Below are 61,303 nucleotides of genomic sequence, written 5' to 3'. Positions count from 1 at the left end.
GTCCCCCCGCGCTCTACATGGGCTCTCTCCGACGGGACTCCACACCTGTGGAGCGGGATGCTCCACGCCGCAACGGAGGGGGGGGGGGCAGCGGCCGCGGCGGCACGCAGGTAACCGGCAGCCCCGTAGCGGAGCCGCCGCAGCGGCCGCTCCCGGTCAGGCGGCTGCGAGCGCGCACGCAGGTCCCTCCGCTCCCGCCGCCGCGTCCGGAACGGGGGCGACACCGCGGTGCGTGTCACTCCCTCACCCACACTTGGTACGGCCCAGCGCGAGGCATGGCGGGGCTGCGGGCGGCGGGGCGGCCGCGGCGCCGGCGCGGCGGGAGCGGGGCGCGATGCGGGCTGTGGGATGCCTCAGCCGCGGGTGGCCGGCGTGATAGGGAGCCAAGGAGGAAAAGCTGCTCTACCCAGGCATCTACCCAGCATGGGGCTGATCCCTAGCAGCGTGGACAGCAGATTCTCCACCTCATACTGAGCGCCTGCAGTGCTGTGGTCTTGCTCTGAGGTCTGGTCCGTTCACAGAGGAAGAAGGTGTTGCTGCTGGAACGAGTCCAAAGGAGGCAAAGGAGAGGGTCCGAGAATCGGAGCGCCTCTGCTCTGGAGACAGGCTGAGGGGTTGTTCAGCCTGGAGACAGGAAGGCTCCAGGGAAACCTTAGAGCCCCTCCAGTGCCTAAAGGTGTGTCCAAGAGAGCCGGTGAGGGACTTGGACGAGGGCATGGAGTGACAGAACAAGAAAGAATGGCTTTAAATTTAAAGAGAGAACGTTTATATTAGATAATAGGAAGAAATTCTTGCCTGTGACGGTGATGAGGCCCTGAGACACATTACCAGAGAAGCTGTGGCTGCCCCATCCCTGGAAGTGTCCCAGACTCGCCAAGTTGGATGGGGCTCGGAGCAGCCTGGTCCAGTGGAAGGTGTCCCTGCCTATGGCAGGGGTTGGAAGTGGGTGAGGCCCTTCCCACCCCAACCATTCTGCAGTTGTCCTTGTTCTAAGGCTGAAAGAACCGGAGATGCCCATAGTGGTAGTTCTTAGGATGCTGTCCACCCATGGACCAGGCTCTTCATCTGAGCTGTTCAATAAAACCCATCCTATCCCATCCCAGCATTAGGAAGAACAGCACCGGACACATCTAACTCTGCGCCTTGACAATCCGTTCATGCCACGACTCCTCCACTGCTGTGGTGGCTGCCAACCCCATTTGGGAGGTGACAGAAGATTCAGGATTTTAACACAAATCCATGGCAAAAGCAGCACGCTGCCCTTTAGCAGGAAGCACAGGGCTGAGGAGCAACAGGAGCTGTTCAGAGGCGATGGCAATGCGTTCCTTACAAAGACTGCTGACCAAAGTGTTTCCCCTGGGAATTCCGAACACTCCCTGCAATGTGCACTGCCCACAAGACAGCGTGTTCATTTCAGGAGAAGCTTTAATTCCCTTTTATCAAATGGCTGAGATATTTTTAAAGAAAGTAACATGAAGGATGTGTTTCAACCAGGGGGGTGAAGCAGGGTGATTAACAAAAGGTATTTTATTAAAGCTGTGAATCATAAGCCACCTTATCACTGCAAGCAGTGTTTGCTCCCAGCTTTGCCTTTTTAACATCAATAGCTTTTTTGACAACACGTATTTGTTGCCCACAACTTCCTCAACAGATTGATGCTTCCAGCAGTCCTAACAAAAAAAGAACCTTTGGTTTCTTCAATTGTGGTAAAACAATTCCTTTTCCCCACTGCCTCCTCCAGTCAGCATCACATCTGGGTGTTTGTATTGGAGCATCATGGAGTTCAGCTTTTTGTTACATGAGATCTGGCCTTTCCAATCAACACACTTGGTTCTTCCTGGGATTGTGATAAAACAACTTAAACCCTTATTTACTGTTAACCTCGGTTACGGTTACAATTTTTTTATGTCATGCTACCTGCCTTTCCTGCAGTGGTTTGGTTTTTTTAAGTCAAATAAACAAGTTATTTGCTTTACCCAGCATCCCCAGTCTTAGATCCATTTGTACAACAGGATGTACTTTGGTATATCCGAACCGACCCTTACATTGACCAAGACTTCCAGGACGTTTTCTGTTTCCTAGAGGATTTCCAGGAGTATTTCAAAATGGGTCATCATTTTCCCTACACCTTCATTTTCAACCTATGAAAATTATCATTTTCTCCTGCTGAATCATGTCATTTTTTATACCTGTGGAATTGTCACTGCTCGTCACAGGCATCCCACCTGTGCTCAGTTCGATTGCTTCACCTGCCAACAGTTTAAGCTCATCTCTAATGCCTTGGCAGGTATTTGAGTTTTGTTAGACACTTGCTGAGTCTCTTTTCTTTGCAAAGAACTTAGCTACCCCAAACAGAACAGAGCACAGAACGTTGTGTTCAGTTGTTCCGTGAACACCTCCAGGGACGGGGACTCCACCACCTCTCTGTGCAATCTGCATCCAATGGACTTCCATCCCAAATGGAATTCCAAAAGTCCATTCTGGGAGCCCCCAGCGTGCCCCCCACATCCCTGACCCTTCCATGGGGATCCCCCAGCCTGGCTCCTGTGGTGATTGCCTAAGAAATATCAGGATCATCGAGTCCAGCTTTTAGGCCTCCACAGAACATCTCCGAGAGCCACACCATGTGCCCGAGTGCATTGTCCGGACACTTCTTGAGCTCTCTCAGGCGTGGCAGTGGCCGAGGATTTAGCCTGAAGACACCTCCCATAGTCATCCCAATACAGGCCTCCTGTACTTACAGTACAAAGATTTGTAGGTGCATATGTATCGGGTGCTAAAACAACGAGGCATGATGCAAGAGAGACCAGAGGCAATTACTTTAACTCATATTCAGGCAGTGCTTTGAGCTGGTGAGTGGCAGCAAGGGTGGAAGGAAGCAAGCAGAGCCTCCTAAAGGAAAGCTGAGATGCTCTCAAGCGTGATTAGGATGGATGCAGTGCTGACAGTGTCTGAGCTGCTAAATGTCGGAGGCACTTGAAAGAGTCTCCCCGTTTTGTTACCCACAGAAGTCGAAAACGTTATTTGGGCTGAAAACACCGCAGTTTCACCGTCCCTCAGCGCCGGCCCCTCACGGGCGCCGCCAACATGGCGGCGGGCCCCGTCACGTGCGCGGCGGCGGCGGCCGCGCCCCGCGCGCGCGCGGCGCCTCCCCCGTGAGGGCGGCGAGAAAATGGCGGCGGCGGCGGCGGCGGCGGCGCCTTGAGCGGCGCGTCCCAGGCGAGTGTCCCGGCGGGGAGCGCGGAGCGCGGGGCAGCGGCAGCCGCGGGGCCCCGGCCGGGCCGCGGGGGCGGGGAACGCGCACCCTGACCGCGCCCCGGCGCCGGGCCGGCCCCTCCCGCCCGCCTCGGCTCTCCTGAGGGGGCGGTGGCGGGGCCGGGCTGGGCGAGGCGGGGGCTGAGGGTGGGTCAGCCCGGGCCGGGCGGGGGGCGGCCGGCTAGGGGGCAGCGGCGGCCCTCAGCGCGGGGCCGGAGCTCCGCGTGCTGTGGGGTGTAGTCCCACACAGCATACCTTCCTTATTGTTATTATTTTGTTATTATTTCGGAGCCCTCTGTCAAATACCGAAATGCTTGTCGGGGTTAGGCTTGGAGGAGAATTTTATTTAGTTTGGGTTTTGGGGTTGTTTTTTTTTTTTGTGATTTGTCCCCTTGGAGTTGCAGGGAGATGTTGTGAATTGAAGAAAAAAAGAATAAACCGTGTGGTTGTGGATGATTGTGGTTGTGGGTTGTCAGCAGGGTTTGTTATTACCGTGGCATTTACCAAAACTTTCCAAAACGTGAGTAATGGTATTCTAGTGTCCACTGTGAGGGTACTTTGTTAATTGGTATAGAATAACAGGTACTTTTTTAGTTCAGGTAGTTGCTTTGAGCAAGAAAGATATAAAGAAACAAAACTTTGGAATATTTACCTTATGCACAATGTAACTTGAAGTTGTGTGGTGTCTTGTACTGTTACTGCTTGAATAAATAAATATTTTCAATATAGCTTTTTGTTCTGCTTTGTGTTTTGGGCTCACTTAAATGCATAGTGGCTGTTTCAAGTCAGTGTGTTTTCTAAAATTTACTTTGTATTACGGAGATTGTTTTGAGTTAAAGTTGCTCAGGGAGCCTCATTGCAAGGTTTTCATCCTTAAACAAAATTATTTTTTTTACAAGTTGGCATCTGATGCCTGCACGTGGTGAGGTGTCAGAGGAGAGATGGAGATGCTGAGCAAAAATTTAGGAGCTCTTTACTGTACATCCTTTTTTCATTGTACGTCCTTTCTAAGGACAACCTAAACAATGACAACATTAGTTTTGAAATAATTTTGAGCGAAAGGATTAACAGCTCTTGTGGGGTAAACTTGTGATGGAATAGTTACTGAGTGGGATATGTTGCACATCTTGCTAATAACACACCAAAAACGTGGCTGAGAATGAAGGAAATGACACATCTAATGTTTTCAGCTAATTTATTTGGTTGCATAACTCTGCAAAAACTAGCTAGACAAGTTGTAGGTGTAAATATTTTGAGGTGCTTTTAATGTCCACTGGAGGAGACGGGTTTGTGGGTTTTTTTTAAGATACTTTTCATTATGTGAAATTAATGTAAAGTGGTTCAGATATGATGCTGGGTTGATTGCAGTTAGAGTGGGAACGCATGTGTGCCCTGATGTAGGTACACAAGTGGCATCAGTAATGCACAACAGACCTGCATTTTTAACAATAAATCATATTTTTTCTTCGATTCTAAAAGCAGGGATCCCTGCTTTTAAAGCATCCTTGATTGCCACGAATTTTCTTTAACGGCAAAGTCCATGCAAGTGTCCAATACGACAGCAGGCGAGAGGTCTTTAGGTGACCATGTGTGTTTTACAGTTCAGTTTTTGCAGGTCCCCAGGAACTGCAGCATCACGTGCAGCCCTCTGCAGAGTAGTTGTGTTTTGGGAGGTGAGGGTGGCAGCCTGGCACCGTCCTGTTCTGCTTCCAGCTGTGTGAGTTGAAACTCCTGATTATTTATTCCCATTCGATGCAGCATCCAATGGGTGGTTTGTTAAGGACTTGGCAAAGCTGCTTTTTTTCTAGTACACTGCATCTCTCTCTGATTATTTCTCTGAGCCCCTCTTTATGGTAAGGACGACACACATCTTCTCAACCCTCCCTTTCTCTGGTGTCCTTTGGAAAGCAATAAACAGCTACTATGTGATTTCCTGTTAATCATAATACAAAGACTGAAAAAGAAACTGCAGTAAACACCCCCATGAACATATATTGAGGTTTGTGATTCATTTCAGTTATAAAGATGACATTTTGTGCTCTGCAACAGAGGGAAGTTCATAAGACTGGGGAGGATCATTTGAGGTGCTTAAAGAGGTAGCTTATTCCTTGGTTCTCGCTGTATTGTGTGAGGTATTACTGTTAAAAAAGGATTTTTTCCTGTATCCGTTCCCTCTCTCCCCAAAGAGAGCATTTCTCTGGTGATTTTTGCCAAGAGCAGGTTTTGCTCAGTGTCCAGGGTCAGCCAGCATTTTCAGTCCTGGGCTGTCGGGGTGAGGGAGGTGGTGCTGGTCCTGCGTAGCTGGCTGGAAATCTTGGATGTATTCCTAAATTGGTTCTTTATTGCTACTTTTGATGGATCTTAGAAGAATAACTACGTCTCTCAAGAGATTGCATCACGTAATAGCAAATGCTACAAACTAAGATTAGATATCAAGAAGAAATTTTTCACTGTAGGGTTGGTGAGGGCCTGGCACAGGTTGCCCACAGAGGCTGTGGCTGCCCCATCTCTGCTCAAGGCCGGGTTGGATGGGGTTTGAAGCAAGCTGGTGTTCTGGAAGGTGACCCTGCCATGGCGGGGGGTGGGATGAGATGGTTTTTAAGGTCTCTCCAATCCAAACCATTCCATGATTCTGTGAAACTTACCTTTTGAAAAGCGTCCGTTCTTCTGTCTCAGCAAAACATGGGGTTTTTTGCATTAAAACCGGCGTGTTGTGGCCTTGCTTGTGAAGCAGCTGTGTGTCACTCCTGCAGGCTGGAGGGACGCTGCTCAGCTATGGAGAATGAACCCAACACCACGACGTGTTCTGCGCCCACGACCACCGTCGCCACCACCTCCGCCTCCCGCACGCCGCTGCCCCAGATCTCCGTCTACAGCGGCTCTGACAGACATGCTGTGCAGGTACTGGGCTCTGGGGGCTTCCTCTCTGGCCTGTGCAGAGCTCCTAACACGGGCGTTGTGCAGGCTTTACGCAGGATTAACTTTTCATTCTTAATTGCTGTTGTCTTTCTCAATAGCTGGATTGCTGGTTTTCAGGAGATGTTTACTGGAGGGTCTCAGACCTCTTAAGGACAGTTCAGGGTAGGCCTGTCTCCCAAATAAGGAAGGGGGAAATGCTATGATAGAAAGTCTGGTTTGTTCACCGTTTGCTGAGGGTACAGATTATTAACGTAAACCTTTGCAAAATAAAGCTGTTCGTTTGACCGACATTGACTAGAGGGATCCACGGTATTTGTGTGGGTGTAAGTGCTGCTTGGGATCCAGCCCCCTCTTGCTGTTCTTGAAATTAGGTCTCCTTGAACTCTGTATAGTCCATTCTGTTGTGCTGGATAATTGGGTTTCTCACACACTAGTCTGGTCTCTCAAAAAGCAGAAGATGATGTAGGATGTGTTGACAGGCAGCTGAGAGGCTGGGATGATGTGCTGGGGATGACTCTGTATTGTCAGGCTGTCCCTGAGAACGTGAATATATTGATGTTGACAGTACTCTGTGACTTGGTCAAGAGCAGTGAGGGAGCAAGTTCAGTGTTACATAATTGGTGTGAAAAAAATTTATTCGGTTTTATTTCCTTGTAAGGGTAAAACTTCAACATCATGTCAGCATGGTGTGTGCTTTGTAATTGTAATTAATTACCTACTGATTCATCACAGGTTATTCAGCAGGCCTTGCATCGTCCTCCTAGCTCAGCTGCTCAGTACCTCCAGCAGATGTATGCAGCCCAACAGCAGCATCTAATGCTGCAGACTGCTGCTCTGCAGCAGCAGCACTTAAGCAGTACCCAATTTCAGAGTCTGGCAACTGTTCCACAGGTGAGAGTGAAGATTGCTGAAAAAGAACTGTGTATTATCTAGAATAGGGCTACGGTCATTGTCAAACGTAATAACAGCTTAAGTGCCTGAGCTTAATGCCTCCTGATAATTCACTTCTATATTTTAATGATGTTGTTATTTTAAATTGTATCATCCTCCAAACTCTTTGGAGGATTTTGTCCAGTGGTATAGATGCTCCAGTAGGCAACCATTCCATGCTTTATTGCATACATTATAATGCATCATGAAAATCATCAAGCAGTAATAAAATAAATATTAAAAATAGACTTCAATCTTCATCCCGTGATTTTCTCTAGAAGTTGGTGGGGGAAGCAATGAATGGCATTGTGTCTTAGTGAAATAAAAAACAGTGAACATCTGGCATCTTAGTGTGTCTAGCCTCACATCTGGCTGCGTTATAAGTAATGGCAAAAGTAAATTTTAACCCCGAGTGTGAAAATGTAGGAGGTAAATGACATTTCACATCTGAAACATAGTTTTTAACATCAGTGATCACTGGAGGAGACCCATTTTGAATTAAAGCAGTGGCAAGATTTCCTCTGACCTCAGTTGGCCTTGGATTGAGAATATGATCTTGCAGAGAGAGGTGGTTGTTAATGATTTTACACAGGGAGATGCTAAACGGAGTTAAAGACCTCAGGGATATGGCTGTTTGATGTCAGAACTGGACTGACTCACTTTTGCTCCTGGCTTTTTCTTCTATACCTTTTCCATTGGATTGTGGTGATATGTTGATTTGTCTTTTTTTTTTTTTTTTTTTTTTTTTTTTTGTGATGGATTTCTATGTGGATTTACAGTTACTGAGACAGAGCAAAGAAAATCATGTTGGGAAAGGCTGAGAAGTTTTGGTTCTGTTCCTACAGAGACCTAAATCACTGTCCCTGTTACTCACCTGAAGGGCTGGAATAGCAGCTTGTAATAGACACTAGATGTGCATACATAAGTTACCATTCCAGAATATGAGGCTCTTCTTTACAGCATTTATAAAGTTTGTTTTATTTTTGGAAGATTCTAATCACAATAAAAATAATGACGTGAGTTTTAATAATGACAATTTTTTATGATATCTTATTTTAAGTTCTGAGCACCGTAGGTAGTGAGGTGATCACTTAGCTCCATCATTAGCAGTTTGGCAGACATTACCTCTGATCATTTTTCTTCAAGTCTTGATCTGAAAGAATAACAAGCCTGAAATTTGGTAGGACTTCAAGGAATTTAGCACCTTGCAGGCAGCATTCCATAGTGCAGAGTGCACTTCGCTGAAAACTATTTCCAGTGAGAAAAGCATCTTACTGTTAACTCAGAGAAAGGCAGAGAGAGCTGTTTCTGATGGTTTATGCAATAAAATGAACATCACTTAAGCACTTTCTGATTTCACTATTTGACACATATTCTTGCTATTTAGGCAAGCCTGTCAGGTGGGAGGCAATGCACTTCCCCCACTGGGAGTGTCACTCAGCAGTCAAGCATGTCGCAGACCTCGGTACGTAACTGCACCAAGCCCCCCCTCCATTCCCAACCCTGCCTGGTTGTTATGTGGCTCTAGGGAAAAACAGGAAATATTCATAGCATTCCGGTTTGTATTGGTAAAATTAATACTACAGACATAGTGAACAGTAGTATGGTGACTCTGTAGTAAGTGCTGAGTGCTCTGTGTGATTGGCTTCCCCAGTCCCATGCCCCTCTTGGTGCTCTGAGGGGCAGCTGCTCACTCCACAAGCACCAGTGGCTGTTCAAGCTCCTGCAGAAATCACTCCCTGAGCTCTCATCTCTTACATGATTTCTTACTGGATTTTCTACGTTAGTTTCTTTATTCAGGGCACTACCATAGGTGAAAAGCATAACTGTGTATCAGGAACTAAATAGTACTAAATCTGAAGAATCCCAAGTCAATGCTCACATACATTTATGAAACTGATTAAATGTTTATAGCATTCATTCTTTTATTGATTATCATCCTCCCTCATTCATCTCTTTTGCAGTTTCACTTTCCATATTCTAGGCATGTGCTCAGGTTTCACCTGTGAGCTGCTCCGTGTTCAGTTCATGCTGTATTTCTTTAACTGTCATTGTCAGACATGCACAGTCTCTTCTGTACAGTTTTACAGTTGTCTGAAGTAGGATTTGTTAGTCCTACAGACATCCTGCTTATTAATCACACCCTCAAGCTGTTCATGACTCCAGTGCATAGCTTCAGTGATTTAACTGTGTATTTTTTTAAGCTCTCATAGCTTGGCTTGGCTTACAGTTGTTAGAAGTAAAACCATTTATTCATTAAATTTCTGAGGGGATGTCTATTAAGATGTCTGATGTTAAACTGACAAAATAATTGGGTTGGGGTTTTTCAAGGAAATCTTTTAAGTAAGTGATGAAAAAGAGCTGGGCACTTAACTCTGTTAGACTGGTTAGAGGAAAAAAGAAAAGGCAAAGACACAACATCTTTTTTTAAGAAGGTGCTAAAGAATGGTTCTTGAGGAGCATTTAATATGAAATTGGAGAAGGTTGTAGTCTTCAGTCATTTTTCAGTGTGCATATGTGAAATGAGGATTGAAAGTCCATAAGTGGTGGCACGAAGAAGTGTTCTGTGATCAGACTGCCTAATAGAAGATACCAGTCCAAGCAGTTAATATAAACATTTTAAGATCTTCAGTATTGAAGTTCAGGTGTTCTTCTTAAAATATTGAACTCTCATTCTACATATTCAGTAAATGTGTATTTCTATGAGGCATATTTTTCAGACTTCATATCATTGTTTATACTCTTAACTGCTTATTTTTATTTACTGCAACGTGGCTGCTTGCAGTTTAAGAATAAAAACAAACAGTCTTGCCAGAATCCAATTTTGTGACGATTGGCTCGATACGTTTTTTGATACCTTCACAGTTCAGAGATTCCAACTGCCCCTGCCATTTTTGTCAAGGGCTTTCTGGCTTTAGACCCTAGGGTGATGGAATTTCCATGACAGAAGCAATATTTTTGTTTCCTTAGATTAACCTCTCCACCTCTCCCACACCTGCACAGATAATAAGCCGCTCTCAGACCTCCAACACCACCAGCAGCAGCATCACCCAACAGACGATGTTGCTGGGCAGCACCTCTCCCACCCTGAGTGCCAGCCAGGCTCAAATGTATCTGCGAGCTCAGATGGTAAGTTCTGATTACAGTCCTTGCAAAGCTTGGCTTTGGTCTGTCCCTTTTGGAAGATCTAAGCTCTCTTTCCTAAATATAGTAGATATTGGGCTGCTCTTTTGTTGTTTTCTGGTTTTGTTTTGTTTTTTTTTTTCCTACTAATTTGTAGTATTGAAGGGAAAGTGCTCTTGGGTGCTTGTATGAAAGTTCACAGATGTTTATTTATCTCAAAGAATTTTCGCAATATGCTGAACATATATATATTATTATATTTGGTTTACATTATTCTCTTTTATTTTTTTTTGTTTCCATTCTCTATTATTTTCTTTCTTTACTAAAATTACTGTGATAAATAGTTCTTAAAATTAATCTATAATTATCTAAATTAATCTATAGTAATCTATAATCTATTAATCTATTTTAATCTACAAAAAAGTAAATCTTAGAAGCTGTACATCAGTGTGTGTAAGTTATGTCTCTCTTTAAGATAGTGCATTTCTTTCACAGATTTTAAAAATTTCAGTCTGTTACTGTGTATTTTCTTCTTGCTTGACAGCTTATTTTTACACCTGCGACCACTGTGGCTGCTGTCCAGTCTGACATTCCTGTTGTCTCCTCATCCTCCTCATCTTCCTGTCAGTCTGCAGCTACTCAGGTGAGCTTGTGTAAACTTACTAAAGGTCTGCTCCATCGAGTGGGACGGAACTGCAAAGTAAGGGAATATGTTGTGCTTTAGTTTTTCTTGCTTTACTTTCACCCCAGAGCAGAGAGCAGATGAGCTGCTGGGGTGGCTCTGCCAAACTGCAGCTGAGTCATCTGTGAAGGTGTGCTGAGGGATTGGTCCTCGCTGGGGCAGGATGGCAGTAAATGCCTCCCGCATGCCAGTGACAAAGCAAGCGCTGTTGTCTTGGGTATGAATGTGCCCTGTGGTGACACACAGAGCAGTGAGAAGTGAAATGTAAACTGGCTGTTCATCACACAGGTACTAACTGTTGAGTGAGGAAGGGATTATGTAATCAAAATAGGGAACAGTGATAATAATTAGTCCTCTTTTTCATGTAAAAGATGATTTAAATTAGTGCTACAAGGGTAGGCATTGTCCTTGAGAGTGAAATTTTAGCTCGGCACGTAGGATTGGAGATCTGGGATCGTTATGTGCAGGATCTGGGTGTGGTATAACAGACTTCAGTGAAAATGATCCCTGACAGATTTACATTTCAGAAAGCAAACCTTTTGTCTCATGTGACATTGGAGGTGTCGTGATCAGCTGGGAGGTTAATACTGGTTAATTTGGAGGTTAATGTAGAAACAAAGGCCTCGGTTTTGTCAGCACACAAAGACAGCACACAGCAGAGAAGACTCTGGTCCCACTGACCACTCAAGGCTCTGGTTTATGTTGGTCTGTCTCACTCACAGACCACTGCACTTCTGCAGTGTCTGTAAAAATAAAATTGCCTTTGCTTAAGATGCCTTGTGTCACTTACTTTGAAGGCACAATAAAAGAGAAAGATGAAAGTTTTAATTCAAATTAATTAACAATTTCCATTTCTTTTAAAACTCCAGTAAAGGGAAAAAGATTTCTGTATTTATCACTGAAGTAATAAAGTGATAAATTTTATGGCTTTAAAGATACTTTGATATGCAGATTTTTGGTTCCTTATGATCACATGGGATGAGAAGCATTACAAAATGTAATTTTTTTTTTTTTGCTGTTTTTGCCTGATATTTATCACAGCTATTTATAGAGTTTGGGTCTTTTCATGTTTTGCTCATTTCCTAGGTTCAGAACTTGACGTTGCGCAGTCAGAAGCTGGGTGTGTTGTCAAGTTCCCAGAATGGCCCACCAAAGAGCAGCAGTCAGAGCCAGTCCCTGTGCCCCAGCAAAGCTGCCAGCAGCTCCAAGGGCAGCCAGGCTGATCCCTCGGAGAGCACCAGGAAAGAGAGCCCTGCTCCGGAGTGTCGGAGCACGCCGGTCACACGGACATCCAGCATACACCACCTAATCACACCAGGTGGGATCAGTATAGGAAACTAACTTGTGTATCACACTTCTGTCAGAGTTCAGTGCTCTCTTACTCTGTTCCTGTAGATATTCCATGTGAACAGAGTTCAGATTTTTATTACAAATTCACTTATTTGTTGGTATTGGATGTTGCACGGGATTTTGATTAAACAGAGGCAGGAATGTTCTTAAATTTCAATATAGCAACTGCAATACCCTGTTGAGTCACAGCGTAAACGTGATTCTCGTTCCTGGTCTCTCTCTGTATGTTCGTTGTCAGGACATGCCATCCCATCTCTGGGCAGCAAAGTGTGGGCTGGAACCACCTCAAAGCCTCTTGTTACCATCTAAATGCATTTTATTGGTGGTTTGTTTCTTTTATGTGTCGTCTGTGTCATGAGAATGTTCTTATATCAAGTGCTTTTGTAAACCCATAGGTAACAATGCTCAGAATTTTAGTATTTTGTACTGAGATAAATCAAAATAACCTGCACTGGGTTAGAGAGGCACTTACACTGCATGAAGCAGATTTGCATCTTAGCTTTCTTATTTTGAAAAAGTGATGGTAGTCTTGACAATTGGTCCGAGTTCTGTGGAATGTAGCTTGGCATAATGACAGGTTTTAGAGAAAGAGTGGGACTTGGAGGCAGACATTCTGGAGGTGTTGAACCCTAATGCTCTCAGAACTCAGGTTGGTAAGAAAAAAAACCTATCCTTAGCAGCAGAACAAATTAAAAAAACTACATAAATGAGTTGTTTCTGAAGTGGACAGGACAAAGCAAGTAGAGGTTTGCGTGTAGAGGAAAATATGTGTGTGTGCTGTAAGAAATGACTGGTGAGTCACTGGCTCACTTCAAGGTGAAGTGATTTCTCTGGAAGCTGCACTGCTTTTAGGTTTGTGTCTCTCAGTTGCTGTGTTCAAGTTCAGGCAAATGCTTTCAATGGTTAAAATTTATACTAAACTCTTGGAATTTTATTTAGTCTCTTAACACAGTAGTATCTCAAGTTTAACTTAACAGCAAATCCTGTTGTGCTTATCATTTCTCTTCCAGTCTGTTTCAAAGCAGAGGTTAAATCCATTTAAAGTCGTGTGAAATTCTTAAATAAGGCTGGGTCAGCAACAATCTTAGACCTAGCAGCAAAAAGATAAGATTTAGATACTTCTTTATAGAAAGTATGTGTACATAAAAAGCATGGCCATATTAATTTATTCATTGCTGCATTTTGATTTGGAAATTGATATACTCCCCTAATAAATTGTTTTTGTGTTCTGTGTGCTGTCAAAGAAGATATTTTTAAACAAATATTGGAAGTGTTAAAAAAATTATGCTGATCTTTAAAGTGAGAATTTTGAGGTATTTTATAATATTTTTGGAACTTGAAGAAATAAATACTAATTGTCGCTTTTTTCCCCCTCCCCTCACAGCTTCATATTCTCCATTGCAACCTCATTCTCTAGTAAAACATCAGCAGATCCCACTTCATTCGCCACCTCCAAAGATTTCCCATCATCAGCTGATCCTGCAGCAGCAGCAGCAAGTCCAGCCGATCGCACTCCAGACTCCTGCGGGCCCGGAGCCGCCTCCGTCCCAGCACTGCCTGCCCCTCCCCAGCCACGCGCTGCCCCCGGCTCCCGGCAGCGTCCCGTCCCACTGCTCCCCTCTCCACATCCACCCTCCGCCTCTCACGCTCTCTCCTACCCCATCGCAGTCAGCTCAGCAGTCCGTGGTGGTGTCCCCTCCGCCGTCCCACTCCCCGAGTCAGTCGCCCACCATCATTATCCACCCCCAAGCCCTTATCCAGTCCCAGGCCAGCTCCCTGGTGCCGGCGGCTCTGCAGCCCGAGCCGGCCGCTCCGCAGGCGGCTGCCGCCAACCCCGTGCGGCCATCGCAGCCGCTGGGCCTCCCGCCGCACCTGCCGCTCCCGCCCTCGTCCGCCGTGCACATCGGGGCCGTGGAGCCGCCCGGCTTGGTGTCCCCGGGCCCGCAGCTCGTGTCCTCCACGCCGCACCAGCCGTACCCAGCCCTGCAATCCGCTCCCATCCCCCTGGCAGCTCCGCCTCAGCTCTCGGCGTCCTCAACCCAGATTCAACCGCTGCCCCTGCAGTCCGTGCAGTCTTTACAAGTGCAGCCTGAAATTCTGTCCCAGGGCCAGGTTTTGGTTCAAAACACTTTGGTTTCTGAGGAAGAACTTCCTGCTGCAGAGGCTTTGGTCCAGCTGCCATTTCAAACTCTTCCACCGCCACAGACCGTCGCAGTAAATCTGCAGGTGCAGCCTTCCGTTCCGATTGAAACTCCAGTGGTGAGTGATAACATTGCATCCTTTATTCTTTCCCTGGGCTGCTCCAGAGCTGTGAGTCTGGCCCATTGACTTAAAAGGGAGCTAAATCAGGTGCTAGACAGAGGACAAGAAACCTATTGATTACAGACCTGAGTTTTCTAGACATTTTTCTTCTGTTTCATGTTTTGGTTTGGGGTTTTATTTGTTGGCTTTTTGAAATGGATCATCAGTCAAGAATATCAACCGGGAATCGTGACAGTGTAAATTTAAGATCTAAATTCTTGTTTCTTAAAGAAATTGCAATGTATTTGAAGTTTAAAAAAAGTAAGTAAATATATGACAATGCTTACATAAAGAATTTTGGTAAACGTGACATGAGGCCTATAAACTTTTATCTCAATACAAATAGATTTTGGTTAGGAGAGCAATCTATACTAGGTGGAAGGTGCATATCAGGTTATTAAGATGATAGGTTTCTGGATAATTACTTTTGTACCAACATTAAAAATATCCTCTTCATAAAAGAATAGGGGAATTTTGATGCTGTTTTGGCAATTCCCATCCACCACCATTTAATTTGGTTCAGTGTTTATCTCAGATGTCTGCAGTTTGTAATTGAAGGTTTTGCCTTCAATCACTGGATTAAAATCAGGAAAATAAAATGATATGCAAATAAGGCTGACATTTAAGATGACATTGCTGGGCTTTAGTGGTTAAATGCTAATGAGATTAAGTTGAGCAAAAGCATCAGCAGCTCTTTTAGGCTTTTTTGAGATTATCAACAGGTTAAGGAAGGAGCTATGTTGTTCATTTTTCAATTTATTTTAAGAGGGTAATAATCTCAACTCTTGTATTTCATGGAGAAATTGGGCAAAAGAGTAGGAGCCAGGTTGGCTTTTGACAGAGTGGTGTTTTACATTTTAATCAGCTAAACTGACTGTCAGGAATTTATGTAAATTTCATTTCAATACTTTTGAGGGAAAGACGTTAAAATCTCTTATAATCACTAATGCTTGATAGTCTTGGTGTACTGTTCTGAAATACTCAACTTGATTACACTGCTGTGTAAGATAGAACAATTTGCAGATTTGTCATTAAACTTGCATTTTGCAGATATATTTAAATAACATCAAATGTATGTGTAAATAAAAATAACAGTAAACTATACACATAAGATACTGAAAAAGTTAAGTTCTCTGATTGGAGAGCTGTGCTTCTTTATATGTTGTTGTTTGTAACAAAATAATTTTACTGCCATAGATATTGTGATGTCCTCAGTTCATTGTTTGGTATGCATTTTGGGAACTAGTATTTTATTAAAAGGTTAACATATTTGAACTGGTAATTTATTTTTCAAACTGTATTTATGCAACTCTTTTAAGGTGTTAAGATAGAATGGAAATCTCTCTAAAGCAATAGTTTGTTGGATGCAGATTTACCAAGTGGAGAATGTGTGTGAAGAGGAGATGCCCGAGGACTCAGATTGTGTCCACATGGCAAGGACACCTACCCCACCCACCTTGTCCCCACCAGCCATAACCTTGGGCAATGGAGAGGCTCTTAATTCAGAGGATCCTTTGTCAGGTGAGGACAGATGCCAAACTAAGGTAGCTTTTGGTTTTGTGATTTGTGTAAGTAATTAATGGCCAACTATGTAGTTAGCAAGTTCTGAGTAAAGAAAATATTTGCATGAGGAGGGTGTGTTTGTGGAATAGTCTGGTGTGATAAACCCTCTTGTTTTAAAAGTGGAATCTCTAAAGCCTAGGGAACAGCCTGTGCTAAGGGTTGATGGGTGCAGAGATGAGTCTTGGGGATTTATCACCTCTTACTTCCAGATTCTGAGCCAACGGTTGGACATAAGTGATAAAAGATGTTTTCTTATTTTTTTGCAGAACATGGGGGACTGCCTTCAGTGACATCATCAGTCAGTGCCTCAGTAATTAAATCTCCATCTGATCCTTCCCATGCCTCTATTCCACCACCACCTCTTTTGCTTCCAGCAGCAACGACAAGGAGCAACAGCACATCCATGCCCAATAGCATTCCCAGCCTAGAAAATAAACCTCCACAGGCTATTGTTAAACCCCAGATCCTGACCCACGTCATCGAAGGCTTTGTCATTCAGGAGGGCTTGGAGCCCTTCCCTGTAAGTCTAAAAGTTGCTAGGATTTTTTTTTGTTTTAACTACTAATCTTTGAAATTAACTCTTTGTAAGAAGGGTGTTATTTGTGGCTTGTAGATATTTAGATCTTGAATTATGTTTCAGATGTTGGTTTTCACCTTTTCTCCACTGATTGGTGACTTGAGTAGTAGGCTATATCTGGAGATAACTACAGAGAGTGGGTTTAGGCTACCATTTGGAATACTTACCTTTGTCTGCCTAGTAGATCCCTCAGTTTAAGTGATACCTTAATTTAAACCTCAGAGCTGAGTCTGTGTTAAAATTCTAAAATGCTACAATTTGTTGTTTCAAGCACTGGCAAGCTCTTAACTGGGCTAGGTGTAATTAGTGCTGAAAATTTTAAATCACAAACTGATAATTTAAAACCTGCCTTACTAATTTAATGTGTGTCTCATTTTCCCATTCCTTCATTTCACATATAATGTGTTTCTTCCTTTGTTAAATATAATTGCAAACTCTGCAGAGCAGGAGTGAATCTTAATTTGTTTGAGAAATGAGCTTTGGCAGGATATAATTGTGCTGCTTTGATACGAAGTAGAAACTGATCATCTTCTCAGTTGCAACTGTTAAATCACAAATACTGTTTTTAATTATTCACTGTTGTGAATAATGTTAATTACTCACCGTTGCTTTGCTTTTATTGCACTAGGTCAGTCGTTCATCTTTGCTGGTGGAACAGCCTGCAGAGAAGAGATTGCTGGTGGAGGGTCGGATCATGAGTGTGGTGTGTGTCGAATCAGACTTGCAGAACACAAAACAGGTAGACAACTCATCAGACACAGAAATAGAGGATATGATTGCAGAAGGTTTGTAGTTTTTGTTTAAATGCTCATTTCCCCCCTCCAGTTCTGTGTGCTATGAAATGGGAATCAAACTGTGGCCTGGCCCAGAAAAACCCAAATTATTCTGTGAACACACATTTTTCTATAAAGTCAAATCTAAGATGTGAAAGTTCAGAATTTTTTAGCCACCCCTGGGTTTTCTTTCCCACAGCTTGTATCCTTCTTGCACCAGAGCTGGTTTTGGTGGTCTGCTTAAATTTAGTCTTAATTGCAACTCTTTCTTTCATTCTCTTAAAATAGTTCTATTCCCTCTTCCATAGCAAAATTCTTTGCAGCAGTTATTTTGTTTCGTTAGATGTTAATTAAATTTTCTTATCAGTACTAACACTGTGCTGTGTCTCAGATTTCAGGCAGCTTGTCTGTTTTGTGGAATTATCCAAACACTCATAGTTTTGGGTTTAGTTACTGTTCCTGACAGCTGGTGTTAGGTTTATGTATAGAATTTGTAGCTACTCATTAGGTGAGCTGGTAGGAAACATCCAACATCGAGACACATCCACTTACACAGAAGTTGAGTAAAGGAGATTTTCTGATAGTAAACCAGGGTATGATTGTGTGTGTGGTACAAACACCCTTCAAATACCCTTCTCAGTATTTCCAGCTCTTTGCTGCACTGGTGCTTTTTGTAGAGCAGGAAAAGGGCCATCTCACCTCACCAGTAAAAGAAAAATACTCTGTTACAGTAAGCTGTAAGTCAGCAGATGCCACAATCCTTTTCTTCATTGCATGCGGCTTATCTTTTTCATAGGTTGAATGTTATATAAATTCAAGATCCAATGCTTTCTTTGCTTTCACAAGTCCCTTTGGTTGTAGCAGCTGCTTATTCAAAGAATGTACTTCAAAAGGTTAATTCATTATGTCATTACAGAAAGAGTTTGCATTTAGACTATGGAAGGCCTGGTTCTCTTAATGAACTCTTTGTGAAGCAATTCATGAGGAATGTAACCCTTCTTTTTTAATTGCTTGCTACGTTTGAGGGCAGACCTGCTCATGGATGGCTTGAAATTCAACAAAAACTGATTAAGTTCATTGAATAACTTAATTGAAGGTTCATTAAGGTTCAGTTTACTCAAGATCTTTTCTAGACAGGATGAAATCTATGACTTGAGTAGCTTTGCATAATTGTCTGTTAATCAAAGTATTTAATTGAATGTGTTAAATATTTGAAGATCTTTTGCCTGCTTGAGGTGAGAGATGTGAACATAATTTTGTGTCATCGAAACTGACTTTATTCCTCATTCCTTCTTTAGAGGGACTGGATGAAATTGACAATGATCTTCTGAAGTGTGAATTTTGTGGAAAAATGGGATATCCCAATAAGTTTCTGCGGTCAAAAAGATTCTGCTCCACATCCTGTGCCAAAAGGTAACTCTATGTAGTTACTGTTTATCATTGTCTGGTTAATGGATTAATCTCTCCTGGTTAAGAGAGCAAGAATTCACAGTCAACATCTGAATGTAAAGTCTTCCATTATAACAAGTGGAAAGTTGGTGTTTAATACCATAAGTTTTAGAAATGGGGAATAGTTTCCCATTTCTAGTTGTCACTTAGGTCTTTTTTAGCAGCAGTGTGTCTGGACGTGACCTTTCTCATATGTCTGCAACATTCCCATTTAGGTAGTGAGAATATGTATTTTTGATTTGGTACTTCTTGGGACACCACCAGGAAAATAATCTCAAAGAGATTTAGTCCTTAAATCTTAACATGGGATTTTTGCCTCTATCCTCCTTTGACTGGGTATCAGCTGGGTAGAGAAAATGGAACCGGAAAATAGAATGTGATTTTAGGTTTTAGTGGACATTTCACAGCAGAACTGTGCTATGCCATAAAATGCAAAGGTATTTCTATCATGGAAAATTTTCAAGAATGGGAAGGACAGACACCTTCCAGGGGTAACCTGGATGTACTTGATCCCACAACGAGATGAGGGTTGGATTAAATGGCCTTTGAGGTACCTTTCTCTTGTATTCTGTGACAGCTGTTGTTGTCATTAAGCAGCATTTCTACAACACTGTGATTTCATGGTTACTTAATTGACTTCAGTCCAAAAAGCTACTAGTGCATTATTGAATATATCTTACTTCTTTAGGCACAGCCTTAGTTGCACTAAGAAATTTGGGCTGTTTCCATCAGACAAGACCAGTCGTTGGAATCGGAAGTCAGATAGCCAAAGTCTTGGGCGGCGCGGGCGTCGGCCGAGCGGCCCTGAGGGGGCGGCGTCACGAGATCATTTTCTTAGACAGGTCTGTGCAATATTTGCTTAAAACTATGGCACTGCTTTGGGAGTTGCAAATAAAGCCTAATACTGTAGTTACTGCATTTTCCAGCTTCCAATTACTTATCCATCTGCAGAAGAAGATCTGGCTCCTCATGAGGACTCTGTTCCAACAGCCATGACCACGCGCCTGCGGAGGCAGAGTGAGCGGGAGAGGGAGCGGGAGCTCCGGGAGCTGAGGATGCGCAAAATGCCGGAGAGCATCGAGCTGTTGCCGGTGGTGCAAACTGACCCCTCAGTGTGGACTGTCGATGAAGTTTGGGCCTTCATACATTCTCTGCCTGGTATGGAATGGGCAATAACTTCTCTTGGTTTTAACGATGGAGTTCCTTGCTTTGTAGCAGCGCTGTGATGAGGAGGTGGTGTGGTAACAGCAGCGGTGTTAGCTGGTGATAGAGACTGGAATGTGATTTGTTTCCTCTTGCTTGTTCCTTCAGCACAAATCCCATGTTGATAGAACTAGTCCCACTTCTGCTGTTGCATCCCAGCTGATGGAGATTAGAGCTGTTCCTTCCTTCAGTCTGACTTCTCTCAAGAGGTCAGTAGAGAGATCAGACGCACTTCCTCGCTGTTGCACTGCTTTCTTCTCTTCCCTGCTCACTTGTTACTTCTACTCTTCCTTCCTCCCCTGCTGCTTGTTCAGTGGGAAAAGCAAGAGCAGTGCTACCTCACTCAATACAACTGAAAAGTTTGGAAGACCTGTCATGATACAAGTCATTAAAAAAGAGTAAGCAAGTTTCTGCTGTAAAGTTAAAAATTATTTTGCATAGCTGTGCTCAGAGATCTTCTGCCTAGAAACTCTGCATAATGCTAATCTCAGTTTGTTCTTAGAAAAAACAATCTGGTTTTTCCTCGGTCACAAACCTTTCCTTTAGCTCTATATTCACAGTTACCTTTATGTCATCTTCAGGTTATCATTTCCTAACTATCATAACCTTTAAAACTTCACTCTTCACCTTTTCCCAAGGATGCCATTTTATCTGATCAGACACTGTAACCCCTACAGATAACAAGGCAGATCTCTACAGTGGCAATCATACCAGAATTTTTGTTGCTTACCCATTAAAACCCAAGCTACATTTTTTCCCAGTTTTCTACTTTTTCTGGAATGCTATACCATTCTTTGTGAATCCCATTAGACTATTAACCTGTAAGAAATATATCTTCACTGCTAAATCATACACATGCATTATGACAGACAGTCTTTTGTAGTAGGTCAGGCGAAGAACTGAGTGAGAGATGTCTAAAATCGGCAAAATTCATCCTTGAAGTACCTTTCTTCTGATAGTTTATTGCAATTCAGTGACACTGTCTGCTTCTGGGCACCTGCAGTGATGGGTGTAGAAACAAGCAAAGCTCCTTAGGTTTGGGATGTGATCATTCCTGTTTCTGTACTTGAGCTGTGTTACGGAGTGTAGCTCTATCACTGCTGTTTTCAGTTACTGTTTTTATGGATTTCAGGCTCTAGATAATTCAATAACTAATCCTCGGCTCTCAATAAATGGTAGTTCCTGTGCTAGAATAATTGAAGTGCCACATTAAACACAATTCACTTGCAAGTATGAAGCCAAAACTTTTATTCTTGAAATGTGGTTTCTGTTTTGAAACCATTACTTTTACAATATTTCACCAGCTGCTGGATCTGGTTTAGTTTTTTGTGTTCTATAAGCAAGGTGATCTTTGATTTTAAACAAGCTTCTATAAATTTGTATGTAATGAAAATTTATTATAATTACTCATTCTTCTCCATATGAATGCTTAGTTTCTCAAATACTTTTTTTAAGAAAAAGTTCAGTCGATATTTAAAGCTGTATTCACAACCTGCCAGAATTTTTATTGCTACATTTGCTGCATTTGGCTTTTTAGGTACTTTTGGGGTTTATTCTTTTCAGGATATTCTCAAGTCACTCTCTTGAAAAAATATTTTATCATATACTTCCAAGCTTGATTAATGCAGGAAATAATATAGATGATTTTCATTATGGCATTTTATATTATATATCTACTTGGTGCAGTCTGTGCAGGCCATCTGCCATGCTGTAGGAGCTGGTGATTTGTCACTTTTCCATAAACATTAGGGACGTCTGTTTTCATTTACAGCTTTGTGTGAAGTCTGTAGCTGAAATGGACTTGTGTCCTTGTCAGGCTTTTCCTGGATTTCTCTGGAGCCTTTTGGAGAAGTCAGTGTCCAGGACACTTGCATTGTTAGATGCTTCTTCTGGGAACAGCTTAAGCTGAGCAGAATTGTTCTTCTTCCTTTCTTCAGTTGCAAGATAAATGACCTTTCACCCGCTCCCCACCCTTGCTTTTTTTTTTTTTTTTTGCCAAGTTCTTGCGCAAGGAGCCATTGCCAAAGTGCTTAAGAATATACTGAGATGTGCTTGGATGAGGGAACTGCAATACCTTCAACCTCCATCCTCTGCTTTTCCAAAAATGAGTTTGATAAAAAGTGTTTAAGAAGTTGTGTGGAAATTGCTTAAAGGAAAAAGTTGGCAGCCACAAACATCCAGTTTCCTATTTCCATTCAGTTTAAGTTTTGTTCCTAAATGTAGGAACTTTTCCTGATCTCTCAGAATTTTTGTAAATGGTGTGGTCTGACAATCACAATGTCCAGGTTTCCAATCAGACATGCCATGGTACCTTTCCCAAAAATACCCAATATTTGACTTACAGATGTTCTATCTGTTGTCAGCACTTCAGTAAGGAAACTTTCATGATGATGTCAGAGCTAATTGTTGCATGAGATCTGTTTAATAAATCATGAAGAAAAATTATTCTTTGTGAAAAGCTAACTTTTTCCAACTTTGAATGTTACAACCTTCACACAGTAATAATCCAAATGAATTCAGGTTTGGATGTTGATACTTCCTTCCACATTTCCTTTCCATTTGCCTTGTACACACATTTGTAAATCCATCAGGAAATTGGGGTATCTATTCTTTATGGAATTTATATCTGAACACACAAGAGAATATGAAATTAGTTGCTGTCATCTAGGTAGAAAAGTTCTTCACAGTAATTTCGTATCTCTATAATAGTGTACTTTTAAAATAGGAAAATGTAAAAGTGGCAAAAAATAAGCTAGCTTGAGGAATAATTGAAATCAGGAATGGAAGGTGGAGCACAAATTCAAGTGTGTCTGAAGGGCTCTGAGTCAGATGGAGAGACTGCTGGATTGAGAACACAAGTGTGTTAAAAAACCCCATTAAAAATACAGCTGGGGTAAAGAAGCTTCAAATAAACAACTGACAGTGAGTGCCCTCATGGATGTTGTTAGAAGACATTTATCCATCTAACAGAGCTGCCATAAAGCCAGGCAGAACTGGCTGATTCTGCTTAGCACATGTCCAGAACATCTTTGGAGGAGCCTTTATTTCCACTGTGTCCTTCAGTGGAAAGGGTCCCTCAGTTACTTGGGGCAGTCCAACCCATGTAGAGTCTGTTTTTTCTGTTGTGATCTTCAGTAACCTGAGACTGGTATTTCATGTTGAGGAAAGGAGTTTAACGTGGAAAAAAAGATCCAACCAGTTTAAAGTTGCGCTTGTGAAGTGAGTTACTGCTGTGTGTAGAATATTCACTCTCATAACCAGTGATAAATACTTTCATGTGATGGCTGTGTCAAAATCAAAACTTTGTTTCCTTAGCTTTGGTGTAACACATAGATGGAATTAAGTCCTTTTGGAAATTGAAGCTATTTGGATGTTCTCACTACACATAGCAGTATAATATAGTTATCTTTTATAGAATTAGATGATAGTATCTTTTTATTGCTGGAAAGAACCCACTTGAATTATGTTCCTGATTGCTATTTCAGTGCTGTTTTCCCCATCTCTTCCAATGATGAGAGGTTGCTCCTCTTAACGAAATGAAAATTCTGTCTTTGCTGGGACTTGAAATTCCCAATGAGTAGTTCTTCAATAAATACAGTGTAATTAAAGGCTGTAGTAAAAATTACTTTCATATTATTTCAGAATTCCCATCATAATATTGAATTCTTGCATGTAATTTAGCTTCAGCGAGCTAAAGGGATGAGCGCTGGAAAATGTGGAACTGAACAGCTCTGGTGTGGACAAAATAACTGGATCTAAGAATGGACATTTCTAAACCAGTAATCATATTTTTTTATTGCCTTTAGGTTGTCAAGATATTGCAGATGAATTTAGAGCACAAGAAATTGATGGACAAGCTCTCCTCTTGTTGAAGGAGGATCACCTAATGAGTGCAATGAATATTAAGCTTGGACCTGCATTGAAAATCTGTGCACGTATCAATTCCTTGAAGGAATCCTAGGAGGTGAACATGAAGGTTTAAACACCAGTTTCTCAGTGACAGAACTGACAGTAATATGCCAACATCTTCACTGTGGCATGAGTGTTACTGTGATGTTTTGTTGAGTAGGTGGGGCTCTCCCCACGTAAAGACTTTCAGATGTTCCTTTGATTATACCAGGAGTCCTCTGTAGTTTTCAACAACTAATAGGTTTATAGTAAAGCCTGAGTAATGCTTTGAGTTGAAATTTTTCATGGAAAAACATGAAGTGAAATATGCTGTGATAGGTTAGCTATTCCCCAACATGTACTTCATCTTATGAGTTATGATTAACACCCCAGTCCCCACTCCAATCGAGACACCATTTAAATTGTGTTGCTGTATTCTGAAAGATTTTTCCCACATACAGCAGTGTTTGGACTGAACTAACAGAAGTGTCCACAGGCCCTGTGGAAGCACTAGTACCAGTAAAATGCTATGCATTTAGTTGTGCTCTCTGAGTTTGTTTTAGTCTTGAGCAAATTGTTTGTAAGGGGTAGGTTGGCAGCTGGTTTTCCTCGTGTGGGCTTACCCTCATCTCTGCCACTATAGTATTTTCTTGAAGTCTGTAAAATACTATAAACCATGTAGATGTCTCATCAAAATCCTCATGATCAGGCTACTGACACTCCTGCCAGAGGTAACTGAAGCACATGTTACTTTACTCTTTGAATGCTGCTATGCACTAAGGGGGCATTAAGTGTTAGGTTTGTAGTTTCACATGCTGCTAGTTAAGCTAGACCAGCAGTTCCCAAATGGGGGCTCAGAGTGGACCCTGAGGAAATGCGTGAGCACTTGGGGTTCAGGTTCCCAAATGCCTGGGTGTGAGGGGCTGAAAACTGCAGACAGGACCAGCTCATGTGGAGACAAGTTGAGACTGGGGGTAGGGAAGGGACAGCATAGCTCAGATGTTCTTTTTCTTGATACCTCTTCTAACATGTCTTTCCCTGTAGTGCATTTCCATTGCCTCGCTGGAAGCTTCCAAGCACCTTTTCCTTCTCCAGTGGTCAGTGTGAGCTGTGCTTCCTGTGCTCTGAGGAAGCACAGAGCTTGTGCAGGAGCAGCTGCTGCTGCCATGAGGGAGCCTGGAGCTGCAGGTTAGCAGGTGGAATGCCAACATCAGCAACTCTGGGAGAAATATCCAGGGGCCCTGCTTTGTCCCTCTGGCAGGAGATTTTGTCTTGGATGCTGCAGACACACATGGTGGGATTTTAGTGTCCCCTTCCATCTTCCCCCTCTCACACTCTGTGGAACAAATATATTTCCCCAGTTAGTGATGCTCTTGGAAGCTGCCTGGGCTCTGAGGCAACAGCACCTTCTTGGCCTTTGCTTCCCCACCACCTGTGCACAGATGTTTATGGATGTATTTTGTCCTCCTGTTCCCTCCCTTTTGCAGCTCCACTCCCCTTATGTACAGACCTGGGTCCCTGAGCTCTTGTTTAGGGAAAGAAGGGTACGTGTGCTGATAGTCATTGTGTATATTTGAATTAAATATGTGTATGTGTCTGTCTGCAAATAATGTATTTTTTTGTATTTTATGCAAATTAATGCATAATATATGATTGTGTAGGGAGGTATTCAGGGGGCTGCACAGTATTCCTGAAGAGAAGAGGAACTGGCATAAAGTTTGAGAACTGCTGCCCTAGATCAAAAGGAGTCAATGCACATACACTGGCTAAAAGGCAGGTTTGTGACAGACAGATTAAGATGTATATTATTTAACTGATGACCTTAAAGAGTAAATTTGGATTACAGAAAAATCTGTGTTTCATTCTCCTTCAATTAAACCATTGCTTTGTTTCCACTGACAGATTTTCTACCGTTACACCTTCTGGAGATCAACGTTAGAATCGTTGTTCTTAATTACAACTGTTAGAGCTTGATAATAGCGGATGTTATTAATGTTTTTATTAACCACTGAAGCTGCAAGTTAGGGCAACACACTGCAGTTGCACACTGGTGTGTGGTGAGAGCTCTTACCCAAATGGCACCAAAGCTTTAGAGGATGAGTTGATGCCTGGGTTTATTTTGGAGGGAAGTCGCTAAGCACTTTCTAATTTGTTTTTTTTTTTTTCCTGTTTTCAGTTACTGTTGTAAAATAAACTTCTTAGTTGAAGTTCCAACGTTTGCTAATGTTCATTTGAAAAACGTTCAAATGATGGAGACGGTGGGTTCCCATTTGTAGCATTTCTGTAAGATACACAGTGTAGCATATCTGTAACATATGTTCTAAAGGATATGTTCTGTTTTGATGAGCTAACTGAAGACTAAAGATATCTTAGATATTTATCCTTTGGCTTTTGTCTTAAAGTTTTATTATTTTTATACAGAAATCTCACTGGCTAATTTTTAATCTGTCTTCTGATTGTATTGTTCTTAGGCAATATAAAAAGTAGGGATACATAAATGTGGTTTGATAATGGCTTAACGTGTACTAGAAAATGTGGACTTAGAGGTCTTATTTAGACCTGTAGTTAATCAGTGTTACATGCATGAGAATTTCAAGGCTGCTTTAATTTTGCTTTGTTAGACAGCTTTCAGGAGAGCTTCTCCAGTTAGTGTTTGTGTCCAGCTCGGCCATAATCACTGCCAGGTGCCAGGAGCTCAGAGCAGACCCCAGTAAGGCACTTCTGGTCCTGTTTGGTAGGTAACATTCCCTGTGGGTTTGGGAAAGCCACAGATAATGAGTTATGCTTTAAATATTCATGAATGCAACAGTTTAGAATGTGGGCCTTATGCATATTGAAAGTTTTTTTCTTCTTCAGTGATTTTGGCAATGAACTGGAACTTAAAAGCAGACACAGCTATACTGACCTGTACTGGTAGAAGTGCACTTGGATGGGAGTGTTTGCCAGTGTAGCTGTGCCAATAAAATCAATTCTTTAAAAAAAATCACACTTGTGTGTGAAAGTAGGCTGGAAATTTCCAAGTGCAACTGAAGTCTACTTGGGAAGCTTATGAATTTGCTCAAAAAAGTAATATAGTACTTAGAGTAACAGTCCTCCAGAACCAGAACATTTTATGTACTGTCCACTTGCTGTTCAGATAGGTGAGGTTTTCCCAGACTTATGCTACTGTTTCCCATGGCTTTCTCACACCTTAGGCTGTACCCTCTTGCAAAAGAGGTATTAACGATTTTAATTGTATTTTAGCACTTGTTCCCAGAGGACGTGTCTACAAGAAACCTTTTTTAGTCTCTTTATTTCCTGGGATTTTTCTTTCTGTATTCAGACTTCTGCTGTTGCAGGCTGCCCCTCACAGAAATGCTTGCGGTATTTCAGCCTCTGTAGGAATAGCTCAGAAGGGAGATACATTCCATGGCTTTTTCCCTTCCTTTTTCTCCACCACTCTCCATCCTACCCCTACTCCTTAGTAGAAACTGGATTGCAGAGCACTGGGCTGAAGGTGGCTGTCAAGATTTCATCCAATAGAATAGAACTGTGACCCTTGTCTCAGCTTCAGCGTTTGTTTGGTGTTTTAAAGAATTGCAGATGAATGATGAAGATGGGTGTGCAGCCTCCCCTGATCCATCTGGCTCGTATCACTCAGCATGCCTGCTTTGCAGCAGGAGCTGGGCACTCCCCTGAGGAAGCTTGACTTAAAGTACCAGTTGTTTTGGCTTACCAGAGAGTGTCTGAAGGCTTTTTAAACAGGCTGCAGAGTAAATGGATTCTTTATCCATTAACCCATCCTATTTTTTCCAGAAATGAAGTTCTTGATGGAGGGTAAAGCCTTTGCTAGATCTTTGTCAATGAGACATTTCAAATAGAAGATTTATGACCTGCAAGCATCCATTTCCTTATTTCTTTCCTGTGAAAGCAGGTATTTATCCCCCGACTTCCACCTGTGCTTTGTCCAAGAAGGAATCCAGCTTTTGGAATAGAACAGATGGACTCTTTTGTAACTGCACGTGGCAGGAAGAGGAAAAGATGGGATAAAACCAACTGTTTGGGCAGATCTGTGATAGCTTTTGCATGATTTCTGTATATTGGAGTGTAAGGAAATAGTCACTGAAGTGTAATTTGAGTGCAAGTTCATTGTGAGGCTGGGCTGGGGTTTCACTGCCTGGCATGGCAGCTACAGCTGATGCCAGTTTCAGATGGGTGTTCTCATTCTAGTACCACAATATCCATGCAGAAACTTCCACCTCAAGAGCTCAACAGATTTCTTACACAGTGACAAATCTACAGCTCTGAGTGATCAAAGAATTCAGTGACAGCTGTGTTGAGTCCTGGTTTTGCAAATAATTAGGCATCCCCATCATTTATAACATGAGTAGTTCTTCTGATTGTACTGAGACTGCTCATATTAAAACTCAGCATGTATAAAAGCTTGCAGGGTTATTTTCTCACCAGTGGTGTATAGAGATGTCCTGTTAGCATATCCTTAGAAATATATTTGTTATCATTACCCAGGTATTTCCTCATTGATTGTTTTGGGCTGCAGATAATGACTCTGAAAAACAATCAGTCTAGGGTAGATTTTTAATATTCACCTAAATGAGTTTATTAGAGATGGAGAGAAGCTAATATTTTAGAGTATTTTAAATACACTGCTCGTGTTCAATGCTGAGTGGAACAGGTATGAGCAGAGATATCAGTGAATAATTTCAGTGTAAAGTGTTAATTGCTCATAGTGAATTAATTTTCAAGTTTCTATTGCATAGTGAGCTGTAGTTTCAGACAGGAGATACTGTGAGGAGAAAGAAATTTTAAATTCATTTCATGCTTAGTTCATTTAAGATGAGCCTAAATTAAATTAATTTTAAAAGAATTTGCCTTTAGTCGTGAGAGTTTATTTAGACCTGAAAGGTTTCATGTAGTTACATCTCCTGGATGGCTTTGCAAAGGGTGACATTTGAAAAAGAGACAAATGCCAGTTGTGTGGGTTTTTCAGGAAGCTGTTCCTGGTCTGAGCTGATGGAGTCAGGGCCTGGGACACAGACTGAGCACCAAGGCAGTGAGCACACATTACCCTAATCCCTGAGAATCAGCCTGGTTTGTTTTTACCATCTTCATCTCTTTGGAAATCTGACATTTCCTTCCCCACTCAATTTCTGAGTGTGGCATTTGCTCTCTTGGATGTCAGCTCTGGGGGCTTTTTTTTTTTTGTGTGTCCTGCTTTATCCCCTGGGTCTCATGGTCAGCACTTCCACATGTGCTCAAGGCCCCATCCTAAGCTGCTGTGTAGGTTTGTGTGACCTCTGCATTAAAACACACACCTGCTCATTCACTTAAAGGTTGCATAATATTTTCTGATCTGTTACAGGAAAGTGGAAGGGAAAAAGCAAAGTTCAGAGATGTGAATATGCTGGTAATTACAGGTGTGGAGTAAGCTCATAGTCCAGCTTTTGTAGCCATGGATTTAACTTTTCTGAAGCACAGTACTGGGAGCCAGTGTTATGAACAGATTTCAAGTTAAAAGTTTTTAAACTTCCAGCAAGTATTCCCGTGCGATTATCCAAATGACTCTGTACACTAAGGAGCTAGATAAATGAGATTTTAAAATATTTTTTCCACGTGGAAGTAGTTGTAACTTGAGCACAATTGTGCATTCATAGAATTGTGATCATAAACACTTTAAGTGCAATACATAACACTGTAGGAGCATTCTAATTGTGTTTATAAAGCGCTGCTTTGCTACATAGGGTTGTTGACAGGCTTGTGGTGGTGTTGCCAGGTAATAATCAGGGTGTCTGTGCTGATTATGGGATTAGGCTTGAAGCACAAATGTCTTTGATTCCTGAGGTTGATCTGCTTTGTGGGTGAAGCCCGGGCAGTCTGTGGAAGTCTTGTCTTGTCCTCCACTACCCAGCCAGGATGTTTCCATCCTCTGGCAGCTTTTTGCAAATTCATTTTTGGAGAGGACAGTGAGGGACTCTGCACACCCAGCTTCCTTTCCAAATAGTCTTTGTGTTATAGAATGAACAAGGCAGTACTGACCAGGAAAGATGTGTGTAAAGATGGAGAATTTTATCATTGAGTGCCAAATACTCTGTTTAGAGTTGAAACCACATAGAATATCTCATTAAAATCAATGTTGATTTGTAGGAGATTCTTTAAATGAGAAAAGTACAGAAGTCTCCCATAAAGGGTTAACATTTTCGCTGTTGTTAGCGTTAATATCAAATAATCTGATAAGAATTAAGGACTGTAAGGTATTTGAATGGGTTAAGGCCATTAGTTGCTGACACAGCTCAAGAAGTGATGTACAGAGGAGATGTAGCGGTGGTTTATCTGTAGTTCTTTTAGTTCAGCTATTTCCACCTTCCTGGCATAGCTTCTGTCCTCCTTGGCAGTGAAACTGTCACCCTGTTGTAGAGAGGGATGGTCCAGGCACCAGTGTTGGGACTGCCCAGAAGCACCAGGTTAAAAAAAAAAAAAGAAAATGCACAGGGGAAAAGACACAATTGTTACGAGGGCAGTAGGATGGAGATCACTGCGCAGCTGGTGTCTCCCTCCACGATTGCCAAGGATAAAAGTGGGCTTGCTAAGAGAGTTACCATTAATATATTTTAAAATAGTCCCTTGGCAGGCTCAGGCACCACGGCTGGATGTTGGTAGAGACCTGCAGTGCCACTGTTGCCTCCTCCGTGGAGGTGACAGCCTAAAAGTTGATGCTTTTTGGCACTTTTCCACAAAAAGTAAGAAAGAATAAATTTGACAAGTGAAACGGTGATGTAACATCAATCCCTCAATATTTGCTTTGGCTGCATGTTGTGGATTCCCTGTAAAAAATGTTAAAAACTTCAAGTGTCTTTAGGAGCACTGCAGCAGCTACAGGAATTCTGGCACGTTAGGGCAGTTGGGTTGTGTAAACTTTAATTAGGGCTTGGGAAGCTGAACCACACTGATAAATAAAACATGTCAGCAGCCTCACCCAACTGGTTGCAGTTCCAGTTCTGTGCGTGTTAGTGATTCTGAAGGGTGAGACTCACCATGCAAAACACACCTGAAATGAACATGAAAATAGCTTTGCCTTCATCTGGTGTTTAAAAGAGGAATTCCCCCCGTGCCTGCCGAGTCTAGGCATTAGTTACTTCACGATTCTGAAATGCCTGGTGCATTCCTATGTTTGATGTATTTGCCGATTTTTAAATGGAATTAGGTTTTGTAAATATTTTGTCAGCCCCATTTCAGTGGGTGTTCAGTTTCTATAAAACCTGAAGAAATGCTGTGTCAAACCCCTGTGTTTAGCCATGGTTTATCCTATAGCATCTCTGGCACTAACTAACAGCAATTCTAGTTTGAGCGAGCAGGGAGTGATTGCTTGGGGTTGATTTTCCAGTTAACATTGCATGTGCTTTCCTACTTTTAACATGGAAATAGAATTCCCTCCAAGTACATTCTCCACCATAAAAAATGAAATTTGTAGTGCCAAACATTTCAAATTATGTTGCTAAGCATTGCCTCCTCTTATTGCACTAGTTTTAAAATTCAGTTTTCAATCATTTGCTGTCCTTTTGATGGCCTTTTAAGCAGGTTTCCCCCCCCAAACCATTTTCTACGGCTGAAAAATGCTCGTCCCCTTTTGATTACATCACAGAAACCTCAAAGACATTTACCACAGACTGTGGGTGAAAGAAGCACTATGTGGGGTAAAGTAATAAATCAAAATGATCAGATTTTGGTATGTTTCAGAAATCAGAGATTAATTTATGATTGAGATGTGATTGTGTATTCTTAATGAGTGAGATACTGGAATATTCTTTTATAAGAAAATTTAACCCATATAGTATTAAATTCTGCAATCAAATCTATCTCTATAATTGATATATAATAAAGTAAATTATTACCCAAAATTTAAATTTTACAGTTGAAGAGCACACAATGAACTATGTAAGAGTATGATCTTTACTTTGTGAATCATTTTTTAAGAAGCACTTTCCTATTACCAACTAGCATGTGAATGAATTTTAGATTCTCTCATTTGTTTCGATCTGTAAAAATGACATTTCTTCAATCTGTCTGTTAATGGGTAAATCCATCCTACAAATGCTGAAACAAAGCACCTTATACTATGCTGCTTAAACTTGCTTGTAATTGCACCTTTTGTTATCTGCAGAGTTTTCTCAATGAGTATTCTTGTGTGAAATCATTGTTCCCTGTGGGTCTGGGGGACAAATAACCAACCTGCAGCATCATTTACTTAGTTTCTCTTTCAATACAACATTGTATTGTGAGTTTAGTGCTTCAGAAATAAATGCTAATTTCATTTGTCTGCTTTGGTTGTGTATCATTTATTTCTCTTAGACAAAATCAAATCAAGTCCATGGTAAAACTCTTAAGAACTTGAAAAATGAGAGTATTTTTGCCAAAAGCCTGACTAATTCTTTCCCTGCTCAAGTAGTCCCACTTCATATTTAACTATTTTAAAGTAATTTTGGCTTCAAAATAAGCTGTATTTTAATTTAAGCCACTCTTTAACCTTGGGGATGTGTTTATGTGTAGCAGCTAAGCTTGATGTGTGTTGCTCTAATTGTTTAATTTTTAATATGTTCATGTACCTTAGAGGAGCAGCAGCAAAGAAACAATGAAACCACCTCTCCTGTGGTTGTGGAAGTTGCACATCTTGCACTGCTTCTGCACTGGTTTTGTACCATATAAAGTTTTTATTTCTCTAGGAGTTGTAACTTTAACTAAAACAGGTTATTTCTCGTTGAGCAGACAGCAACCCTTACCTTCCATCAAGCTGACAAAAATCCACCTTTTAAAAACAAAATATACTTCAAAAAGTCATTTGAATCTTAGATCAGCATCTGTATGTAACTCCAGCTTTGAAGATTTTATTGCATCTTGTACTGTAAAACCTGAGATCATTCCATTTAAAGGAATTGTAGAATTCTAGTCAGAAACGTGAAGTTGAACTGAAAACTTGTCCCATATAAGCAGTGGGGGTTTTTTTAAACATATAATTTGAAGTTGAATTCCCTGCCCTGGCAGTCCTTGCTGCCCACTGGGACTCGGTGTCGTGCCCTCCGGTGCAATATTCACTGAAGTATTGTTGGACTCTGGACTTGTTTCCCTGGAGTGAACGTCTGGAGAAGTTTCCTTGTGTTGTCTGTAAGGACCCAGCCACCCAACATCCGAGTTCTGCTTCTCTGCAGCCTTTTCAGCCGGCACCTCGTTCACAGATGACGATTGCTGGGTCTGGCTTATCAGCTGGCTCTGTGCTCTCATTGTTGAAGGGCATAAAGCAGAATTTCCAGCTGACAAAGGGGTCTGTGCTCCAGCCCTCCTCCGTCAGCTCCACATCGTGGCACCGGCACCAGTAGGCTGCTGCCAGGAGGAAGCTGTTGATGAAGTACAGCCAGGGCACGTTCATCTCCACATAGGCTGGGATCTGCACCCCCAGGAGCAGAACCACCACCTGGAGAACAACAAACGGTGCCCAAGTGCCGAGGAAACACAGGAGGAGCCTGCTCAGGAGCTGCCACTTAAAGCAAGTGATTTTTTTGTTGTCAGGCACGTAGGGGAACATCAGCGCAGGCTGGCTGGAAAAGGAGAGGAGCCTGGCGGACAGCAGCATGGTTGTCACCTCCTTCCAGCGAGCCAGGAGAGCCGTGGCCAGCAGCAGCACCATGGCACACGACACCCAGTAGCTCTGCAGGCTGCCAGAGACAGGGCACTGGGAAGGTGAAACACTCTTCTGCATTTCCAGCTCTTCAGAAACAGCAGGAACTTCGAGAGTGTAAAAAAGCCCAGAACTCCATATAACCACCACAGTAAATACATAAAGTAACTTCTGACCTCTTTTAGGGGATTGAGATGTTTGGGAGACGGTGGTGAAATAATCCAGAGCAGCCACAAGATACACTGGGTAAGGCAAAACCCCGTAGGTCAGAGAAGTGATCTGAGTGAAGAGGCAGATGTGGTAGTCCGTGAATCGCACTCCCCAGAGCGCAAAGTCTTCGAAACAGAAAATGAAACAGATACTCAGCAGCAGGGTGAAATCGAGAAGTGCCACTGAAATGCAGAAGTATCCCATAAAACTGACTTTCACAGGCTTTGGCTTAATTTGCAACATGAAGAAATCAAGGAAGACTTTTCCAAGCATAATCAGGGCCAACATGTAGCTGATTTCAAGGGGTTGGCTGGTGTGGGTGCAGTGGTACTGATCAGAACCATTTTCACAGAGTCTGGCAGCCATCCTCCAGTGGTGAAAACGGCAAAAATAAATGTCGCAGGGCACAGTGCTTCCTCTCTGAAAAGAAAAAAAAATATTTGTAAAAATTTATTTCTGTGTAGCTCTACCAACTAGTTCCATCATAGCGACTGCCCAATTTGTCTCGATTTTTCAGGCGCCTTGATGAAGACTAAAGAGCCTCATTAACTCATCCTAAACTTATCAACACGTGCCTAAATTTTGTGTTCTTTCTGCTACATTCTTGAGAATTAAAAGGTCAATGTAGTTTACTTTTCTAGCTGATGACCCAAGGAAAGGTTTAGGAAATAAGGTTTATGTTCCTTTCCTTTAGAAGGCATGGAGAGATCGTTCTGTCCAGCTGGGCAGAGGGATGGAGGTTTCAGAGCTCCTGCATATTCTGAAAAAATTACAGGACAGAAACTGTACAAGACACTGTAGGAGATGCTGCAGCACGGCCACACAGTTCATTATGCTCATAGAATCTGTAGGAAATTGGGACTGCAGAAATCTCCTGAAAGCAGAAAAAGCATCAAGCATCACCTCCTTTTTTGGTGCAAAAATCCTGGAACTCCGAGGCAACCCAAAGCACAAGGGCTTCATCAGTGAATTGGGCTTTTTTTGTTCATCTCTAAGTACTACAATGACAGAGACTCAGAACAGCTGTTTTGTCCCTTCAGGCTTCCCTGAGTTTATGATAACTCTTTTCCAAGTGTTAATTCCTAAGGAAAATGAACATAAGGTGGCTCTGTGGATGTCAGCAAGGCAGCATGGACAGTTTGACCTGATTTCTTCTTTCTTTCCTTAAAGAAGCAGGACGGTGTCCGTGAGAGCAAATCAGAGCTGAGGAACCACGGCAGCTGTAAAAATGAACTGACTCAGGCTCTGTGTTAACAGCGAATTGTTTCGATTTAAGCAGACTCCTGCATTTGGTGACCAGTTTGCCAGAGTCATTTGCGTTAGTGCACAATTGAGTTTGTGTGTCCTGTGAACAGAGTCAGAGCAACTGCAAGTCCTTGGCAGCACAACCTGAGAAGCATCCAAGGAGTTTGTTTACAAGCCTACCGGGGCTGGCCGCTTCGCTCTTCATCTGCACGAGTGCATCCTCTGAAACCTGATCTGTCTTTACAGTACGGCTTAATTCCGGCGTGGTTTGGCTTCATGGGCTGGACGCTGCACTTGTGTACGCAGAAAGGAGGGAACCTACACGCAAACGGGGTCCCGTTCGGAAAGAGAATAGTAATAGTAATAATAATAATAGGAGTAGTAGTAATAATAATAATAAATCTTGTGAGGCGGGATTACCTGTCCGGGGCCGAGCGGGCACAGCCCCACCAGGCGCACAGAGGACCCCGCGGCTGCCAGCGCCTCCCGCTGCTCCTCCCGGCCGCTCTCCGCCGCTGCCCCCGGCCCTGCCGGCGGGTTGCTGCTCCTCTCCGCAGCCAGAGGCGGCCCGGGGGGCTCCGAGGGGACGCCCGGGCTCCCCCCGCCCGGCCCCGGCACGCACCTGCGGCCGCCGCTCCGCGCTGCTGCCCGGCGGGGCCGCCACCTCCGCCCGCCCCAGCGCGGGGACCGGGCGGGACCGGGCGGGCGGGGAGCGGCCGTGCGGGCTCGTATCGGGGACAACAGGGCGTCACACAACTCACAGATAACGTATATGACACATAGAGCACATGTAACACGTGTTACAGGACAAATATAACACAGGACAGCTATTGAGGAAACGTGTAACACACGCGGTGCATAACACATAACATATAGCACATATAAACATAAATAACACATGTAACACACGCGGCACGTGTGACACCCACGGTACGTGTAACACAAAACAACCGCCCTGGGGAACGGGTTCCTTGTGTCGCGTTTGATCGCTTTGATCGCCCAGCGCTGGGAGGTGAAGCAGCCTCATGGTGCCCCGGTGCCCAGTGCAGCACGGTGGGACGCCCAGATCCTTACAAAAGTGGCAGGTAAATGTTTTTGGGTTCTAAGTGTGTGATGCGTGTGGGGAAAAAAGGCGATGGTGGGGCACGAGGGTGCTTCAGCAGGAGCCCTCGGGTAACCCATGACTGAGCTGCATGTCAGGGAACACAGAGGGAAGCTCCCTCTGTGCCACAGGGAAGCCCGGTGCCCACACCGTGGGTATTGTTCGATATATCTGTGTGTACAAAAGCATCAAAGTGGCTGGCAGCACTTCTGAAAGCAACCAGCTCTCTGGAATTAAATTCAGATGTAAGTTGTCATTTTTTTCCCCCTCTGTTTTTTTCTTGCCCCTCTCCTCCCCTCTTCCTACTCCTCCTTCCATAGTTCGTCTTAAGGATTAAAGAACTTGAGGGGGAAAAGTTCTGAGGTTTGTTAGGTTTGGGCTTTTTATGGAAAAAACAGGATGATCAGTGCTCTGTAAAACCTGACAGCCTGAAAGAATCTTCAGCAGCATTCATGCTGACCGTAGTTACTTATCCACACAGTGTTTATTAGGACTGTTGCACAAATTGGAGTATAATAAGAAAATGTTTACACCTGACAGAGGTATTGCACCTTCCGAGCACCCACTCCACACACAAGTATCTGAATACTGATGCTTTCAGAGTCATTGTCTTCCTACTGCTAACCCAGGGCAAAGCAATGAAAGTGGTTTTCCCAGTGGGAGCAAACGAACTGTTTGGATGTCTGGGTTTGTTTATGTCCATTTCTCTCCTTCTGACTGCAGAAACTGCTACCCAGGCCCGTGTGAGGAGACGCCTGGATGCTGGGAATGAGGAACCAGAAGGGGACAAGGACAGTTTAGACGTTTTTTCTGCTGACAAAAATTTCAGTGAGTGTGTGACCTCCCGACTGTGTCAGCTCTGTGCTCAGGGAGCTTTCTGGGCGCGTTCTCAGTGAGGCCCACAGAGAACAGCTCTGCCCACATTACAGCCCGTTTGTGTTGTGGCTACTTCTCAGCTTCCCTTCCCCTCCTCCACCTTGTGCTTGTTTGAAAGTTTGCTTTTAACTCACTGATTACTCTTGTTTTCTGCTCCTGAGTGCTGTATCTCATCTTCTATCCCAGAGAAATGATGGGATATCCTGAAAATCAAATGCAGGGCTCTGCGCTGGCAGGTTCTTGCTGAGTCAGGAGCTGCTCACTCCATGTTGGATTAGGGCTGCCTCTTCCTTGACAGGAAAACTTGCAGGTACTTGACAAGCACCATGTGCTAAACAATACCTTGAGCCCATCCTGCCTGGTTAAAGCGGCTGCATTTATGTCCACGAGCAGCAATAGAAAGGTTGAAGGAATTAGTTTGTATTTGCATGGAGGCAGCTGTGTGTAAAAACAAGACAGGACACTCCTCCTCGAGGAGAGGGGTACATGAAAACAACACAGAGGATCTCTTAGAAAAGCTGTTTGTGTTGAAATGCTCATGCAGTGGTTCTGTGTTGTCTAACATACTTGCACAGGGGCTTCCTTCCTTCTTCAGGGCTTGTTTCCTGCTGCCGGCTGCTCATATTTTGTGTTCTCTTGTTCAACTTAATAGGAAGAGTGGGATTTTAGGGGAAAGGAACAAGAAAAAAAGACCACCTCCTATTTCAAATCTAACTTGATAATTTTCGGAAAGAAGCAGTGACCGAACAAACTGTCCTCACTGAGCAGGTGTTGGGCTCTGCCCTCTCGTCCCTGCTGTGCTGGAGCTCAGCACTGCAGCCCCTGGGTCACTGCAGCCGCTGAGGTCACTGAGGAAGAGCAGTAGGGACAGGAGAGTCCCTGCATGTTGCTGCGGCCTGAATTAGGGCAGGAGGTTTCCTTCACACAGGGGCAGGTGCAGATTATGGATACAACTCCTTTACAAGGAGTGTGGGCTGCGCTTCCTGTGCAGTTAGAGCGGAGTCTTTACTTGCCCCCAGCTCTTCCTGTTTCTGTTGCGCTGTGCTTTAGAAGTTCATTGCCACCTGGTGTCCCTTTATTGCGTTGAGCAGAGGAATAAATTTAAACACCTCTGTGTGTTTCAAGCAATTTACGTTGGCATCTTGGACACCTCGAGCCACGTGGGCAAAGACAGGGAGACAAATGCGTCTTTCTGCATTTTGGTGTCACGTTTGGGGAAAGTTGCACGGTGCGACCTCCTGCACAAACGATTATGAACCTTCCCAGTGCCAGCGAGGGGCTGGGGGTGACTCACTCTGGAGGAGGATGGTCCCCACAGCCGGGGGCAGTGGGCCACTGGAATGTCCCTCTGGAATGTTCTCTGGATCACTTTTGTCTGTGGGGTGAGTTCCAGTCTCACAGCCTCGCCGGCATCCTCCCCTTTCCCTGGATGTGCCTTTAACTGGGTGTAGCTAATGCCCTGTTAGGGTTTGTGCCTCGTCAGCACGGGATTAGCAACCCGAGTTTTGCAATGCCCAGTGCCTGTGGGGCTGCTGGTCCTGAAAGGCTGCGTGGCTCAAAGAGATAGTTTATTAAGATATCATATTTTTTATTAGCATATTTAACGAATAGAATATGTAACCAGTAAACTATTTTGGTTTTTTTTTAACTTTATTTTAAACTAACTAAAATTTTTATTTTACTTTATTTTTAACTAACTTTACTTTGAAAGAAAAAAATGCTTGACCGATGTCACATTTGCAAGATGTTTTATTTTTCAAGAACCTTTCAAAAGCACAGTATGTGGTGGACCTTCCTTTCAATCACTTGAGGTGCTCTTCTTAAAAGTAACAAGTTTGTTCTTAGGAAGATCTTGTTGAGGAGCAAGAAACACATTTCCATAGTAATTTTAATTTGCAGGCTTTTAAAATAGAATTTTAATTCTGCTTATTCAGAGAAAATCCAAAAAACGCAGTACAGAGCTGGTGTCAGCCTTGCTGGATTTTCAGGCGTGGTGTTTCTTTGGTTTGTGTCGCTGCTGTGTGCTGTCACTGCACAAGGTGTAACCCTTCCTGCTGCTCAGGATGTCACTGCAATGTTATGTTTTTGTTGGGTTTTTGTCTTGTCTTTGACACAAAAACAGACCTAAAAACTGCATTACATGAACCAGTAATTTAAAAAAACCCAGTTTGTGATTTACTGGTCACTTTAACACAAAACTAAAATTAAGACTGAAGCCAAAGTGGAGTGCAGGGTGTGATCAGACTCCCTTTGTGCTTCTCACAAACACCAAAGCAGAGCTAGAAATCTTTTGGAACCTTTTAGTATATTACTACTTCTTGGTGATTCTGTGGCAGCACTTTCATTTAAAAGGAAGCTAAAAAGGGGGGAAATGCAATTTCAATCTCACCCTCAGTGTGAAGAGTTTAGAACTCCATCTTCTGACTCCCTCCAAACAGCCTAATTACTGGTTGAACACTCACATGTCAGAAAGAGAAAATCAGAATTTTCTGTGAAGGCCAGTGAGAGTCACCCAGGGCTCTGCTCTGTGTTTTTATTGATTAGCCAAGATAAACTGCCAGCGTCTGTCTCCTAAGCACCTCCATCCCTGGCTAGATCCAGGCTCCAGGGGACTTCCAGGGATCACAAGCTGAGCCTTTGCTGTGTTTGCCTTCTGTTGTACATGATGAGGATTAATGGTTGCTACCACCTGCAGAAAATCTTTGATCTTTATCTGAAGCAGGATCAGTGTTTACCCAGTACTGTTTCCTCTTTACTTCAACTTGCACTGAAACCGTTTGCACAGTGCTGTTGCTAACTCTAAGGTAATTCCTCTCTCAGAAGTCTTTTATCACAAAACAATTTTTTTTCTATTACCATTATTTTCACATACCAAAATAATGCGCACACGGCAAAGCGAATGCCTCTGTGTCAGCCAAGCAGTAATGGACTCTTTGTGGACACTATCAGGAAATGTGCCTTTTGTTTTCCTGCACCTGTTGCTGAACTACAAATAAAATAATCCAGTGCTTTATTAAATAAAATGAGACGCCCTAATGAAATTGTACCAGCCATTACCAGGAAGTCTATTGAAAACATTCAGCAGCTGCTTCAGCCTCAGTTGACTTACACTGACAGGATTGTTTCACCCTTCTCCTTGTGCTCTGAGTGAGGGCACAGTGCCTTGGACCCCCTCACACCACTCTGCTCTCTCTCCCTGGGGAGGAGTTGGTCACTATCACAAATAAATGATGCTCAACAGTGAAGTACCTTGGACTTGTAGAAGTTTGTTAGAAACCGGAGTCCCAGGCCTTGCATCTGAGTGTTTTGCAGACATCAGCTTATCCTGACAGTAATAAAACAGCTAAAAATCTGCTGTGTGATTCTGATTCTACAGAGAGGGGTAGAGAATCAAATCAGCGAGTCCTTCTCATTAGACAAAATACCTCAGCAGCCTCAGGAATGCCCTGGAGCGGGCTGGGGGTCAGCCTGGCTCAGCAGAGTTAAATGTCACCTACTCCTTTTGCTAAAGGTCTCCAAGAGAATTGATCTGTCTCTGCTGTATTTAAAAGTCAACACATCTATCACAGCAGTGAGTAGGTGGAGACTCTTTCCCAGGACAGACTGTAATTCCTAACAAGAGCTGCCTCATTCTAAAGAAAAGGTGAGTCCAGCACTATTGTCTGTGCTAAACCTTGCATGAAAACCACCGAGAAGTTGCATCTCAGCTGCTTTGGATCTTGGGAAATGTTTGATACAGACTTCCGTGTACAAAGAGCGTAACAAAGAATGGTGTTCAAACGTGCACGATTCAAGGTTTGGCTTTAAAAATGTATGAGAAGTAGCTGGATGAAATGTCAGCCAAGGAGTAAGGGATCCAGCCCTCCCTTCCCACAGCAGCTGGGAAAAGGGTAGAAGGAGCAGTGGGAGGACATGCAGGCCCTGAGCATCTCCTTCGTGACCACTGCACGTGAGCAGGAAATTATCCCCAGAATCTGTCTCCTGCTCTGGTTTTGTGGTGGCTCCAATCTGCGGATCTGCTCTGCATTTATCCCCGTACAACTCCTTGAAGAGTTTAGAATCGAGTGTAAGTTAGGCAAACACAAGCTTCCTAGAACTCAAGGAAATGATATGTACAGAATATAGAACTTTCCTGTTGAAAAACTTGATGTAAGTCAGGATAAGGCAAATTTTGGGAACAAGAGGGAGGGGAAGGATCAATCCCTGTTCCAAACAGCTGGGCTGTGTCGTCTACAGTCAGGCCCTCTCACCCCACCTCAGGGATCAGAGCTGTCCACGGCGGATCAAGTGAGGAGTTAAGGCCAATTCAATTCCTAGGCTGCGGGAGCCTGGAGCTCTGTCAGGGTGACAGCACAAGTGTCTGAAGGTTAATTGTGAGACCCAGACACCTCTCCCCAGGTGGGCAGTGCTGGCAGGTGGCACACACCCCCTGAACAGGGAGTAGATGGCAACACTGGAGTTTTCATTTGACCGTTTCCACTTGATTTGCCCAGCATGGCCCTGAAGATGTTATTTCACTTGGAGGAGGAAATGTACTTGAAATAACTGAAAACCACTGCATTAACTTCTTAAAACCCAGCCCAGGGTTTGGCTGCCCTGTGATGCCCCAGTGCAGGCTCTGCTCTCGCCCTCACATTGTGCACACCCCACCCAGGTACAACAGAACTTCATTAGCTCTTTTAATCAGTGATAACACACAAGTGGCCAGGAGTCAATCTGTTTAGTTAATGGGTCCTTTAATTTTTTTGCTATATTAATAAAAAAGTGATCCAATTTGTCTGTTTCCTTATGGAGTAACTATTCAGGATTTAAGAAGCAGATACACCATATCCATGAATTGTTTACCAATGCACCCATGATGACGTAAATATTTGCACAATCTGAAAAATTGGTATCTTCATCCAAAATGCTGACGCTGGAAGGATGGGAAGCAATTTAGGATAGGAAAAAAAAATTCTCTTACCCTCATCTTCTCTGAGTGGGCTGGGAAGACAATCAAATCTATAAAGTCCTTGAGAGGAAAGAGGCCGAGTTGTAACTTCTTCCATGCTCAGTCAGCCAAGACCTGCAGTCCATCCTCCAGGAAGGGAGGCACAGGAGACACGGCAGCGGCTCCTCCGAGGGATTTACAAACAAACGTTAATGGTCATTTCACATCAGCTCTGAGCCACCCAGCTCTGCGAGCACACCAGCACTCTCCTGCCTCTGCAGCTTGAAAATACTCCAGTTCCAGAGTACAGAGAGGTTTAACATTAAGGCATCCATACAGCTCTGGTGTTTGCTTTCATTTAATAAAGATCAATTTACTCAAATACATGGAATGTTGGCACAAAACTAAAGCTTCTGTGGAACAGCTACCAATCATACACAAATACTCCGTGAGGTCCTCTTGACTTGCATTTCTCCGATAGATACACCACAACATGGCTTCAATAATACAAACTGAATGCTGGATCAAATCTCTAAATAATAAGTAGCAGTTAAAGTAAATGGTTTGCTTTATTTGTAAATTATGTACAGAATACATTTTTTTTTTTAATTATGATGGAACAGGAGAAAGAAAACAGCCATCATTTCCAAACCATGCTGCTTCCTTCACCTGCTGGAGATGACATCTCTCTCTGCACTGGATGCACAAAACCAGTTTGGATTTCCTCAGTTGCTGGCACACAGGCTGGAGAAACAGAGAACACTGCAGGCAAATTCAGCACTACCAGCTCCTCTACTGTCAGCAAAAATACTTCTGCTAAAACTAGTTTTCTCAGGAAAGTTCTCACAATCTTTTGAAAACAAAATCAAGAAAAATATCAAGAAGGCTGTGGGCTAAGAAGGGCTTTACCTAACTATCAGATAACTAGGAATAATCTGAGATTTGGTCATTCAACTTTTACCTGGTTTACAAAAGCAAGTTTGAGAAGCTAAACTAATTGACCAGTTATGCAAGTACCAGAAAATGACATTTTTCAGTATGTTTGAGGACAATCTGGGCAACCTATCAATCAATAAAAAACTTGTCAAATTGATAAAACTTCTGTAAATGGATATTAATGATTAACATAGTACCGAGTAATCAAGTTAATGGTTAAAAAAAAATGAAGGAACTAGATATAAAACTGTTTGGTAACACGGATATTTCAGCAAACGAAGATGCTACTGTATGGTCTATGTTTTGGTGATCAGCCAACAAAGAAAATCCAGCCATTTGCACATACTTAGTCCCAAACCACAGTGAGTTATGATTTTCCATGTGAAGGGCCACTTTCGGTATCCTCCTCCTCTTCCTCCTCACAATCCCCTTCATCTGTTTGCTGTTCCAGTTCCTCTTTTGTGATCATTTCAAAGTCGTTTCCATTGCCACTACTGTGCTGGGACCTGTCATCTTCACGCCTGTCACTGTCAGTGTCTGAGTGCCGCTCCCCGCCTGAGCCGTCTGTTCCCGAGTTCCTCGTGCCTTCTGTCTTTCCATCCTCCTCTTCCTTCTTCTCGCTGTCTGATTTCTCCTCGCTGTCGTATTTTTGCTGCTTTTTGGATTCTGCTTTTTCCTCTTTCTTTAAGTCTGCTTTTGGTCCTTTGTATTCGTGTGTGTACAGGGGCCTGAAGGAGTCAATGAATCCCACATCCGCTGTAAGGTTTGGCAGGAACCAGAAGTGATGCCTTCCTCCAGTGATGAGCCAGATGATAAGGAAAAGGATGCAGCGAGCTGTGTGAAAACAAGGCAAAGTTTGGGTTTTGTTACAGACACACACGGTGTACAACCACGGCGTAAGAGACGTTCACTGCTAAAGCCCGCCCCAGCCAGGGACTGGGGGACGCTGGGGGGAAACCCTCATCCCACAGTAGCTCTGTGGAGCAGTCTGTTCTTACCGACACCCCACTAACCACGGATCTTACCTCTGATTCACCTCTTAACCACTCTACCGCCGAAAGCTTTAACATCCTGGTGACACCATTCTCGCCTCTTAATACGTTTTTGTGTGCAGTTCTGGGTTTTTTCTGCATTTTTTTTTTTGTTTAAACAGAGGCAGTAAACGAATCTGCACTACACAGGAAACACCAACAGGCGACACGAGCCTGAGCTCTCCCTTCCCGTGGCACAACCGTGACACCCGCTGGCCGGAGGGAAGCGCACACAGGATCCACCCGGCTCAACAACGTCCCGGGAGGCAGCTCCGGGCTCGGGGAAGAGCCGGGCTGTGCCTGCGCCCCCTCAGACCCCGCTGCCCACACTCACCGACGGCCAGGAGCAGAATACTGGCCACAAAGCAGCCGGCGCCCACGCTGAGGTAATAAACACCGACGCGCATCTCGGCCGGCCACAGCGGGAACAGGGTGGCGGCTATAACGGCAATCACTGAGCAGGGAGGGCACGACAGAGGCACGAGAAGCAGCATTAGTTTTTCCTGCTACATGTACAGAGGTTCCAGGCTTACTGCTCATTCAAAGCAGTGCCTTAGATTTAGTTAACATCTATACTATTTTAGATTAAAAAAAATAAAATAAAATTAGCTGATTTGTCTTATTTTACACAAATACAAGTTCTAGGGTCAGAAATGTATCACTCATAACATATTTCACATTTTTACATAACCCACATTTGCCCGCTGGACAACCCACTGGTTAGCTCAAGGCAACAGAAATAAGCAACTTGTGTCTACTCTGACTTACCAAGCACAAGTCCCATGGCAAAGGTTTTAAAGTGAACGGGGTCATAGATCCACACATAGACCTAGAACAGAAATGATGTGGTTTACACTCAGAACAAGCCCTCTGATAAACATCTCCTGTATTCCCTCACCCAAACACTCACTGCCAGGCTGCAAGGCTTGGTGCTGAGCAAAAGGCCTTCAGGTCAGCACCCGGGCAGGGCAAGGGGTCGTGATTCCTAGGAAGTGTAACTGACAGATGATGTAATCCTGAGGAAAACAACCAGACAGCAGAACTGATGGGAAAATGAAAGATTCTGAAATATCACTGAATCAAGGTTTGCTTGTATCTTTCTTTATTCATTTATGTTGTTCAGCATGAGGCAAAAAAAAAAAAAAAAAAAAAACCAAAAGCAAAGAAATAAAAAGTTTCCCAAGTCCACTAAATAGAAACAAAAAGTCCTGTGAGCTTTGAAAACACCCAGACAGAACACGTGGAACAAAGGATGCAGCTGGAACACCCACTGCAGGCCCTGTGCTGGGCTCAGATCAGAGGCACTGTACCCTCTGTCCCACAGCATCATTATCTCCACGTCTGCAGTTGCAACTCTCAGAGCCAAGTGTCTGTGTGAGAACTGTGGATCCATTTGAATCTGAGCTGCTCAGCCATAAATGAAAAACTTCTTGGTAAAGTGTAGGATTTTCTGAACTAGAAAAATCTGCGCTTTTTTTTTCTTAGCAAACTAAACAGTTTGAATCTGAGCTTCTAACTGTGGAAAGAAGCTGCCGGTTTCTAGAAATCAGCAACCCTCATTGCAGATGTGTCAGTACTAACTATGAGAAGGGCACCTGGTGATTCCGTGTGATGCAATAAATACTTAACATTCTGCTGCTCACAGGGTACCACAGTTAGCTGTATTCAGGTGCACCTGTTCTGTGAGCCCAAGCAAGCTGAAGATGGTGACTGGGCAATAAGTGTGTGATATCCAGTGTTTGTATGCAAAATAATGAAGGAAAGGTAAAACCCCAGCTCTAATGCAAGTACACAAGAATTGGCTCTAAATTAGCTACTACTTAAAAAAAGCTCTTGTGAATTACAGTTGTTAAAAAGTGTCAGCTCATTAATAAACAGAATTAACTGACGTTAAGGCAAGCAGTAAATACTGTGATATTGCAGATCCTGTGCTGCAGCTGCATTTGGAATGGGCACTTCATGTAAAGATGACAGGGAGGATCAGAGCTGGGTGTGATTCCACAGGAGATGGGATGAAACAGAGCAAAGCAAGTGTAGAAGAACTGGGAAAGGTAAAATCAAGATTCAAAGGGGAAACGCATTTTCCGCACACGTGATTTATTTACAGAATTTGCTGCCATGTGTGTTTTATAACCAAAGGAACACAAGAGTCCTGGGGGAGATTCCAGTACAGACACACACACCATCAACACAGCACAGTAAAACTTACCACTCATCCCAAACTTGAGAAGCACAAATGTGACTCTGTACATTACAGAGCTGGTAAATAATGAAATTCTTTGTTTTCCAGAACAGCAAAGCACACAGAAGAATTTAAGGCCACAATTTCAGTGGTAAAGCCAGGAGGAGCATTCAGGAATGCCAAAGGGTCACCTGTCTGCTCAGATCACAAAGCCAGGCAGATATTTTTTATTTCCCCTCCTGAGACTGAACACGGTGTCCTGGAAGGCTTGCTTGGCTTAGAACCATTTTGGCTGTGGGATAAGCTGGGCTGGAGGGACCTCAGGAGCCTCTGTCTCACCCTCCTGTCCCAGGCAGGGTCAGCTCCACCAGCCCCTGAAAACATTTCCTCTTGTGGCCACCAACACCACAACTACAGGTAAGGAAATTTTCTTTGGGATTTTTTTAAGGTTACTGTCATTACAGCTGTACTGCTATTTACCTGTTGTTAACCTCCTTGAAATATCTGAAAATCTGATTCAAGATCAGCCATCACATTGCCATTAATTTTTCTTTCAACATGTCAATGAGGAGCTTGCAGAAATCCAGTAAATTAAGGTATTGCCTGACAATAGCATGGTGACACCCAAAGTTGAAAAGCACCCATAAATCTTACCTCATTTCCATCCAAGAAAACTTGGTCTTCATGTGGCTCAAGTTTAAATTTCCTCTTAGTTTCCTTTTTCTTGGGTGTTCCTGGGGTGTCATCCTGAGGACAAACATAAATATTTTATTTATACCTAATATTTTATATATAGATGTAAATTGTTATATATTAAAAATATATATACAAATCATCATATACAAAAATTACAAAAAATGAATTTGCTTTAATTTCTATATTTACCATTGTACATTATTTTTACTATATATTTTTATTTAATTTATAGTATCTGTTAATATATTTAATCCGATAACTTTTCACAAACTTAAGATCATGTTCACACTTCTTTGGGTTTTTTAAAGATAATTTATTTCCTCCTGTTCTTATTTATTACCTACTGGGTACCTCAAAAATCAAGGAAGATTGTAAGTAAAGAGAAATCTCATTTTAGTGTCTAAGGACTAGACTATGACTTCAGGATTACACTGTGTCATCAAAGCCGAGCAGAGCTGGGCTGATATTAACAGGAAGTCTGTACATGGATCAAGAACAGGGAACAACACTTCACCATCACTGACTTTGTTAGAATTATTTGCTATTTTAGTGCCATATTTACCAAACAGACATCCTGGAAGAATCAGTTTCTGCCCATTTATTCTTTGTCCTCCTCAATCTCTTTCTGGATCTTGTGCTTCCTCTTCTCTGTCCCCTGTTTGCTTCTCTTTGCTTACTTTGTTGTGAGAAATTAACTTTGTGATTTTTGTCCTGTGTTTCATTCAAGTTCCTACCCTCTGGCTTATATAATCCACTAAATATCTGTTCAATAAATAATGATTAGTTTAAAAATTAACACACATTTAATAATGTACTTCCCCTGATGACAGTGGATTGGAGGAGTTTGTTACTTTCATAATCAGAATTTTGCAGTACCTCAGGGATTGGGTAATCTCACACTGGGCTGGGACTGCAGTGGAATTTTTCTGTTTATAATTTTTTTAGGCTTCTTCTGACACCCAAACCTCTGTAGACAGACTGTAACTCTCACTAGATGTGCCATTATTTCACTTAGGAGTGTCTGAATGGGAATAACTTTGGACCACTATCCTTCTAACTCTCACTCATTCAGACCACTGTATGTGGAAGAAACTCCATATTCACTCATCAAGTTTCCTCTGCAGTTTCCCAACAATTTAGAAATTCTGTTCTGCTAACAATAAATAAGTAATCAAACCAATCAGGAGTGAAACCAAACCCACAGCACATTAAAAGCTGTAGAGCAGTACTAGTTTAATGGAAGCTCAAGTGCAAGGAAGCAGGATGCAGGCAGGCATGGAGCACTTCCACAGCCAGTTACAGGCCCCATACCAACTGTGACATTCCAAACATTCCTGTCACCAAACACTGCAAAGCTGTTTGTTTCAGCGGTGCAGCTGCACTGGTTTGGATGTTTGGTCACATGCACAAGTGTCACTCTGTGGTCAGTGATGTACACAGCCTCCCTGCCTGCTGCCACTGGACACAAACAACTTCGGATTAACTCAGCCCACACGAAAAGATGACAAGGTACACAAAGGCCAACTGAAGCCTCTTTTTTTGATCTAGACCAAAATAAGACCAATTCAAAAGGTAACCAAAAAAGCAGCGTATTTTAGAGATGGAAACAGGAAAGAAAAGCAAGGCATATTGTAGAATACCCAACTTTTGAGCCAGTGCAATCTTAACAATCTGTTGATGTATATGACAGGTTTGTCTCTTCTCCTACACACAGTACTTACCTTCTTACACTCCTCTTTTTCACCATCCTTTTTCTTTTCTTTTTCTTTCTCCTTCTTAGTTTTTTCATCTTTGCTACCTTCCTTCTTGCTCTTTTTTTCCTCTTCTTTTCCACTCTCAGCCTTTCCTTTTTCCTTTTCTTTCTTTGTGTCCTTGTCAGGTTTCATTTTCATCACTTTCAATGCTCGATGAAAGAACTGTTTTTTCAGGAGTCTTAAAATGAAAAAAGTTAAAGGAGTCATTTAAGTGCAGCTGTGAGAACAACATTTACACTCAATTATGTTATTAAGACACCATTCTAGATTATTTCTCTAACATAACCATGACCAGCAGGACTGAAAGGCAAGGTCACCATCATCTGCTCTACTTACAGCTACACACACCAGACCTACTTATCCCATGTCTTGCCTGTTGCTTTGCTTTTTTTGGTTCATCTGTTCAAAACTGGGTAAAAACTGTTCTTTTCTGTGGCAGCATTTTGCAGATATAAATGAACACACAAGATGTAGGATGCAGCAAGCCACCAGACCCGTTTAATTATCTTTCCCATTAATGCAATTCCTGCAATATTTATTTTCAAGTTCATGCCAACATATTTCATAGCAAAAATAGGGAAGTGGACATACAGCTCATCAAGATCACTGGTGATGCAAAATGAACAGAACTGCTCTGTTGAAACTGTGGTACCTATGCCAAGTACTCCCTTCCTGTCAGCTACAGACAGACCTGACTGCAAGCGCATGTATTATCTATTTATGTATGCAGATATAAAGATATAAATATATGGCCAGCAGGGCACCAGGATGTAGTATTTGGTATTCTTGAGGTCGTCACCAACTAGAAACATCCTTGAAAGGAGCACAGCCCAATTCCCAACAGGAAGAGCAGCACAGAATCCTGCTCCTCAGACAGCAGGGACAGACAGATTTGAGAGCTCTGACCCTACTGACAAATATTGTCAAAATTCAGGAAACTCCTTTGGTTCACCTTGCTGCCCCAAGCAGTGCAGTGAAAGCCTGAGAGAGTTTTGGGAACAAAAATAACGAAACTACATCGCTTTCACCCTCAAACACAGCAGTATAAATACAATCATTATTTTTGCATACAACCACTGAAGTTTTAGGATGTATGAAACCCAAGTTACATTGGTTCCTAAAGAACTGTGACATCTGGACAATTACAGCCATTAATGACACTGAGGAAGTAGCCTGGGTCATACCTGTTGCAGTAATCAACTACAGACTCCCGGGTTGTAAAAAGAGCCTCCTCTCCTTTCTTTGCCTTGGCCCATTTAGAATCCAGGAGGCAATCCACAGCTTTTGAAGCTAGAGGAAAAAAATGGAATTAAAACCGCATTAAAATTAACATTATTTTTAACATTTGGTCTACATTCCTTGAACCATAATGACCAGTCTGTTCTGGTGATGTTCCACATCCTTTCAATCTTTCAAGTAAGACTAGCCACTATTCTGAAATATATTCCTCTTGACATGACACACCTTTAAATCACAGATTGAAAAGTTTGCTGCATTTACTCCAGGCCAGTGAGATTAAATTTATGGCTTCCTAATACCTAGATAAGTTCTCAAAACCGAACTGTAAGATCAGTACTCATTAAATAAAGTACTATTAATAAAAATAAAACAGCCTCTCCCACCCTCCAAGTGCAATGTTAGAAGGAACCTGAATTCTCTGGTTAAAAGCAACCCTACCAATGAAATAATCAACTCGGTGGCCCATCATGTTGGTGGATTTTGTTGGACAGTTGAAGCGCAAGTATTTAGCAACAGCCTTCTCCTCCTTGAATGGCTCACCAACTTCCTAGAGTGGGAAAAGTCAACAATTATTAATACAGTTTTAAACACATGAGAAAATCACCCATTTGGGCTCTAAAAAAATCACATACTGCAAAGCCTTTGTTATTTCACGGCAATATAAAAATAACAAATAAAATAAAAAGGATGTGAAAATAGGTGAAGTAATTTTTCCTGAGAACTTTCCGTCTACATGAAGCAGAAAAGCAGCAAATCTCAAGTTAGATGAACTGAAGGTAAGGAGTACAAACTCCTTTAGCAGGTCTGCAGAAAGAGCAAACCAAACTTAGGGAGGCCTAAGAGGAAAGCAGCACATGGGAAGCTGCTTAAGGCCCACAGCTGGGATGGGAACAGTTGTGAAGCTGGGGCCAAAGCAAAAACAGAGTGAGGAGTGAGTGTGTATGAAATGACAGCAGTGTAGGCACTCTGACAGAGCACAGAGCAGCTCAGGTTTCACATGAGTAGGACAAAACCATGCTGAAAAGAAGGTGAAAGATTTGCTAGGAAATTTCTTTGCCCATTGCACAACTACGGAATGAAACTTTAGAGTACCCTTGAGGAGACTCTTCCAGTCTACAGAGTAGAACATTCAGGATGAAAGCACAGCAGGAAGAAATATAAACATCAAAACCAATGTTTTATGAGAAGAGTCTGCACACATTCACAAATTCTGTGCTTTTCCACCTTGCAGAGAGGTAACAGAACTCTGAGATGTGTAAGGCAGAAGAAGGATGGAGATGGGCATTTCCAGTTATGTAAAATTAAGATTTAATATTTGCAAGCAGGGAATGGAAGAACTTTCTAATGCTCCTGCTTCACAAAAACATATCTCGAAAAAACCAGAGGTTGGGATATTAAACTGACTTATGCTAATTTCCTCAAAATTCTTTTCCATGCATTCTTTTAATCCAAAAGGTTTAACCCTCCAATCCCCCCTGCTACTTGTGGATCAGTAACACAGAAACACCAGGACAGCATTCCACACTGCAGTGCCTTTTCTGTACCTGTTCCTCTCCTGTTGCCTGAAGAAACAGATTATATAAACCACAAATCAGATGGGTCACTTACAGTAATAAAAGTTTCAGAGTGTATTTAAAGGTCAATAAACATAAACAACCTACATTACAGCTTTTAGGATGTATAATCATAATATCACAAGCAGCATGTTAAATGGAAATGCAAGGTCAAACAGATGTGGTTACACCAGAATAAAAGCTTTAGATGGTAAGATTTGTTAATTTTCAACAGTTTGAACAGCTAACTTTCAAAACCAACTGGTTAATGAGTATCCTTCTAGAGGAGATTGTTGCTTTTCCTGTCTGGGGAGAATTTTGAAGAGAATAATACAGACACAAGGTGTCCAAATGACCAAAAGACTCCATGGTCATTAGTTCTGAAACTTTTTAAAGAAGTCTAAATCCTCCAATGTGAAAGCAGAAATACGCTCACTCACTGACAATATCCCCCCGCACACGCACCAGGTAGTTTCAAAAACATGTGCCCAAATTAGGCCGGGTGATCCTAACAGTCCTCAAATGGATATTAATGTTACCTCCTTCAGCATGTCGAATCCCTTTTTTAAATTTTTTAGATTTTGAAACTCTGTATTGAACATCAGGTAAGAAAACTATTCCCTGACAGTGCATGTATGCACATAATTTATGTTCTGTGTTTTCAGGTCCTCTTAGATGGTAGAGTTGTACCAGTAACTCTAAATCAAACCACCAAACTTGGTATCAGAGTAACGGAACAGCAACAACAGTGCTCCAATGCACTGAAATAAAACAAGTGGCTGTGTCCCATCACTGCCACATGGAACAGGGCACTGCAGGCACCAGCTGTGTGTGAAATGCTGCTTTTCTAGTAATTCCTGTCAGCAAATGAAATTTGGAACAATTCACAGGGCAAATGTTCTTCAGAACACGGGCAGTAAAACAGTCAGAGAAACTGCAGATATTCACATCAGCGTTAATTCCTCTGCTAAGGTGGTTTTTCTCCTTCTTCCTCAAGTATTTATGATCCTGCTGGGTCATGTGATGCATACACAGGCAGGGGCTGGCACTAGAAGACTTTTTTTTTTTATTGCTCCTTTCTCTCTACTGCTTTGTCCGTGAGGGAAGTTTCATAACAGCCCAAACAAAGAAAACTTCCCAGTGACAGAGACTGCCACAGTTTAACTGAGCTCGTCCTGAGAAAGTGTCCCCTGCAATTTAATCCTCATTTTTCAGCCTATCTTCATCCCTTTATTTGCAAAGCCAAGCTTCTGTTAAAATATGAAAATAGATGACTGACAGAAAATGATATATTCCATCAATAAATGAAATCAACCAAAGCAACGGCAAGTTCATTACCCTGGGCACATCTTTTAAAAGTTGCAGTTCAACCAAATTTTGTGTTCGGTTTTAAAAGTAACCCATTTTGTCACTAGACAGAATGCAAAATTTAGAGATTTACAATCCCTGGTAACTCACAAATTCTGGCCATTAAAAATAAAATCAAACCAAACTTCTTACTTGTCTAGACAGAAGAACTCCACCTACTGACAGGAAAAGCAGTGCTCAGCCTAGTGACTTACTAGAAATGCAAAGACATTTTAAATTTTTAAGAATAATTCTATTATTCTAATAGAATATATTCTATTAATATATTAATTGTTACATTAACCCAACGCCCAGCTGGGACTGCAGCACCAGAGAGGCCTGAACACATCACAAATAACATCTGAACTGAGCCACTGAAACCTGTGTGCCCCTGAGCTTCCTCCTCCCCCTCAGCTCCACCCAAGCATGACTTATTCGGCTTTTCCTACTCCTGAACACTCAGTGGATGACAAAAGGGCAGAGCACGTTTCTGGTTTGAAAACTGCACTCATTTTATTCCCTTTTTGTGTCACAGTTGCAAGAAGACAGGTATGACCCAAGACAGGACAATTTCCTTCCACAGCCTGGTAACATAAACAGGGTTTCTGGAAAATTAGAAGAGAGTAAAAGATGAGTGTCACTAGCAAGACAAGTTATTCCATGTGCAGCCAAATGCATTACAAGGATTTATGCTCCTCTGTTTCAAAGGGCTCATCAAAATTCTTTTATTTCAATGAAACAAATACCTGGTTGATTTCTTTGCTCTTAGATTTTCAGAACACCATCCCTCAAAGCAGACTGCTGAAGCCGAGTAGTTTATACAGTTTTCAGATAAGGAAAAGAAGAAATTTAAGCGCGTTTAGCTTGTGGTGCCCGTTTTTCAAGCTGAGAGGCTACATCAAAAATGACACTGTGTCAGCCCAGGTTCCATTCCAGACACCTCATTACAAAGACACTACAACTCCACCAGCCTACTCCTCTCTTCTCTGGAAGCGCTGGGGCTGAACTGCAGGTTCATCTTTTTCCCTTCCCTGGTGACTGCCAGCATCTCAGCGCGGATGTTCTGTGGCAGGTGTGTTTGTACTTTGCCTCAAATAAACCAACGTGCCACAGACAAAGAAAAAGCACATGAACTGGCAGGACTGGAGTGGGTAGGGGGGAAACAAACACACCAGGGTGACAGGACTGGCTCTTAGGACATCCCTGTTTTCTTCAGTGACTAAGGAACACAAACCTGCCCAAGTCCTGCACTGATGACCAGGACAAGGACTGCCCCAGGTCTCTCAAAAGGAGCTGTGGCAGAACCATGTGGAGAAACCAGTTCTGCTGGATCACCATGTGCTGGCCACAAAACATTGACTTTTCTTCATAGAAAAAGATTAGCAGATGTTTTTCAGTCCAGTACATATCCTATGAAAACAGAAGGATCTGTTTTCTTCCCTCTTTCTTTTCAACCATTGCTAATTTTTTGGAGCAAACATACAGAACTCTGTAAACATACAGAGTTCTAAAACAGATCCAAGGAGCAATGTACAGTATTTTGAAGCCAAAACACACCAGTTCCAGTCCCCTTTCAACCCCAGGCCAGCTGTTTTGACTTTTTCCCTTCCCATCTCCAAAAATGTAACTCAAGATTTCCAAAGGTTCTTGTTTTAATGACAACTCAGGCTGCTACTTTCAATTCCCATTTTTCCACTTTTTTTTGCCCCCCTTGATCTTTGTTTCTTCCTCCCCTCTCAGCTGATACCACTCAGCTTTCAAAGACATAATTTAATCATTCTCCTTTGTTATCATCCCACTCATCTTTACTAGAATTTATGAAGAAAATAAAGCCAACTGGGCAAGCTAGACAAAAATATGCATTGCTGGAAAACCATTGCATTGTCCTTTCTGCAGATCCTTTCCAGAGTCACGCACACAAAACTGCAGCACAGGAGTAGCAATGCACCTGTTGCATTTTCCTTCCAGCAGAATCCAAATCATGACAGGACCCAACTGCAGGCTACAACAGTTCATGATCAGTAGCTGTCTTTCAGCAGGAGAATCTCAGAGCTTGAATCAAAGGAAAAAAGTCAACAAGGAAAGTACCTGTCCTTAATGGCAGTTACTGATGCCACCTCAGCCAGCAATTTGCAGTGAGACATTGACCCCCAAAGTGCCCAGGAGCTGTTTTCTCTCTTTCCAGGAGCAGTATTTCTGTGCATTAACATTTCTGGAGAGCAGGACACAGCAGCAAGGTGTGACACCAGCACTGTTAATCCCAAGGCAAAGACCAGCCCCAAACCTGACACGGGCAGACTAAAACTGTGCCCGTGGAATGCAGCCAAGGTAATGAAAACTTAATGCCTATTTAACAGTCCAACTGCAGAGCTGCCAGCACAGTGCCACGTGTGCCCGGGCCCAACGCCTGTCAGAGGAAACAGCACTGAACCTTTTCTGCTGAAGTGAACATTTCAGGACACATGTGGAAAAAAAAAAAAGTTCCAAGAGGTGAAAGAGCTTTGATGAGGTTGCCGGAGTAACAGGCATTCAAAGTCATCTCCCGTCTTTTGAGATGTATTTTGTCTAAAATAGAAAGATTAAACTGGCCATTAGACTACATATGTTGTTTTTCTGTCAGGAAGTGCTTTGTACACAGCGAGCATTCTTGATTTCAGACATTTGAATCACATCTGCATCCTACAGACCAGCCTCCCTTCACTACTGCACGTCAGAATTAATCTCTGTGTTGATTACAGTTAAATTACCATCAGGAACGACACTTGGAGAATTTCACCCCTGAAATACCTTTGTTCAAACTTCTGAAGTTCAAATTTTGGCAACTTTTGTAACTTTCAGAGGAAGAGTCTAATCCATGCAACACACATTGGGCAATGTGTCCTTTGACGAAAGTGCATTCCATAGAACACATCCTTCCTGTGACTGCTTCCGATGGGAAACGTGGAGCAGGCCAGACAGAACTTTGAACTATTTCTGAGCCTTTTTTGCATGCCAAGCTATCTGACCTAACTACCACAATTTCTAATCTTGAGGGCAGGCATAAAATCCTGCAAAAAATTCCTTCCAAACCCAGTTTCTGTGTCCATGGTTTTTCTAACTGAACTCCATTACATCAGCCTCTTGCACAGCTAAATAAGCCCAAAAACCTCACTCCTGTCAAGAAATACAGCTCTGTTTAATGACAGCAGGGTGTTCAGATGTCAGGCTTGCGTGCAGTACAGTAAAATAATCTCTTTAGGGGGCCAACATCACCTTAAATTAAGAACACACTGCTAAAACACTTGAGGCACCTACGAATGAAAATCCCACACTTCATTTTAAAAGAAGACACTGTGCAGCTTGAGCCTGAAAAACGTGATGATCATACTGCAAAGATGCCAGTAAAGTTCAGAAAGCTTAAGAAAAACGAAATCCAAAATCAACTACCAAGAAAAACATGAGCTGCTTTATTCACTGACCAATTAAGAACACCCCTTGGGCATTCACCAGTGTTCTTTGTTCACTGTCTTGTCTTCTCATTGTTGTTGACCTACTCCACGAACCTATGAAGATACACATTTATTTGCATAATTATATCACAAATTTAGGCCACGACCTTAAGTGTTAAAACCCAGACATCGATTTAATTACTAACAATCTGGGAAATACTTTTACTTTATCAACTGCCTCGGGTGTGATACAAACATTAAATTACGTTTAAATTTGGTTTGGTGGCTGCTTTATTGAGCTGTTGTCATCCTTGGAAAGGCACAACCTATAAAAATCTTAAAAAGACAATAATTCTGTGATGTTTTGCAATAATTCATTGAATGCTGTGATGGACAGGGCTCGTTCAACAAGATTTTGATTAATTACTGCTTGCATTTCTCCCTCTGCCTTGCTAATTTGAATTAAAGGGGGGAAAAAAGGAACCTTTACAGGTACAGGCAGATCTCCATCTTCCTGGGGGAAGGGAAAGTGGGCTGGGAAAGGGAAGGATGAGAAAGGAGCGAGGGCAGCCAAGCAGAAGGGTGACATATGAAGCATGCACTGTTGAATGGTCTGTGATCTCTCCCGTGAATGTTATCTGCTCTTACAGCAGAGCAATAAACCCCAAACAAACACTATTTAGGCTGAGTGTTGATAACACATAACAGTAACGAGCGTCATGGTCACTGATACTGTAAGTACACCCAAAACATGCACTAAAAACTCTGTAAAACTCCCCGTAAAAATTACATCCCAGGCTCCCAGGTCAGTGAAAACACCGAGGCAGCCCTCAGTTTGCCTCTCAGTGCCACCACACAATTATCGCTACATTTTAGCACGATCTCAAAGCTGATTAGGTCTATTTATAGGCGTGCCTGTTTGTTTATGTTTTCCAGACACAAATTTCCTCTCCTTCCCGCAGCATTTCCCGGTTGGGGCACGTTTGCTTTTAAGATGCTTTTACCATCTGTCCCACGTCCTGTGCTTACGGTCCCCGGGCCGGACACGCCGGGTGAAGGTGCAGCTCCCGGGTGTTTTGGTGTTACCCGCACTAAGCTATTGTTCCACGCTGATAACGGGGGAGATCCTGAGTATAGCACGGCGATTAAAAATAGAGAATAGCTCCACATGTCAATTTTTGGTCACGGAGAGACGAAGAACTTGTGAGGGCGCAGAGCCCAAGGGGATGAAGCGGGGGCGCCTCTGATGTGCCGGGGGGCCCCGCCGGCCGCCCCTCAGCCCCGAAACGCTCCTACTTGAGCTCCCCCGCTCTGTTTTCACAGCTTTTACAAATCTGCTGGAAAATTCAGAGGAGAACCTGCCAGCCCGGCCTCCGGCCCCGGCCTGAGGGGCACCCGGTGCCCAGAGATTGGGGCGCTTTCCTCCCTCACCGCGGGCCGCCCGCAGCCGCAGCCTCGCAAACAGCGCCGGGCGGGAAGGCGGCGAGGGAAGCCGCTCGAAGCTCGGAGAGGGGGAGCCACCGGGCGGGGAGGGAGAGCCAGAGAGGAGAGGGAGTCGCGGGTACCTGGACGCGCTTCCTGTGCCGCCGCCGCTCCGCCATGTTGTCCCCGTCCGCTCCGCCGCTGACGCGCGCGGGGGGGGCGGCGGCCTCGCGAGAGGCGGCGGGAGCGGGCGGGGGGCGGGGAGGGGGCGCGCCCGCAGCGCCTCCGCCCGGCAGCGCCCCCGGCAGCGCCCCCCGCGCCGCCGCCGCTCCCCTCGGTCCCTCGGTGCGCCTTCTCCGTGCCTCGGCGCTTCAGCAACCCGCCTCGGTCCCTCGGTGCGCCTTCTCCGTGCCTCGGCGCTTCAGCAACCCGCCTCGGCCCCTCAGTGTGCCTTCTCCGTGCCTCGGCGCTTCAGCAACCCGCCTCGATCTCTCAGTGTGCCTTCTCCGTGCCTCGGCGCTTCAGCAACCCGCCTCGATCTCTCAGTGTGCCTTCTCCGTGCCTCGGCGCTTCAGCAACCCGCCTCGATCTCTCAGTGTGCCTTCTCCGTGCCTCGGCGTTTCAGCAACCCGCCTCGATCTCTCAGTGTGCCTTCTCCGGCCTCAGCGACCCGCCTCAGTCATTCACCGACCCGTCTCGGTTCCCCGCTGTCCGCTCTACGCCTCTGAACGCTTCATCCCAGCCGGTCCCTCAGCCCCTCATCCCGCCTCAGCGCCTCGGTCCGTCACGGCCCCGCAGCGCCCCGGCTCGGTCCCTCAGCCCCCCTCATTCCCTTCATGCCGCCTCAGCGCCTCCCCCAGCGCTGATCCCGCCTCAGTCCCCCACCGCCTCCCTCAGCCCCTCAGCCCTCGCCACCTCGCCTCGGTTCCTCAGCGCCCCACCGACCTCCCGTCACCGCCCTCCCTTCGCAGAATCCCAGGATTTAACAATGCGGGTGGGAGCTCTGGAGATTATCCAGTCCAACTCCCCTGCCAAGGCACGGTCACCCCGAGCAGGTGGCACAGGAACGTGTGCCGGTGAGTTTGGGATGTCTCTACGGAGGGAGACTCCACAAACTACCTGCACGGCCTGTTCGAGGGCTTCTGTCACCCTCAATGGGAAGAAATTAATCCTCACGTTGAGGTGGAACTTCTTGTGGTTTACTTTGTGGCCACTGCTCCTTGTCGTGTCACAGGGCATCACTGAAAAAAGCCCCTCAGCCCCTCTCCCCCCTCAGCCCCAGACCAGCCCTTGACCTCGCTCCAGCTCTGGCTGTAAAAGTCTGTGTTTAAGTTTTGATACACTAAAATAGCATGTAAGGCCTTAAAGATGCTCACTACAGCACCTTTGTTAACTGGTACTTATTTAAACAGACTCATTTCTCAGACCTCATATACTTACAGAATTAGATTCAGAAAGCAAACCTATATAAAGCAGAAGGGCCTTTTGCCAGAGGTTGTCCCACATACTTGTGCTGTGAGGTCACTGGAGTTAGCAAAGCGTATAATCATTTATTCTGGCTCTGTGTTTCCAAACCCCACCCTGGCACTTTGGGATGGAAAAGTATGTGCATCATCTTGTCCAGTTCCCTCAAATCTTGTTGCCCCTTTCTGCTTCTATGATTTGAAACTCTCAGAGTGAAAATTGGGCAATTAAGATCCTAAAAATGCTTCCAGCAGCGTATTTGCCCCTCAGTTTCAGTGACAGCTTTTGTGCTCTTTCTGGTATGACATCTTTTTCTGTTGAATGTTTTCCTTTTGCTGTTGCTGGGCAGAAAATCTATACAAGTTACAAATTAAGCTGACTGACTGCAGAGTGAGTGAACTAGAAAAGTGTAATTCAAAAGATGAACTTCTAGGTAGAGGGAATTGAAGTTTTTATGGCTACAATAAAACAATGCCTCGTAAAAAGCAGGCAGACTGCATTTATTAAAAAATACATGCTTTAAGTTGGCAATAATTTTAACAGTTATTTCATGGGCCTGACTTACAGTAACATAAAAGCACATCTGACATGGAGGCTTTCTTGCAGAAGAAGTTTCAGCCGTCTGTAACTTGCAGTTTGCTAATAATACACGATGGCTGCAGTGAGGGCTTTGGCACAGTGCAGCTCTGACCCCTCTGCTCTCCCTGCACAGGCACAAGCTGAGCTGGAGCTGTGAAACTCTCCCTGCTCCATGGGAGATGCACTCTGAAGGGTGTGATCACCTCTTGATGGGTCATCATCCCCCACCCTTCTACTTTCGGGTTCTTTCAAGGCCTTAGGTCTTACCCCTCTATGCCTTCTGTCTCTTTGAATCCATTGCTGATTCACAAACCCACCTTTCATGCTCAGCTCTTCATTTTGCAGGGTTTTGGTGGTTTTTTTTTTTTTTTTTTTTTTTTTTGGCATGGTATGTTATCTGCAGTACATCAAGCAATTTGGTGCCAGAAAAGCACCTTGGATATCTGGTTAATGTCTTTTTTTTTTTTTTTTCTCCTTCCCTACAGAAATTTTAATTCATCTTCGTGAAACACTAAATTGCAGGAGCTCTTCCCAGGACAGCTGGGCATGGAGCAGCACAGGGAGCAAACCCATCACTTCAAGCAGATCTCCAAGAAAGGGCTGAGGGATGGAAAATGGGCAAGGGAATGTGTAAGGAGGTGGATGGTGAATTCCTACCACTCTGGAGTACAGAGCAGATCATGACTGAGTCACACATGGAACAAGTTTATTCTCAGCCATCAGAATGACAGAGCAGGAGAGAAGCAGGTGGCTGGATTCCAAGAAAGCCATGGAGTAGAAGTGGAGGTTCAAGCTGCTTGTGTTTAAGGTTAGTGTCTGTCAGCTGTGGGGCAGGCTGCAAAAAGAAGCATTGCAGAACCGGGCAGGGAAGACACAGCCCAGGAAGGGCCAACTGCCATTGTGATTACTGTAGATTCAGAATTGCTGTTGAGAAGGATGTTGCATACAAGTGGAGTGGTTTCCTCTTTCAACTGAAGCCAAACCAAAAGCATTTCATTAAGTTCTTTTCCCTCTTCTTCACCCCAGCTGTGTGATCTCATACAGCAGTATGGATGGTGAAAGCTTGGCTCAAAAATCAGCTGGATACATTGATGGAACAAAAATACATCATGAACTACCATTAAATACAGATATTACCTCTGTTTTTCTGTGAGATCAGACCCTGGAAATAAAGGAATTATCCTTAATTTGTTATTGCTTTGTTCCTGTGCTCTGATTTAGGTATCTTCTCTTGGCCCCTGGGGCAGGACACTGAATTAGGTGGTGTTCTACTCTTTGTGGTACATATTCTCTTACACCCTTATATTCATTTTTTCCTGTTAATTTACTGGCCTTTGTGCTATGTCTGATTGCTTTGGGTTCAATCATCCTGGACCCAGAAAATGATGTGAGGTTACCACAGCTACAGCTGCACCAGAGAGACAAGGCCACATGCTGGCAACGGAATTACTGGCAAGCATGTCACTAATTACCTGGGGAGTCACAGGGCCTTCTGCAAAACAGGCTGGAGAGACACTCGAAGTCAAAGCAAGTGTCACTTCTGAACAAACAAACTTGCAAGAAGCTTTTCCTCTGGACACACACATAATCCTTCTGGATTTGGGGGGAAGGAGGGGACAATACACATCACCT

General features: G+C 43.3%; 3 protein-coding genes and 1 long non-coding RNA gene across 7 annotated transcripts; 2 read left to right on the top strand and 2 right to left on the bottom strand.

Moving 5' to 3' along the window:
- The first annotated feature begins 3,164 nt into the window (after positions 1 to 3,164).
- PHC3 (polyhomeotic homolog 3) lies at positions 3,165 to 32,327 on the top strand. 2 transcript variants are annotated; one of them, XM_066193713.1, is made up of 15 exons: positions 3,165 to 3,219; positions 6,009 to 6,156; positions 6,907 to 7,065; positions 8,492 to 8,569; positions 10,108 to 10,233; positions 10,772 to 10,870; positions 11,996 to 12,227; positions 13,644 to 14,518; positions 15,931 to 16,081; positions 16,390 to 16,643; positions 17,329 to 17,485; positions 18,772 to 18,886; positions 19,611 to 19,764; positions 19,849 to 20,080; positions 23,932 to 32,327. In XM_066193713.1, exons 2-15 carry the CDS (start codon positions 6,031 to 6,033, stop codon positions 24,084 to 24,086), a joined length of 2,913 nt encoding a protein of 970 aa, XP_066049810.1. In that variant the 5' UTR covers positions 3,165 to 3,219; positions 6,009 to 6,030; the 3' UTR covers positions 24,087 to 32,327. The 2 variants fall into 2 exon arrangements, with proteins under 2 accessions (XP_066049810.1, XP_066049809.1); XM_066193712.1 differs by having other exon boundaries at positions 10,075 to 10,233.
- Positions 32,328 to 32,695: 368 nt separating this feature from the next.
- GPR160 (G protein-coupled receptor 160) lies at positions 32,696 to 35,998 on the bottom strand. 2 transcript variants are annotated; one of them, XM_066193715.1, is made up of 2 exons: positions 35,553 to 35,998; positions 32,696 to 34,307 (listed from the first exon to the last, which is right to left on the bottom strand). In XM_066193715.1, the coding sequence occupies exon 2, from the start codon at positions 34,251 to 34,253 to the stop codon at positions 33,216 to 33,218; it is 1,038 nt and encodes a 345-aa protein (XP_066049812.1). In that variant the 5' UTR covers positions 34,254 to 34,307; positions 35,553 to 35,998; the 3' UTR covers positions 32,696 to 33,215. The 2 variants fall into 2 exon arrangements, with proteins under 2 accessions (XP_066049812.1, XP_066049813.1); XM_066193716.1 differs by lacking the exon at positions 35,553 to 35,998 and adding an exon at positions 35,313 to 35,462.
- On the top strand, positions 35,920 to 54,957 carry LOC136295252 (uncharacterized). Of its 2 annotated transcripts, none has more exons than XR_010722613.1 (4): positions 35,920 to 36,217; positions 36,958 to 37,062; positions 44,130 to 46,606; positions 53,548 to 54,957. It is a non-coding gene; the product is annotated as an uncharacterized lncRNA (long non-coding RNA). The 2 variants fall into 2 exon arrangements; XR_010722614.1 differs by lacking the exon at positions 53,548 to 54,957 and adding an exon at positions 49,079 to 49,197.
- SEC62 (SEC62 homolog, preprotein translocation factor) lies at positions 41,830 to 57,874 on the bottom strand. The gene is made up of 8 exons (XM_066193717.1): positions 57,772 to 57,874; positions 50,317 to 50,425; positions 49,824 to 49,929; positions 48,607 to 48,817; positions 46,844 to 46,936; positions 44,776 to 44,836; positions 44,342 to 44,461; positions 41,830 to 43,810 (listed from the first exon to the last, which is right to left on the bottom strand). The coding sequence occupies exons 1-8, from the start codon at positions 57,805 to 57,807 to the stop codon at positions 43,344 to 43,346; spliced, it is 1,203 nt and encodes a 400-aa protein (XP_066049814.1). The 5' UTR covers positions 57,808 to 57,874; the 3' UTR covers positions 41,830 to 43,343.
- Between the last annotated feature and the right edge of the window lie 3,429 nt (positions 57,875 to 61,303).

Source organism: Chamaea fasciata, unplaced genomic scaffold (assembly GCF_029207755.1).
Source record: "Chamaea fasciata isolate MVZ Bird 193981 ecotype frontalis unplaced genomic scaffold, bChaFas1.0.hap1 SCAF_11, whole genome shotgun sequence".
NCBI lineage: Eukaryota > Metazoa > Chordata > Aves > Passeriformes > Sylviidae > Chamaea > Chamaea fasciata.
The sequence above is the reverse complement of the archived record's forward strand: the minus strand, read 5'-3'. Positions and strand labels throughout refer to the sequence as shown.

Coding starts and splice junctions, on each gene's coding strand:
- PHC3 (XM_066193712.1), top strand. CDS start 6,031: ATGGAGAATGAACCCAACACCACGACGTGTTCTGCGCCCACGACCACC. Junction 16,082..16,389: donor TTCAGAGGATCCTTTGTCAG/GTGAGGACAGAT, acceptor ATTTTTTTGCAG/AACATGGGGGACTGCCTTCA. Junction 16,644..17,328: donor AGGGCTTGGAGCCCTTCCCT/GTAAGTCTAAAA, acceptor TTATTGCACTAG/GTCAGTCGTTCATCTTTGCT.
- SEC62 (XM_066193717.1), bottom strand. CDS start 57,807: ATGGCGGAGCGGCGGCGGCACAGGAAGCGCGTCCAG. Junction 46,937..48,606: donor AAAAAGAGGAGTGTAAGAAG/GTAAGTACTGTG, acceptor GTTTGTCCTCAG/GATGACACCCCAGGAACACC. Junction 44,462..44,775: donor TGCCATGGGACTTGTGCTTG/GTAAGTCAGAGT, acceptor CTCCCTGCTCAG/TGATTGCCGTTATAGCCGCC.
- GPR160 (XM_066193715.1), bottom strand. CDS start 34,253: ATGGCTGCCAGACTCTGTGAAAATGGTTCTGATCAGTACCACTGCACC.